At 37.8% G+C, this 72089-nt stretch overlaps 1 non-coding gene and 1 pseudogene across 1 annotated transcript; both read right to left on the bottom strand.

Moving 5' to 3' along the window:
• Window positions 1–34791: 34791 nt before the first annotated feature.
• On the bottom strand, window positions 34792–35002 carry LOC112316499 (small nucleolar RNA U3). Its single transcript, XR_002975996.2, has one exon. It is a non-coding gene; the product is annotated as a small nucleolar RNA U3 (small nucleolar RNA).
• A 2099-nt stretch (window positions 35003–37101) lies between these two features.
• LOC112314596 (phosphoribosyl pyrophosphate synthase-associated protein 1 pseudogene) lies at window positions 37102–38514 on the bottom strand (annotated as a pseudogene).
• Between the last annotated feature and the right edge of the window lie 33575 nt (window positions 38515–72089).

Here is a 72089-nt window from a genome sequence, read left to right as displayed (position 1 = left end):
TCCCCTAAATTCTTCCCTTAGGACTGAGGAAGGCCTGGCCGTGGTTTACAGCTGACTCACACTATGGCCACCCCTCCAGAGAATTTCAAACCACCGGAAGCCCTTAGTAATGTGGATTTTCCTGTTCACCATGGCAAGAGGCACAGCTGGGAATCTTCAAAGGCTTATGGTAGATATTATGGTCTCTGTGTTAAACCGGTCAGTGCCACCCCAGGTCCAACTTGAGCATTTCTATGGGATGAGTGGGTTTTTCTCACCCTCTTGTGGAAAAGTGCCTGGATATATAAGGGTAACCTTTCTTAGCCTCTGGTGTACTTTTCTGGATAGAAAAGCATCCAGCCATATTTAGCAGAGTTTTGTCCCAGCAACATGAACCATTTAATACCCTTCTTGATCTTTAGAGCATTGAGGCATCATTGTAAATTAAAAAAAAAATTAAATCAGATCTTTTTTGGGGGGAGGAATCTAGGTGAGAATATTTTGTAGATGCACTCATGTATTTGTATTTCTACAAAAACCTTAGTGATATCCTAATTGCTGGACATCTAGAATAAGACCAGTGCTTAACTTATCAACCAGTTCTCCCCAAAACCTCCTATTAGATCCAGTTGAAACTGTGAAGATGCTGTCTTGGGAGATGAAGAAAATTTCAGAGAACTTAAAAGGTATCTTTTGTTTTATAGGAGTTTACAGGGTCCAGGAAATAATCCAAGTGTAAGAATATGGGTAAGAGATTTATTAAATCATTTGTTCCTGTTTTATGGGCATATATATTTTTTGCAAGATGTTAAATTCTTAACTTTTTAAACATTCCCTTTGAATTCTTTAAAATGACTTTGAAAGGGAAGTTTTAGGGTCACAGCCAAATAGAGAGGAAAGAACAGAGATTTCCCCTATTCCTCTGCTTCCACACATGCATAGCCTCCCCCATCATCAACGTCTCCCATCAGAGTGGCATATTTGTTACAATTGGTGAACTTACACTGACACATGACAATCATCCAGTGTCAGTTGTTTCACACAGGGTTCACTCTTGGTGTTGTATATTCTATGGATTTGGACAAATGTGCAATGGCATGTATCCATCATTATGTCACAGATTATATATTTTCACTGCTCCAAGAAAACCTGCATCTGCCCATCCATCCTTCTCTCATTCCTCACCCCTGGCAACCACTGATATTTTTATGGTCTCCATAGTTTTGCCTGTTCCAGAATATCATTGTACAGTATGTAGCCTTTTCAGATTGTCTTGTTTCACCCTTTCAACTTAATAATTCTTATTCCTGAAATGATCATTGACATGAAAAGTCCAATCAAGAAAAATGTGATTGGTGACATAAATTGCATGTGTTCCACAAGGCAAATTCGCTATGGTCAGAGCCGTAATCCACACTGGAAAATATCATTTATAATATATCTCTGAGTTAGGAATTGGAGATAATAAGAAATGTTGATGACTTACTATTTATTGCCACCTGAAATGTGTATTTCTGATAAAATTCCTTTGATATTATTTATGGTGACTGTTCACTAGCTGATATAAAATGCTTAACAGTAAGCCAAAATTTCCTGTGGGCTCAGCTTGCATTGCTGGTAAGTGATACACAATGATGTTTTAAATAGTAGTTTAAATAGTAGTGGCTTTATTGGTTATACCACTCAGGGTACATTATAGTCGTATGTTATCTTTCAAGAACAAATCATTGCCCTAAATGTGTTGATAGTCTATGAAGACAATTTAGAACATAGTGATGGGCAAAAAAAAAAAAATGGGAATCATTGGATAAAACTTTAGGGGCAGCACTCTTTTAAGGTTTAGGTTTCTAAATATTATATATGGATTAGGGCATAATATTTTTAAAAGAATAATAGAATAGAATCATCTAATTTGATGGATGATTTCTTTACTTTTAGTGATTCTTAAATATCTTTTTAAAATTTGGCTAGGAAACTAGCAAATGCACCTGAGTTGCTATTACACTCATTTGAGTTGATATTGACCTAGAACATTCCTCTAAGCAAGATTTTGATATGGGGTCTCTGAAAAATCTGAATTTAAAGGAAAATTCAACCTTGATGATGTGTTAAATATAAGTACAAGATACACTGTGGTTCTAGTGATTTCTGAATAAGATGATAACTTAAGTATATTCTGATACCTTTGGAACTGCAAGTTTTGCTTTATTTTATTTTGTTTCTGAATTATTCATATGAGTGCCTCAATGCTTTGCTTTGGTTTCCTTTAGAGGCCTAACTTTATTTATATTAATCTCATGAGAATGGTGCCAACTATATATATTTTTCTGTTGGTTTTGGAGGTGCTTTTGGAATTTATAAATATTTAAATATATAGAATCATTGAATTTTAGAGTAGGTATAGACAATTCATCCGAATGTGGTAAATCTCAGAGACTTTGGGACTTAAACAAAGTCACAAAGGTAGAACCAAACTGCACTAGAACCTCCATCTTTATTAGCCAATGAGTAAAGCTGTTCTTGGTATTGATACAACTAAACAGTAAAGTGAGCTGTCCATGGAATTCTAGTGAATAAAGCCTGACATGTGGAAGCTAACACTTAGTTATCTACCTGAAATGATTGCCTATACAGAAAAATTGACACAATCCTCTGTATCAAAATTAAATACAATGGCTAAAAACTTCTACTACCGGAGTCTTGAAGTCTTTCCTGCCACTAAAAAACTCATGGAAAATAGATACTAATACTTTAAGACAGCAATTTTCAACCTGTTTGATCTTATGGCACACATGAACTAATCACTAAAATTCTGTGACATACCAAAAATATATTTTTTGCCAAATAGGTATGATTTTGATTAATTCACACCAGATGGCTATTGTGTTGGCTGCTGTCTTTTTTTTATTTGACAATCTAAGGGAAAAAAAGTCAGTGCCCCTGACTAAATAGTCAGATAATGCATGTTTTAAAAATTTGTGTATCACACCAGTTGAAAAATGCTGCTTTAAGCCACTGTTTGTTTTTATATCATCCATAAGATGATACAAAATCTTATATCATTGAACAATTCCTTTACTGCATAAGAGAAAAAGATACTCGTGTGGATCCTGGAAAGCATCTTGGAGATAAGAAGAACCAGGCGGTCGGTAGGCCTCACTCAGAAGAGAAGATAGTGAAAGGCAAACATCCGAACTTTCCTATCTTTCCCCCACCTCCCTAGGATCTGTGCAGGTGAGTAGATGAATAAAATAAAATTGCTTATGAGTTAGGTAACTTTCCAGGTCCTTTGCTAAATGTTCGTTGTTATATTGTTTCACTTGATTTTTATAGCAGCACCCTCAGGTAAGGAATGCTATCATTCCCATGTTTTAAGGAGATAACAGAGGCGTGGAGAAATTAAGAATTTTACCTAAGATCATGTGCTTGATTAACAAAGCTTACATTTAAGTCTAGGTCCATCTGAAGCCAAAGGCTCTACTCATAACCACAGCCCTACAGTGGTGGTTTTACAGGCAGAGAGAACGGAATGGGGGGAGGCATGCCGTGTGAGGGCCTGGTGAGTTTTAGGAGGTGTAGACACTTGGGATGTAGCTGTGTAAAAGCCAGCTGTAAGGAGCAGAGGTTAAATGCTGAGCCTGTGAAGCCAGACTGCTGGGGCCCATTATTACGTCACCACTCACTTGCTGTGGGACTTTATAAGAGACCTATCTTCATGACTCCGCTTCCTACTTGAAAAATGGGATTTCCTTTCATAGGGTTTCAGTGGGAATTAATACATGTAAAAGAGCACAAACTGCATGAGAAAAAGAAGAGTGGCTGGCCTATACCAGCATTCAAATATGTTAGATATTCTTATCACTGATAATGGATACTTACTGATGTGTTTTCCAATTTTCTCAACTAGAATATAAATCCAATGGGAACAGGCACCTGGACGTTTCTGTTTTTGACTCCCTGCATCACGGATTTCTAGAACAGTGTGCGGCATGTGGCAGGCAAAGGGGCAGGAGGAGGAGGTGTAACAACGGGCGATCATTTAGGGGGTTTTGTTTGCCTTCCTGACTTCTCTCAGCACTCTGTGTCATCGCTACATCTGAGTCTCAAACATGGAAACAAGTACAGATGAGTACAGTGGCCATTATGGGGATGGAATGGAGGTAAGGGGCTCTGCCCTCTTTCCATAAGGAGCCCGCTTCATCCTCAGACCATGCTGGCTCTTCAGGGATGTGGGCTCCATACCATCAGACCTTTTACTTATTAAGAGAAACCAAAAATGGGGACAATTTTTGGTGTGAGATCTCCCAATATGTAAATGTTTACAACAAATTCAAAATTTTATAAATGACCTTTGACCATACAAAGTATGTCTACAGGCTGGACTTGGCCAGGGAGCCACCTGTGATCTTCAACTTGATCTCTTGGTTTTGGTTGTGAGGTCAGTGCCCTCTGCTCACTGCCTGACTCCTTGCAAGAAAACTGCCTGATGACTATACTCAGCAGTGACATTCTCCTGAGTCTCAATAGCTGGCTTAGCTCACTCATTTGACATGCCTTCTCTCAAAGAGATTCTACCCTTTGGTGGAGATCCTGTTTCTCAGGTTAACTGATTATTCGCAGAGAGCTATGGGGCTCACACCAAGGTAGGTGGAGTGTGCCGTGACTGTGAGGATGGGCTGTCTGGGTCTTTTGTTTAAAAGTTTATGATTAGTCCCATGGCTGGTGTGGCTCAGTGGATTGAGTGCCGGCCTGTGAACCAAAGGATCTCCACTTGATTCCCAGTCAGGGCACATGCCTGGGTTGTGGGCCAGGTCCCCAGTAGGGGGCACTAAAGAGGCAACCACACATTGATGTTTCTCTCCCTCTCTTTCTTCCTCCCTTCCCCTCTGTAAAATAAATAAATAAAATCTTTAAAGAAGTAAAAGTTCATGATTAAAAAAAGATGTTACCTGAGGAAAGGGACTTTCATTTCCCCTTTTCTCCCCTCACTCATTTTTCTTTTCTTCTGTCCTATAGTGACATTCGTCTGATGACTATCTGAAGTGAAAAAGTTTTCTCTGAGTGACTTTTTGAGAGTTACTATGACAGTAGCGACTTCCCAATGAACCCTTTCTTCTTCCAAATATTTGGCTGAAGGAGGAAAATAAGCTAGCACAGTCAGACATTTCAAACATTTCAAACATTCAAAAATTCAAACATTTTATTTTTGGTTGTATGTGCCCCTATCAATAAAAAAAAAATATGTGCTATGGTCTGAATCATTGTGTCCCCCTAAAATTCATATGTTGGAATCCTAACCCCCAAGGTGATGGTATTAGGAAGTGGGGTTTTGGGGAGGTAATTAGATCCTCAGGGCAGAGCCCTCATAAATGGACCCTCACAAAAGAGGCCCAAGAAAGCTACCTTGCCCCTTCTCCTGTATGTGGTTATCACAAAGAGATGACCACCTAAGAAGCTGACACCAAAGCTGCCATTGCCTTGAACTTGGACTTCCCAGTCTCCAGAACTGTGAGAATAGATGTATGTTGTTTGTAAGCCACCAGTTTATGGTATTTTGTTAAAGCAGCCAGGATGGGCATATATCTCCATGTTTATTATTTTATATTTCATCTAGTGTTCTACTGTAATATGTGTTGGGTTGGTCAAAAAGCCTATTTAGTTTTTTTCATAAAACAAAGGACACATTTTTCATTTTCACCAATAATTTTATTGATTTGGATATTTTGAGTATGTCAGCTATCTCCTGCTATTGGCTTATAGTGGGTAGAGGCCAGGGGTGCTGCTAAACATCTTCCAGTGCATAATACAGCCCCACAGCAAAGGATCATCTGGCCAAAATGTCAGTAGTCCTAAGAAACTTCGCAAACCACTTTTGACACCTTCTATCAGTTACTGGACCTTCTCCATACACTGCACAAATCTATTTTTTTTTGCATTTCAGTTGAGTTTTTACCCTTCTTGAAATAATAAAGCATAATATGCCAAATATGTTACTTATTTCCTTCCATCTTCAATATCAAAATGGCTCCACAAAAATTCACCGATTTTGATAAGGTTTTTTTTTTTTTTTAACACACGCTGGTATGACAGCAGTCTCAGTGCAATCTGACAACATTCTTTCAAATGAAGTTAAAGCCAAATAAGCACTACTAGAGTCATTGTACAGGAAAAACTAAAAGAACTTTTTTGGCCAACCTGATATGTTTCAATATGCAGGTAAAATATCAGTTTGAAATACTGAGATAAAAAATGAGATCACTTCTATTATTTGTTTTTAACTCCATGGGGGATTGCCAGGGAGACTGCAGGGAGTGGACACAGCCCTGATCTGAAGACACATCAGCCTTTAAAGAGGATGCTTTACCAAGACTGGCTGAGTGAGTGGCTGTCCTGATGTGGTCTTGCTGTCGGTTTTGCCCTGGGATGCTGCTCAGGATGACGGGGGCACCGGTGTGGGCACAGCCTGGGCTTCATCCCACAGCACCGCTGCTGGGAACTGCTGCAGGTCCCTTGGGTCAAACAGCTCTCGTTGAGTTTTCCCCTGAAAACCAGGAATTCATTTATGTCTCTCTGCACTTTGGGTGTCTTTCTTCCTTGCAAGATTGTGCAGATCATCAAAAACATAATAAAATGATGGCAGCTGTATACAAGTCTCCCTCGGGGCAGGGCTGAAAAGGTGCATGTTAATCCCGAACACCCAATCTGCTATCCCCAGGCAATCTGGAGACTTAATATGCTTGTTCATCTAAACCACAGGGCCCATTTCCCTGCTCTCCCGCCCCTTATGGGAATAAGGGAGTTTGGCATTTATCAACATTATCAGTGTGATTTTGTTGTGTTCTCTGGATTACTGAGTTTATAACCTTGGATTTAAACCATGATGCCAGGAGTAAAGTCAGAAGCTGCAGTCTGAGGCCTCATCTTCCTCCCCAAAGCTCAAGGGCAGATTTATTTTAACAGCTGTTCACTACCTGATTGGAATTACAGAACTTGTCAAAAGGTCAAGGAGAAAGAGCTAAACAGCACATCTGTTCCATCACAGGACCATATTTCTAGGAAGCTGAAAAAACAAAACATTCTATTGTAGAAAATTCCAACAGTAACTTTACGCATGATGTAACTGTAATTGTACAGAAGGTGTCTGCCCTCTTCCTTAACATTCTTTTTCTTAGGACTGTGGTCATATAGTAAAGTCATTGTGTCTATTGGATAATTTTTTCAACCCTGGCAAAAAGCTGGAATGATTTTTTAAAATTTTTATAAGCATTATTTTTTTCTGCTACCTAATGTATGTTAATCATTGGAAACTTACTTTCTGTTATGTGCTCTCTCATTGAAAAGCAATGACCAAAAATCCCAAGTTCTCTTCTATCTTGTTGTCATTCAAAATGCCTCCCCCCATTTTTTTTATTCTCAGCTCTTTTGAAACTAAATTTCATTATCTGAAATCATCATCCTTCTAAACTAGGAAGGCATCCTGACTTCTGCAAAGCCAAACTAACTATGCATTCCTCTTAGTAAACTGTCAAACCTAATCCTTAATGCCCCTGCTGTTACAGCCTTAATTCCTCACCAACAACTGTGCATGCATGTGTTATGAGAAGAGACAGCTGGCTGAAGTGTCACATTTTGACAAATATTCTCAATGGTTCGGTGTCAGCCTGGGGAGACACAACAAATGGCATTCCATAGGAGTTACTTCTTGGGCCAGTTAACATTTTAATCAGTGACTTGGATACTAGAATAGAAAATAGGCTTAGAATGTCTGTAATGAACACCAATTAATGTTCACGATGGGAATAGAACCAATTCCTGAGCTGCTCTCTCTACCTTGTAATCTTTCTATTGTTTGGAGAAGCTGTGGATGACTTTATATGAAGAAATGGAAATTGGAGTCACGATTGACTTTGGCACCTAAATTGAGTAAGTCATTTTATAGCAGGGCATAGCCTCCTAGCAGACTACCTACATTCTAGACTCACCTCTCTGTCTTCTCTTTGCTTTTGTGGGACTAAATCATCTCAGTCGTTTACTGTCTCTCATTCCTGATTGCCACTGCCTGCAACTCAGCCTGTGTTTTCAACACCCACCGCCCTCCCCTGTTCCCCACCCCCAGTTTTAGTTTCTGAAACATAGAACCATAGAACTTCATCTGTAGTTTTTAAGGATTTAACTGCAAATGTACAAAGAAATAGAGGGTATTTTTAAAAGTCCAAATAATAGGGATGATTACAAGCTAGAAAAGTTCTTAAAAGTAATACCAATAATAGGTTTTCGGGTCTCGCCTCTATCAAAATGCAAATGGAGTTAAGTCAGTGTAAGAATCCCCATACAGAGTCATTCACTTTCTTCCAGTCGGAAAGTAAAACCTGCCAAGGCCAGAGCCTAGACCAAGCTCTTCAGGATCCAAGCTCAGTAGATTCTCACTGGCCTGATGAGATTGCTATATCTTTTGTGGTTAGGTTTCCTGGTCTTCTCTGTGTATCTTTTAACTCTTTTTCTCTGAATCTCAAGCCTATTATCCTTTGATGAGAATTACTCTTGACTCCTCTGGGTCCTTTACTTCCTCCTGGAAACCATCAAGGATCCCTTCTCCAAACTTCAAGAAGTTCTGTACTGACCTAAACATTATTCAATTTTTGCCTTTTAAAATTCCTACCTTCTCTCTCAATATTTATTTTGTTTTTTAAAAATATTTTATTTATTTATTTTTTAGGGAGAGAGGAAGAGGGGGGAAGGAGAGGGAGAGAAACATTAATGTATGGCTGCCTCTTGAGCACCCCCTACTGGGGACCTGGCCTGCAACCCAGGCATGCGCCCTGACTGGGAATTGAACCAGCAACGCTTTAGTTTGCAGGCCGGCACTCAATCCACTGAGCCACACCAGCCAAAGCTCAATATTTATGTTGTTTTCCTTATTTACTAGATAGTCATGGAGGTTCATTGTTTCAGCTTCTTATGGTGCTCTGAAGATGTGCCTAAACTTAATTTCCTGTTGTGTATAACACCTCAGCCACATTGTTCCACCAAGCTGTTACCCTCTCTGTGTTATTTCTGGTCTCATTAGTCTGCAGAAAGCAACTTCTGATCCTAGCTTGTTTTTAAAAAGTCTTCCTTTTTAAAATCCTCATCCAAGGATATGTTAATTGATTTTTAGAGAGAGAGAAAGGTGGGGAGGAAAAGAGAGAGAGAGACAGAGAGAAAGAATTTCCCGTCAGGACACATACCTAGGCTGCAGATTCAATTCCCCTGTAAGGGCACATACAGGTGGCATCTGATGAAAAAGTCCTTACTTTTAATAGGCCCAGGGAGTAACATGTTTTACTTCTATTTTATTTAATTCATTATTTTTGTAATTACAGGAAATCTCAAGTGTACAGAAACTGCATCTTTATGAAGTACCTAAAATACCTTAATTTCAAATTACAGTTGATCCTTCACCAACACGGGAGTTAAGGATACCTACTCTGAAGCAGCAAAAGATCTGTGTATAACTTTTGACTCCCTGAAAACTTTATTTATAGCCTACTGTTGATCAAAAACCTTATGATTACATGTCTATTAAAATATGCATGTTATGTTTTGTATATACATGCATACATACATATGTATATGTGTATACACACATATATGTATACATACATATATGTATATGTGTAACATGCTGCATTCTTACAATAAAGCAATCTAGAGAAGATGTTAAGAAAATTGTAAGAAAGAGAAAATACATTTACAGCATTTTTTTGGAAAACAAAAACAAAAATGTGTACTTAATTATGGAGCTATGCAATTCAAATGTCTGTTGTTCAAGGGTAAACTGTACTAAGGTCCTTCCCCTGTTCTTTCTTGAGTATGTCTATATCTCCAATTTTTTCTTATAACCCTCTCTTTTCTCTAGAAAGTTACTTTCTAGAATCTTATGATTATTAAAAAATATCAAACATGGTAAATATTACTAGTACTTACAAATACCCAATTCTTCTTTCCCCTGTGTAGGAGAAATTATACTTCCCAACCTCCATTAGGTAGGCAGGACCCAGCTTGTTCCAACGCAATGTGCATAAGTGTGATGTGGAAACTCCCAGCCGAGGCAATGAAGAGCCTCAATTTCTCTAACATGTCCTTTCTCCTATCAACACATCCAGCTATGCTCAGATGGAGGATCCCATTAGCCTCTTCTCATATGATACGATTGTATGAAACAGAACTGTTGTTCTATTGACTCATATTGCACATTTAGTGTGAGGGGAAAAATAAACTTTTGCTGCATTAAGTACCTGATATTTCAAGGTTAATTGGTTACTGAGGAATATAACCTAGTTTATCTTGATTAGTAAGGCCACTGTGTCATGAACGGGCTCTAACATAACAGGAATTATTTCCACTGGCAGAAGAGGGGACAGACTCCCCAGAATGTAACAAAATGATAAAGCTATTTTCATGCTCATAAACTGTGGAAATTATCTTTTTATGGGCAAGATGTCATTTGATTTATTAAACTTGGACTAGTGTAGGGTTTTTATTTTTAGCACCTGTTCCAATTCCTTGTTTTTTTTCCTGTTTGAAAATTACATTTCTTTTCATAGTACTGTTTTCTGTGACAGTATTGTTTTATTTCTTCCTTGTATTTCTAAAACTTGATATCTAAGGAGGCAATTGAATATTTAAAACTCTAAGAACAACTGAGCTCAGCTGACGCACCTACAAAGGGCCCCAGTGCTATGGATCCCGTGTGTCTGGAATCTGTCTGTGCTTTGCCTCCCAAACCTGTGATGACTGCCTTGCTGGTTCTTCACTCGGTAGGCTTTTCTTGATGTCTGCTCTCTGGCCTCCACCCTTTGTTCAGACTTAATGTTTTGACTCCACTTGCTTCCCACACCTTCATCTGGGGCCTGGGCATCAATCCCTTTTGATCTTCAACCCAAATCTTATTTCCCCTCTCCCATTCCCACACTTAATCTTAGCTCATGGCCTGTAGTCTCTGCAGAGCCACGGTCCCCATATTCCTAGGAAGAAAGGTCAGCAATAGGAGGTCAAGAAAAGTATAAAGCTCATGTATCTGGTAATAGAAACTATTTTCATGTGTGATTTCAGGAGATCAATCTCATTGCTTCAAACATTTTCACAGTCTTAACTATTTCTAGACTCGCTTGTGGTACTGCGCTTCCTAATGGCGCTATAATCCAACAACGTGTAAATGTGTTGATATCCTAATGATGAGACAGAAAAGACAGAGAAGGGTTAGGCCGAAAAGTGTCTTATAAAGATGGACCATTTTCTTATTTTCCAGGTAGGTCAGGGAGCCACGGCTGGAAAGAGAATCTGTGTTTTTATCCAAATCCTGTGCTCTCACTTTTTCTTGGCAGCTGCACTCTGGGTATTGTGAATTATTGAGAGAAAGCAGCACTCTGGGCTGAGCTTCTGTGCAAGGTAGCACTTCAACAGCAGAGCTGTGAACATCTTATACACACCTTAAACACTGTTTAGTTTGTGTAAACCACTCTCTAATTCCCACACACTGAAAGAAACTCTAGCCACAAAATGTGGTTCAGCATTTCTTTCAGATCCACTTCAATCAGTATAGTTTTGCTGAATTCTCTCATTTTCAGAGCTCACATGATAATGATTGCCAATATTACAATAAGAAGGGAAAAATAGATTTTTCAAAGTAATTTCTCTGAATGTGTAATTAGATAACTGTTCTCTCTTCTTCCCTGCCTCACGTATTCCCCAAGAATTGGAAGAAAAATCAGGAATTGTTATTATTTATTTTTTATCTATTATTATTAATTACAAATTCTTGATGTTTACTATTTTTCCTCCCTCTGGTTATAGAAAACCAATGATGACTTCCAGCCAAGTCTGCTGATGATTTCAAGGATGTTTATCAGTTTCATAGATTTTCATTTCTTTTACATTAAATAACTTCCTCAGTTAAGGAATGATTATTAGGCAAAGCACAATTGTTTGATGTGATTCAGATCACACCCGGATCTTGCTGTACGTGGGGGCATTGCTGAGGTGGAAAAGGCGGAGTCTCTTGAGAGCTGTCTAGTGACTTCCCTCTTCTCTTTCCATCTGTGTCTTTTCTAGGTCCTCCTCCTTGTTTTTGTTGAGAGCTAGGAAAGAGGGCTAGACAATTATAAGCATTGCTAAGCAGAAAACCTCTTGAAGGTCACTAGAATGGATAAGGAAGAGAGACAAGTCGTCATCCGAAATAAGCTTATCAACAGGAGACAGACAGATAGTTCCTCCTGAACCCAGAGCTCAGAGCTATGCAGAGATAACAGCAACTCCCGCTTTTGTAACTTGCTTGCTTGCTTTTCACTGTATAAAAGAGCTAGCCTGTGAGCGTGCGGCGCGGCTCTCACCTGCAGCTCTACGGAGCACCGTGACTCCGGTCATTTTGGGAGAGTCCGCCCCTGCGCAGGTAAAAGCTTTGCTTGGCCAATAAACCATCTATAAATCTCTTAAGAGTCAGAGTCTTTCGGTTCCTAGAGCGAGAACCCTCGATCTCGCATATAACAGTTTTCCTTTGTGCTCTCTGGTTGGCATGGATCTACTGGCTCTGGGAAGGCAGTGGTTATCTCCCTGGTATTTGTTTGAAACCATAAGGCACCTCAAACCTTCATTTCAACATAACAGGTTAAACTGGGATTGCATGATCTATGAAATTGTTTGGTACCCAGACCAAAAAATTTTAGACCTTAAAACTCAATCTTGAAAGGAAGGGATGAATTTAAAATTATGTTATAAAAATATGGTCAATAACTTAGCAATTTCATTTATTCTCTCCTTCGTTTGTGTACAATGTGTGACTATATTTATTTTTGTTTCAGTTGCCTAGATTTTTCAAAGTATTGTTTGGAGTAGTGTAGGGACTAAAAGGACTTCCCCAAAACAAGAAGCTGTATTTGTGTCCTCAGAGCTATTGGTATATCCCCATGAGATGATATAGTTTTGGGAACTATTCTGAATAATTTTGCCCATTTAGGGAATTCTAGTAGTGACTACAAAAAAATTAGCAAAGTCCATACATTCTCTTTTCTTCCTACCAAACATGAAAGCATTTTTCTTTTCTATTCGAGACATATACACAAAATTTAATTGGGAATGACATCTCACACTGTGACATAAACTGTATCTAGTTTGTTAAATAATCCCTATGTATATTATCTACAATTAAAAGACAAATGTAAACAGTGGAAGCAAGAAATATACTCATATGTTCATTCTGGGTCCTCAGCACTCAGCATGTTGTTCAGAACATGGTAAGCACTGAATAGATATTTATGAATTTAAACATTATTGATAATATACGATGGGTATCCGAGGTAGTTCTGGTTTAACTACCAATCCTTCCTCACTGAGTTTTTCAATTCAAGATGGTTCTAGAAAGTTAAGGAAATAACTGTGATATTCGTCTCTGGGTCATCTCTCCTGTGGTGCTGGTTCTGCATGATTATACTGGTTCTCTGCTGTCCACTTCTCTATTTTTGTGTTCATTTCAGGTCCCTGGCACAGCCTGAGTCAGGCTGCATTTTTCTAGGTGGGGTGTTTTCATGTATCACTCCTGCTCTAATTGCGGAAAGAAAGCTCTCATCTGTATGTTGCAATAGCTCAGTCTCTGGACTGCATTGAATTCTTCCTCATCCATCTTCCTCCTCTCTTGTGCTCTTCCTCCTTTCTCTTCTCTGGATCTTTTCTTACTAGCATAGATTTCATATTTAGACATAATCGAGACATTCTCATTTTAAGAATAAACAAATAACAAAAGAAAATCAATTTCCTTGATGTTTATACCTTTTTAGATAAGACGTCTTCCTCCCTTTCTCGGCCAGGTCACTTGAAATACAAGTGTGTCTGGAATGTTTCTGTTTCCTTTTCACCTGTTCTCTCTTTCGCCCATGATAATATCTCTTCTGCCTACAACATTCCACAAAAAAATGTTTCCTAAGGTCTTAGCTCTTAGGATGATCTAGTATGATATGGAAAGAAAATTCTATAGTTTCTAACTACTTTTTAAATTAATGGTCCTATTCTCATTGACATTGGACTCTCACTCGGTCCATATATCAGAAGGTCACATACTAAGTCAAATTATGGATCCTGAGGGAAGAGTGAGAGCCAGTGTGGCAATGTTTCTATGTATCAACTGATTGGTATGTATTGCAGTTTTGAGTTATAAATATGACACTTCTATTCTTTGTGTGAGCACTTAACCTGGCGTATTATAAAGTACATACAGTAATAGTCTAACGGGATTTAACAAGAAGTAGGTTGAAAAAAGTTGAAATCAAAATCGATCTAAAAATATTTATTTACATCAACTACCATAAAGATGTTCATTCTAAGTGCTTTGAAATAATAGTTAATAATATTAGTGAAAATTTAATAGCTATTAATATTAGGGCCTTTAAAATATACTATTTTACATTTTACTCACATTAATTTTTTTAATATTATATAATGGATACAATTATATACATCCATTGGTGCAGTAGAATATGCATATAATCTATAAATAAATGATTATACATATATGGTTGGTATGTGCTCAAATGGTTTTCACTCTTGGAGTTTGCAATCAAAAAAGTTCAGAGATCACTGATTATATTGCTTCATCTGTTTCTGGTAGATGGTTCTCCATAAAGAAATAAAAGTATTTCCACATCAATTAATTTTGGTAAATGAAGCAACCTGTATTTCTCATGGGATAGTGACAATGCGCATTAGCATGCTGAGTGCTCTGGAATGTCCTGCAGTGAACCTAGTTCTCATTTTAACTGGGTTGATAAAGCAGGTCTCAAACTTATTCAAGAAACAATCTTTTGTTGTTGTTGTTCTTTTTGTTGTCTTTTTCTTTTTATGTCCTTTGATAAGTTTTGGTGGCACCAATCTTAACACGTTGTGCATTAGGGTTTCACAGACCACTAATCAGACACTAATATGGGAAATGCTGATTGCCAACTCAAATCTGGGCAGGACCCCAAAACCCAGAACTTATTTACTAAAAAATGTGTGTTTATTCTCGCATGTTTAAACCTCAGTCACCTTCAAAGTGCTCTCCATTTGATGCAATTCACCTATCAAGATGTTTTTCTCGCTGTCCCAAACAGTTTTTGAACTCGTTGATTTTGATGCCTTTTAGTGGTTCTGCCATTTTTCTTTCACCTCTTCCACATCAGCAAAACATTTCCCCCTGCGGACTTTTTTCATCCAGGGAAACAAACGAACACAATGTCGCTGGGGGCGAGATAGGCTGACTAGGGAGGGTGCGGCACAGGAGTCATGCCATTTTTGGTCAAAAACTGCTGAACACTCAGCGCAGTGTGGGCAGGTGCTTTTGTAAGTTACCCATCATGAAATGGGCAAACACAGTGGATCTTCGAAAAAGATTCACTGAAGCCCAATGGAGGCTCTCAGAACAATGCCAGCGGGTGCACTGATACAGATGGGTTCCCAGAACACTCCCCTAGTGGGGGAGCCTGTGCTGAAAGAGGCCTGACCTCCAGAAGTTAATTCCCCACTTGGGGGGCTCCCCCTTGTATTTAGAATACTATCTATGAAGCATTGTTCAGTGAGAAAAGGAGGTTCTAAAACCGTATGAATAGTATGATTTTATTTTTTAAAGTATGTGTACATAGAAAGATCCGAGCTGAATGCATACTAAGACCTGAACAGGAAGACATGAGGGCTCCCGATGATCTTGCCGCTGTGTTCTGCCTAGCACTGTTTAACCTTGATCCTGTCTCTCCCTCTCTGTGTGACTTCAGGGAAATTATTTAAACTCTCTGTGCTTTAGTTTTCTCAAGTATAAAATATAGGTTTTAAATGTTTCACTTGGAGTAAGCTATACTTGGCAACTATAAAATATTAGTATAAATAAGTTAAATATAATACAGTCTCACAGGACCTAATACGAAGAAACTGTGAGCTAAGCATAATGAAAGTGGCTCGTTTACATGATTTTTAAAACATTTTTATAAACCCGCACAATTCATATACATTGAAGTTGAAATAAACCGCACCGTGCCATTCAGACCCAGGGTCCCTGCAGGCCACAGCGCCCGGACCTGGCTCCGCCACGTGGCCAGCAGTTGCAGTGTGGCTGAGCTGGTCGTGGCCCTTGGTGGTGACGTCAAATGTCAAGAACGTGGCCTGAATATCTATTTTTCCTTAATGACCCATTATTCATCATCATAATCTACTTTTTTCTGTTTTTATCTTATTTTCTTTATCTACTGTTTAATTATGGCAAGTCATTTTAAGATATTTGTACTTTTACTTTGTACTATCTCTTAGAGGTGTGGAGATTCCATGGATTTCTTACATGATACATTAGAAAATAATTGTTTTTATGTATTTATGTCTTACTCAAGTTTTGTGGTTTGAGTACCCAGCAGGACAGACAGGTGGTCAGGGATTTTGTTGCCACATTTATTAAGGGGCACGTCAGTGAAGAACCCCAGAGCATCCTGTGGATACAATCCAAGAATGAGTCAGTCTCCGGAGAATCTTTCTGGAACAATAAGAAATCAGATTTGTCTAGTACTAGCTTCAGGACTGGTCTGCACTCTCAGTACCTGAAACACTGCTTTGCCTTTTAAGACTTTGCACTGTGAGAGGGTGCCTAATAATATGGACAAAAATAAGAATAAACACTGTAATGCAACCTTTAATTTCCTTTATGTATTTACAAGCTTTGTTTTTTTAAATTTTATTGTTGTTCAAGTACAGTTGTCTGCATTTTCCCTCCATCACTGCCCCCCCTACCCCAGCCATCTCCAACTCCCTCCCCTGATTCCACCCCCCCTTAGTTTTGTCCATGTGTCATTTTAGTTGTTCCTGAAAACCCTCCCCCTCTTACCCCTGTTACCCCCTCCCACCCCCGTTTCTATGTTGCTAAATATATGCTGTCATTTTCATGACCACTACATTTAAAATCTCCTTCCCCTAAAGTAAGTTTTAAAAAAGAGAGAGAGAGAGACACTGTGAGTTTAGAATCATGTTTTCTAGTCTGGTTTCTTACGCTGGAAGGGACAGCATTAAAGGGGGTGCACTCTTCTGAAACACTCATCTTTGGTTCTTCCTTCAAATCAGAGTTTTCCAACCTCAATACTACTGATACCGGAACTGGATCATTCCTTTCTGGCGGGGGTGGGGGGGCTGTCTTGTGCATTGTTAGCAGCATCTCTGGCCTCTACTCACTAAATGCCAACAGCAAGCCCTCTCTGCTCCAACTGCAACAACCAAAAACGTCTACAGATATGGTCATGTGTCCCCTGGGGTGGCGGGGAGGGGGGCAGACACACCCCCAACTGAGAAGCACTGCTTTAAATATTGAAATGCTTTCCTTCTGTTGATACATTGGGGTATATAACAGATTACAAATTTGATATCTAGTAGGGGGTCTCTAACAGAAGCACATATTTTTCTGTGTTTCCATTACTTTAGAAAGGAATTTAAACAATTTTCTTGCAATATGTAAATCTAATCCTAGAGACTCAAAAAGTCTAGGTGTAGGTAAAGCATCTATATACCTCAAACTTCATACCAGATGTGATTACCAGCATCACAAGACATATTTTTTAATGCTTCCCTAAGTAGACTAATTATTGGCCCCCGTCATTCCATGCATGAGGATAGCTCCAGTTGGCCTCGATCATGTTGTGCCTGGGACCGAGTGTGTTTCTGAACTGTCATTATGCATAATACTTTTACATGCTCTATAGGTGTCTTAGTTCAGGCTTCTATAATAAATCTAACATAGACTGGGTGGCCTAAAATAAGGAAATTAATTCCTCACAGTTCTGGAGACTGGGAAGTTCAAAATTAAAATGCAGGCAGATTTGGTTCCTGGTGAAAGCCTTCTTCCTGGTTCTATCCACGCAAGGGGTGAGAGGGAGGGAGGGAGGGAAGGAGAACAAAATCCTGTTTCTCTCTACTCGTCCTCTGAGGGCCCCGGTCCTGCCATGAGGGCCCCGCCCTGGGGCCTGGTCACCTCCCAAAAACTGTGTCTCCAAACACCAGCACACTGGGTTTTAGGGCTTCGCCATATGAATTTCAGAGGACACAAATATTTAGTCCATAACAGTAGAGGGATTTTATTATAGAAAAAAGTTGAAAGGCTGATACTTTCTGTCCAAACCCTTGTAAAAAGTAAGAATGAAAAGTAAAAATGTCAAACGTAAGATTAATCTTACAAATAACTGGAAAATACAAGTATATAAAATTAACTAGGTTTCATTACAGTCTCCTCATTTTACCTTGATGGAATCACAGTATTCCACAGTAGAGGCAGGTAAATGAAGCTGCAAAGAATTTTAGTCCTATGTGTCTGTCACAAGAAAATCCCTCCAATTAGGTAAATCAGCTATATATGAAGAGAATATTAAATAGAAAAGTGCCATCAGAACTTGAGAAAAATGTCTCAAATATAATGACTGATTTTTAAAAATAAGAATTTTAGTGGTTCATTGGTGACTTCATGGAAAGCTCGGTCTGTTAAAACCCTACATGACACTAATCCCCTTATCTAAATTCAAAATCAGAGAGAGAACATGTCAACTAACCTTTTCTTTTTTTTTTTTTAATTTTTATTGTTATTCAAGTACAGTTGTGTGCCTTTTCTCCCCATCCCTCCACCCCACCCCAACTGAACCCACCTCCCTCCCCCTCCTCAACCCTCCCCCTTGGTTTTGTCCATGTGTCCTGCATAGCAGTTCCTGTAATCCCCTCTTCCCACTGTCCCCCCCTTTTTCCAAAAAATTGTGTAAAATTTAAGCCTGATCATTCTTGTTTGTTCCTTGTAAAGAAGGGTTTTCAATCTCCACCCCATTGGTATTTAGGCTGAGTAAATCTCGGTGGTAAGGGCTTTACCGTGCAATGTAGAATATTCAGCAGCATCTCTGATCTCTAGTCTCTAACTGCTAGCCAGGAACAGCCCTCGCACAATTGTGACAATCAAAAATACCTCTGAACTTTGCCAAACGTCTCCTGGGTAGCAAATGTGTCCCAGCCGAGAAGCATTGCTATACAAGAATATAAAGCTAGACTATACCTTTGAATCCTATTAAAAAGGGGGCGGTGGGAGAAGGAATAAGAAAAGGGGGAAAAAACAACCTTTTGAGCCCCCTGGTGTTTTACTCCATACCTTTTAGTATTACAGGGAAATGCATTTAGAGATAATAGGGATTTAAAACAGCAGCAGACAAGAGTGCACCATTTCAGTGTAATTGAAGAGAAACTGAATCCTTGCAATAGTCTCCATAGGACAGATAACAATTGAAAATTGTATCTTTAGCAACTTATGTGCTTTTGAATGAATGGCAAAAAACACTCATCATTCTGACTGCTACTTGTATGACTGCTGCACAATTCAAGAGTCTATTTTAGGCACTATAGATTTGATTTAAATGCAAGCTATATTATGAGCCATATGTATTCACTAGAGCTTGGACTGATCCATTTCTATTTGATGCTCTAAAAGAAATAGCTAGGGCTCATAAAAAATGATCACCTCAGTACAATAGAAGCAAGATGACTCAACCTGTTCCCTTTGTTGTTCAACTATAGCAACTCGAAATAAAGTTGTAGCTTGTGTGTGCTGTTTGCTAGCTGCACCTTTTTATCCTTTTGAGAGTTACTGTGATGTCAAGCCTCCCACTCAGACCCCTGTGAATATCAACAGGTATCATTATTTTATCTCCACTGAAGCAGCATCAGGTCAGCGGTTCTGAAATAAAAGGCAGGAACAAAGGACGCACAGCCGACAACAAGCCTGTGGGGGTGCTCTGCTAACAATGAGTCCCAGGGATGGCTGTCGCTGAAGGTCCAGGCTACTGTTTCTCTACCGGGGGCAGACGGGGCTAACCTAAATAGGATAGAAACCCTGTGTCTAATTCCAGGGAACTTGCACAAGAAAAATAATACCCAACCCCTTGTCTGGTTTCTATGAGAGGTTTTTCCCCCTGCATTCCGGTGTTCCAGGAGAAAGCATCCTTACCTAGCTAAGGATATCTGTTTGGTAATTATGAAGTCAAAAGAAGGTTTCCTTTAAGAAGGTTGTTTTCCCAGAGTACCTACCCCCACTCAGGCAGATTCAATTAAGAAGATATTGGCCGGGTCCTTCCAGATGCACCTGGCCCTGGGTTGCCTCTTGAAGGGAGACAGCATTTTCAGTTTTTGGACTATAAGCAATGACTGATCTATTGAAAGCAATAAAGCCTTTCACCAGGACTACAGGCTATACATTTTGTCACTTGTGCTGTATACAACAAATTATAGTTTATAGTTGTAAAACACTGGAAACTTCGATAGTATATGATCTTGCTTAATTAATTTTTGTGAGCACAGATATTGTTAATCAATACACTATAAGTAATGCATACTTAAGGCACTGGTTGTTTGTTTCCAATGCACACGTGTCATTGTCACGCCCATTGGGAGAAAGCACTATTACTGCAAACTAATGCACCATATCATTAAAACAAGAAGCAGAAGCAGTAACAATCCACTCATAAAAAATTGTTAGAACTCATAAGAATTCTGTAAATGACCATGCATATACAAATGTACAACAAATTAATATATCTGTCTCTATATTAGTACAAATATATTAGAAAATAAATGAGAAGTAATATCTTATAACTATTATCTTAAAAAAGCGTATATGACTTGATTGTAAAAACAAAAGCAAAGAACCAAAAGATATTACTCAGACATATGCAATAAAATACATAAATGTGGAGATATGTCACATTGCAGGTGAGGAACAATTAATGCACATGTCTAATCCAATCTTAGTCTAATAATCGTGAAATTTTCTTTTTCAATCTTGACAAGATAATTTCAAAATTTATCTACATGAAAAAAGTGGAAAATAGCTAAGAACAATGAAATAAAACAATGTTAAGCAAGATTAGATCTCCCAGATACTAAAACATATTCTGAAACCGTAATTATTAAATCAGTACAGAAAGTGTGCACAATTTGTCTAACTAAAAATAAATTCTATTATAGAACTTAATATATCATAAAAGTAGAAACATTTTCCAATAAGACAAAGGTGAATTATTCAGTAGATAGAGATGGGACAATTGTTCAGGTATTTGGGAAAAAAGTTAGATCTTCTCAAATAAGACAAGAAAACATTGTAGATTATTTAAAGATTCTAATGTAAAAATTCAGACTAGAAAGAGGCAGAAGAAACAGCTTTGTCAAAAAGAGTGAAAGGCACCTATTAAAATAGGTGTTTGCAAATAGTTTCAGTAAAATAGAAAATGATTTTTATAACATTAAAATTAAGGAAACAGTATAATTTTACCTATAAACTCTTCTAATTTTGCATAGCACAATATGCATAAACAAATCAAATCATCAATTTTTCTACAACTGATATCATCATGTTCTTAAGGCTTTATTTTTCAGCCTTTTTTGGCAAAAAATTTACACTTATCAATTAAACATATTTTCATTTCTTAAGGTTAAGTCAGTTCAGAATGCTCACTCCTCATCCAGCCTCTTTCTTCCCCTTTAGCGGTCAGGCTCTCCTTCCATGGTCTTTTCTGAAACTGTGCCTGGATGTGAGGGAGGGTTAAATTTGTTTCGGTCTTAGAGAGATGGAACTTTGATCTAGCTGCTGTCCATCTTTCTCTGCAGTTTTATACTTATCTTAATCCATTATCTGCATTCCTGTGCTTGCAGCCTGTGGGAATTTAGCTAATTTAAGGTGGTTGTAATGGTAAATATTTCTAATAAATTTCTGGCTTGCCATTGTCGCTGAACTCATAGTCATCACACTGTGAGAGACTGCTTTGTCCCAAGACCAGTCTTCACCTGATACATAAGTTGTCTCAACCCTTCTGTACGAGGTATCTAGAAATGTAGGCATTTCCCCCTGGTTCTACTAATTAGAGAATGCAGAGTCCTATATAAGATATATATGCTATCTCCTTAGCCGTTTTTATTTAGTGTTGGGGTTTCTTCTCATTGCTACAATGCCAGGGTAACTGCAAGGTTTGCCACAGACCTTGCAATTTTCTTGAGGTACATCCTTGCAGAGTCCTACATAGCTACAGAGGTGCAAACAGGACCTCTCTTGGCATTTCTATCACCTGTTGAAAGTTTTCCCCATATTTTGGTCAGGAGGAGAGAGTCCTGCCATCTTTCTCTCATTCTTACTTCTTAAAAGAGGACACTTTTCCTACCATGAGGGATCTTCCTTTATGTCATATTATTTATGCTCTATAAACTACGGTTAAAAGGAAAAACTGTAGTTAGAGCCCCAAATTTTGTTTGGTATAACTCAGAAGAAAAGAGATTTTAAAAGAATTCATTGAACAAACAAATTAGTAAAAATGTAGGTAAACCTTAGCAAAAGTAAATGTATAATGTACATGTTTGTATACAAATGTGTAATATGTGACCTAAAAACAAAAAGAAAATTAAAACATTAGATAATGTGCAGGTGAGGTTATGGTAATGAGCTTGAAAATAACCCAATTAGGTTACACACAATGTCATGTTTCTCAGTCTTTTCCAGGCTATATAAACAGAAAAAATGGAATTTAAGCAATATTATACAGTGATTTAGTATATTTATTTAACGTTTTGTACAGAGAATGCACTCACTTTAAATACACATATAGAACATAAAATATTGTCATATTCTTAGCCATAATACCTCCATGTTATGAATACAACAAGAAACATTTTCAACTATTATATATCAAATCAATAGTAAAATTTTTTAACATAAGCTTTTTTCTGAATAACCTTTGGTAAAAATGGCACAAAAAATGAGGATACAGAAAGACAAAGTATTTTCCTTATTCTCAAGTCTGGTTTATGAAATTAATATAACTCCTTTAACTTTGTTTTTAACACATTTAGCATGGTATATTTTTCTCTATCTCTACTTTTAAGCTATCTGAACCTTTGTATGTAAATGAATTTCTTATTCATAACATATGTTTGGGTCTTGTTTTTACCTCCTATTACAGTCCCTATCTTTTAATCAGCATATTTATATTTATGCCATTTACATTTAATTATTAAAATTCTTGGATTAATATCCAGTGTTTGTAACTTTTTTATATTCATTGCATTCTTCCTTGTTCCACCTCCTCTTCTCTTTTTCTGCTTTCTCAGAAATTAAGCATTTTTAATTAAGCATTTTATATAATTCAATTTTATCTCAGTATATAAATTGCATTTCTTTTAAAACTTTTAGTGGTTGCCAAAGAGTTTGCTATATACATTTGTAAATAATCTATTTACCTTAAAATAACACTACACTGCTCCATATTTGGTGCCAATAGCTTATAACAGAGTATTGCCATTCTTTTGTCCCATCACTTATGACATTGTTGTTACTTATTTGTCTATATGGTAGTAATCACCCAATGCCGTCTTACTATCGTTACTTTAAATGGTAATGTTTTATTTAGATCAATTAAGGATAAGAAAATTAAAAGTTTTTAGTTTGCCTCCATACATTTTTTCTTCACTGGTCTTCTTTTCTTTGTGTAGGTTTGAGTTTCTGACCCATGTAACTTTCCTTTGCCTGGAGAACTTGGAACATTTCTTGCAGGACAGGTCAGTTTATTTGGCTCCAGGGGCATATGTTTCATCAAAGTCATGGATCTCTGCTGTGACTCTTAATTCACCTTCCTCTTCAAATTTTGGAGTGGCATTTTGCCCCGTGAACTCAATTCTTTGGCCAGTCCAAGGCAGGTCTTTGATTCACAGTGTATTCAACATTTTTGTTCTTGTAAGGACAGGTGTAATAAATTCCAAACTCATTACATGTTGGAACTAAAACAAGAAGTCCATGCAATTGCATTTTAAATAAGAGAAAAAAGGACAATAAATATGCAATAATACTTCTTTATGATTACCTGCCTACTTATCTTTACTGGTACTCTGTTTTTTCCAATAAATTCAAATTGCTATCTTGCGTCTCTTAATTTCAACTTGAACTTCTTTCTGTATTTCTTATAAGACAGGTGTGTTAGCAACAAACTCTTTGACATTTAACTTGTCTTGTAATGCATTTATTTTGACTTATTTTTTAGTTTTTATTTTTAAATTATTTTATATTTCAGTTACAGCTAACATAATATTTTATATTAGTTTCAGGTGTACAACATAGTGAATATATATATACATATATATATATACATATATATACACATACACATATATATAATCTTATGAAGTGATAAGCTTTGTACCTATGTGACACCACACGTAGTTATTAAAATATTATTGATTATATACCCTATGCTATACTTTACATAACCATGACTGTTTCTATAACTGGCAATTTGCACATCTTAATTCCTTCCTTTTTTCACTCACTCCCCCAACACCCTTCCAATCTAGCAACCATCAAAATGTTCTCTGTATCTATGAGTTTGTTTCTGTTTTGTTTGTTTGCCTTATTTCATTTTTTAGATTCCACATATAAGTAAAATTATGTGGTATTTTTCTTTTTCTGTCTGACTTATTTCACTTAGCATAATACACTCTAGTCCATCCATGTTGTTACAGATGGCAAGATTTCATTATTTTATATGGTTGAGTAATATTTTATTGTATATATACATACATTTTTATTTTTCTATCAATGGACACTTAAGTTGCTTCCATAGCTTGGTAACTGTATTGAATAAATAATGCTCCAATGAACATAGAAATGCATATTTTTTGAGAACCAAGATGGCAGCGTAGGTAGACACACTGTGCCTCCTCGCACAACCAGAACTGACAGAAAATCTAATGGCAAGGAAGTCCGACACCAAGGAGATAAAAAATAAACATTCATCCAGACCGGTAGGAGGGGCGGAGATGGCAGCTGGGGTGGAGAGGACTCCCATTGCCATGGCGGGACTGAGACTGGCGGAGTGTGGGACCAACGGGGCAGGCAGTCCAACTACTAGCAGACCCTGCGGCCCTACATTCGCGCACAGATAAACCGGGACAAACAGTGGGGAGCAAAGCAGACCACGTAACTCAGGGCTCCAGCACAGCAAAATAAAGCCTCAAACCTCTGATTGAAAATACCCATGGGGGTTGGGGCAGCAGGAGAAACTCCCAGCCTCACAGGAGAGGTCCTTGGAGAGACCCACAGGGGCCTAGGGCATGCACAAGCCCACCTACTTGGGAACCAGCACCAGAGGGGCCCAATTTGGTTGTGGGTAGCGGAGGGAGTGATTGAAATCCGGTGGAGAGTGGAGCAAGCACCATTGCTCCCTCTCGGCCCCTTCCCCACATACAGCGTCACAGCGCAGCAACCAGCGTTACCTTGCCCTCGTGAACACCTAAGGCTCTGCCCCTTTACGTAACAGACGCGCCAAGAAAAAAAAAATGGCCCAAATGAAAGAACACTTAAAAGCTCCAGAAATAATTCAACTAAGCAGCGAACAGATAGCCAACTTATCGGATTCACAGTTCAAAACACTGGTAATCAAGAAGCTCACAGAATTGGTTGAATTTGGTCAAAAACTAGATGAAAAAATGAAGGCTATGCTAAGAGAGACAAAGGAAAACATACAGGGAACCAATAGTGAGGTGAAGGAAACTGGGACTGAAATCAGTGGTGTGGACCAGAAGGAAGAAAGAAACATCCAACCAGAAAAGAATGAAGAAAGAAGAATTCGGAAAAATGAGGAGAGGCTTAGGAACCTTCAGGACATCTTGAAAAGTTCCAACATCCGAATTATAGGGGTGCCAGAAGGAGAAGAGGAAGAACAACAAATTGAAAACTTATTTGAACAAATAATGAAGAACTTCCCAAATCTGGCAAAGGAAATAGACTTCTAGGAAGTCCAGGAAGCTCAGAGAGTCCCAAAGAAGCTGGACCCAAGGAGGAACACACCAAGGCACATCATAATTACATTACCCAAGATTAAAGAGAAGGAGAGAATCTTAGAAGCAGCAAGAGAAAAGAAACAGTTACCTACAAAGGAATTCCCATAAAACTGTCAGCTGATTTCTCCAAAGAGACCTTACAGGCAAGAAGGGGCTGGCAAGAAGTATTCCAAGTCATGAAAGGCAAGGACCTACATCCAAGATTGCTCTATCCAGCAAAACTATCATTTAGAATGGAAGGGAAGATAAAGTGCTTCTCAAATAAGGTCAAGTGAAAGGAGTTCATCGTCACCAAGCCCTTATTATATGAAATGTTAAAGGGACTTATCTAAGAAAAAGAAGATCAAAAATAGGAACAGTAAGAATGACAGCAAACTCACAATTATTAACAACCACACCTAAAACAAAAACAAAAGCAAACTAAGCAAACAACTAGAACAGGAACAGAACCACAGAAATGGAGCTCACATGGAGGGTTATAAACAGGGGAGTGGGAGGGGGAGAGGGGGGGAAAGGTACAGAGAATAAGTAGCATAAAAGATAGGTGGAAAATAGACAGGGGGAGGGTAAGAATAGTGTAGGAAATGTAGAAGCCAAAGAATTTATATGTATGACCCATGGACATGAACTATAGTGGGGGAATGTGGGAGGGAGGGGATGGGCAGGATGGAGTGGAGTGAGGGGGGGAAATGGGACAACTGTAATAGCATAATCAATAAATATATTTTTAAAAAGGAAATTAGATGGTGAACAATATAAAAAATAATAAAATAAAAATAAAAATAAAATAAATCCCAACAACAACAACAAAAGAAATGCATATTTTTTAATTAGTGTTTTGGGTTTCTTTGGATAAAGACTCAGAAGTGGATTTGATGGGTCCTTCTTTGTCTCTTGTTAGCGTCTGTTTAAAGTCTATTTTGTCTAATACAAGTATTGCTATCCAGCTTTTAAAGAATTGTCATTTGCATTAAATATATTTTTTTCATACTGTGACTTTAAGTCTGTGTGTATCTTTTGACCTGAAGTGGATCTCCTTGTAGGCAGCACATGTATGGCTCTTGTTTTCTTATCCATTTAGCCACCCTATATTTTCTGATTGAAGCATTTAATCCATTTACATTTAAAGTAGTTATTGACAGGTATGTAGTTATTATCATCTTATTACTCATATATTTGATTTTATTTTTCTCATCTTAAAGAAGTCCCTTTAACATTTTTTGTAATACTGATTTGGTGGTGATGAACTCCTTTAGCTTTTTCTTGCCCGGGAAGCTCTTTATATGTCCTTCCATTGTAAATGACAGCCTTGCTGGGTAGAGTAATCTTGGTTGTAAGTCCTTGCTTTTCATCACTTTGAATATTTTGTGCCAATCTTTTTTGGCCTATAAAGTTTCTGTTGAGAAACCAGCTGACATTCTTATGGGAGGTCCCCTGAAGCTAGATAACTGCTTTTCTTTGGCTGCTTTTAAGACTTTTTCTTTTTAACATTTCACATTTTAATGATGATGTGTATCATCACTTGGCGTGGGACTCTGGGTTCATCTTGCTTAGCACTCTGTGCTTCTTGGACTTGTGTGCCTTTTCCTTTACCAGGTTAGGGGAATTTTGCTTATTATTTCTTCAAATAGGTTCTTGATCCCTTGCTCTCTCTCTTTTTCTTCTGGTACACTATGATGTGGATGTTAATATGCTTCATCTTATCCTAAAGGTCCTTTAAACTATTCTCATTTTTTAAAATTGTTTTTTCATCTTGTTGCTCTGTTTCCTGCTACCTTGTTTTCCAAATCACTGATTCAGTCATCTGCTTCATTTGATCTACTGTTGGTACTTTCTAATGTATTCTTCATTTTTGTTGTTGTATTATTCATTTGTGACTTTTAAAAATGTTTTCTACCTCCATGTTTTTGTTTCTTTTCTCTTTGTTAAATTTCTCACTGAGTTTATCTACTCCTCCTCTAAGTTCCCTGAGCATCCTTATGTCCAGTGTTTTGAACTCTGCATCTTGTGGATTGCTTGTCTCCCTTTGGTTTAGTACTTTTTTTTTGAGTTTACTTCCGTTTTTTTTTTTCATTTGAGATATGTTTCTTTTTATCCTTACTTTGGCTACATCCCTGTATTTGTTTCTATGTGTTAGAGCTTCTGTGTTTCTGTGTCTTGATATAGTGAACTTAGGTAGTAGGTATCCTGTTGGCCCAGTGGCACAGTCTCCCTGGTCACCTGAATCAGATGCTCCAGGTGTTTTCCCTTATGTGGGTTTTGTATGCTCGCCTATCGTAGTTGAGTTTTGATTGTTGTTGGCACATCAATGGGAGGGATTGACCCTCGGGCTGATCCACTGTGGTGACTGGCTCTGACAACAGTAGAGGAGCTTTTGTATAGGGGTTCATCCCACGGATCTGGATTTGCTTTAACTGGGCTCAGGTGCCTACTGATTTTGCCCTTTGCATGTGTCATTTGTGGAGGTGATTGGGTAGTTCTGTGGTGTGGTCTGAAGCTGACCATAGGTGTGCTGATTCTTAGGTATCCTGGGAGGGACTATGGTGCAGGCAAAGGTCAGCCACCATATGTGCCCCATCTGGGGCCACCTGGTATGAGCTACAGATGGTTACCGCTTTTACTTGGCTGGTAGATGCCTGGAAGAGGCTTAGCCATGAATACAGGCTGGTTACCATCAGTGAAGGGCTTGGGACTACTTTGCAAGAGGGATAAGGCACACAGAGACAGACAATGCTTATTTGGGGTTTGTAAATTTTTGAAAGATTTTAGGAAAGTCTGAAGCATGAGCCAAGACAGCTGTTTGTATGAAAAATCCACTGGAAGTGGCTTGGGTTGGCCTGCAAGTTGGGTGGAAGAGGGTCTCAAGGAATCACCAGGGCAGGGTAAATGATATTAACCAGGATGATGGTAATCTGTATTGCCATCATGGTGGTAATCTTGGTGCCCATCTGCATTTGCGGGCATATGAGGGGAGGGCTCCAAAGGAACAATGGCTTCTGCCAGCACTTTTGTCTAGGAGAAAGCTGCTCCTCCAGCTCTCACCCCAATGCCAGATAATTCAGTTACTCCCTGTATGTCCCTGGTACTTTCTCAGCTGCTGCCCTATTGCTGGTGCTCAGTAAGTACAGTTGAAGGCCCTTTAATAGGAATGTCTGGGACTCTAGAAGCATTTTGTTTCACTCAGCCACGATCTCTGCTGGTTTCACAGCCAGAAATTATGAGGACTTCTCATCCCAACATGGAACCTGGGATGGGATCCTGGTGTGGGGCCTAGTGTGGGGGCTCAGTTGCAGAAGATCCCTTTTTGGGGGGATCTTCAGCATTTGAGATACTCCTTCCAGTTTTTAATCATCACATGTGGGTGTAGGGCCAGCCTGTTCTGAATCTCCACCCCTCTTATCAGTCTCCACAGCGGCTCCTTTTGTACACTCTTAGTAATAGGACTTATGTTCAGCTAGACTTCAGGCATTTCTCAATATGGTTGTTCCATAATTTGGAATTTAGTAATAATTTTGATGTGGTCTAGGAAGGAGGGAACACAACATTTATCTACATTGCCATCTTGATGGGAAAAAAATCACCGTTTTTGGAAGGTAGTTTTTCTCTATCTAAAATTCTTGGTTGAATTTATTTTTTATTTTAGCAGGTTTACTGTGACATTCATCTCCTTCTGGCTTTGACTGTTTATGATAAGCCAGCTGTTAATCATATTGGGCTTACCTTTTCTGTGATTAATCACTTTTATTACTTTCAGAATTTTCTATTTTTCCCCACCAACAATTTATTTTTGTTGTATCTGGGTGTGGACCTCTTTGCTTTTATTCCACTTAGACTTTGTTGCAATTTTTGGATGTGTAGATTAATGTTTGTTCATCAAGTATGAAAGTTTTCCAGCTATTATTTCTTTAAATACTTTTTGTGTACCTTTCTCAGTTTTTCCTCTTTTTCTGGCACTTCCATTATGCATATGTTGATTCATTTAATGGTGTCCCACATTTCTCTGAGGTTCTATTCTTTTATGTTTGTTTGTTTCAAATTGCATAATTTCTATTGATCTATAGTCAAGTTCACTTATTTTCTCTATCAACTTAAATCTAGAACCTATGCACCCCAGTGTTCATAGCAGCACAATTTCCACTAGCCCAGTGCTGGAAGCAACCTGAGTACCTATCAGTAAATGAGTGGATCAAAAAACTATGGTACTTTTACACAGTGGAATACTATACAGCAGAGAGAAAGAAGGAGTTCCTACATTTTGCGACAGCATAGATGGAACTGGAGAACATTATGTGAAGTGAAATAAGCCAGGCGGTGAGGGACAAATACCAAATGATCCAACTTTTAACTGTAACATAATCAACAAAAGAAAAAAGGAAGCACAATATAACCAGAGACATTGAAATTAAGAACAATCTGACAGTAACCAGAGGGGAGGTAGGAGGGGATAATGGGGGGAAGGGTTTTCAGGAACTACTATAAAGGACACATGGACAAAACCAAGGAGGAGTGTAGAAGCAAGGGGTGGGTGGGGGGAATGGTGGAGAGAAAATGAAGATAACTGTAATTGAACAACAATAAAACAATTTAAAAAAATCTACTGTTTAGTCCCTATAGTGAATTTTTCATTTTTGTTATCATTAATGTTTAACTACAAAATTTCCACTTGGTTCTTTTATCATGACTGCTATCTTTTATTTGCATTTTCTATTTGATAAAAAATTTTCATCATACCTTCTTTAACTTTTAGACATAACTTCCTTTAGTTATTTGAACATAGTGTAATTGCTAATCACGAAATCATTTTTATTGTCAGCTGTTTAAAAAACTATGTATGGGTTACCTTTTCTGTATCTTTCTATAGTGTGTGATTTTTTTAATTGAAAAGTGGATGTATTAGCTAATATATTGTAGTAACACTGGTTACTAATTCCCCCTGGAAGCAATGATGTCATTTTTGCTTGATCATTTGCTTATATGTTTAGTGAGTCTACTGAACTAATTCTCTGAAATCTATTCTCCTCTGTTGTGTGTAGCCTCTTATATGTTTGCTGACATTTAAAAAAATTGTTGATATCTTTTAGTTGCTACAGTCCCTGTTGTCAGCATAAACCATTTTGATCATGGGCTGTGTTTGAGTCATTTTAGTTAGGTAGACTTTTATCCTTTACCACTGAATCTGTGTGCTTGGCCTGGAGGCTGTGTCATAGTTTAAGGAGTTTACAGTTCTTTCCACATGTTCAGCTAGGGACTGGTAGTTTAAATATTCCCTCTCTGATCACACTTGACAGGGTATATTTTTATGCATGGCCCCCACCCATGAAATTTTCCATGCTCTGTTCTAAATAAATTCATTACCCTTATAGCCTTCTCTTCCATGAAGCAGAAGCTCTGTGTTTTTCATAGTAGCTGGGGGTGGGACAGAGGCTCATTTCTCCTAGAGTCATGCCTCAGTTCTACAAGGAGCACTAGAAAGGAGGTTAGCTCTTGTCTTCCTGGCTTGCTCATTGGATATGGAACCTTTATTCTACAGGTGAGCTAAGGTCAGGGCTCCAGTATTCCTGGACTCTCTCTGTCTGAAGTAGAGCTTCTTTTGTACAAGTAGGGGTTGGATGAAGAAAGAGAGTTTTAGTTTTCTTAGCTCTTTCTACCTAGAATAGTGTTTGCTACCTGTAGTTAGGGGGCATGAGAAACATAGTGAAACTATGGCCTTAGACTGACAGCTGGAGGGAGAGGGAGCCCCAAACATCTTGGTTGCATGTGCCCAGAACAGTGATTCCATAAGTCTGAGCTGATGCAGAATGTGGGGAAAGGGAGCAAATAATGACCCAAAGGCTATTGACCCTCCTTGTTCTTACTGAGATTTACTATATTTCCTTGAGTGAATGTTTCTCTACATTATTTATGCCCTTAGGACAATACCTAGATGCTAAATTACTTCTTTAAATGTTTTTCTATGGTTAAATGGCTCATTTGTATGATAGGATCTGTCAAATTTATTACTCTGCTATTACAAAATTGGATGTTTTCTAATACTTCTTTTCTAGTTTATTAATCTGCTGTTTTGCCTTATTTAGTCTGACTTTAAATCCATTTATTGATTTCTTAATTTCAATGATTATAATTTCTATTTCTAGAACAGTGCTGCCCAGTAGAAATTTCTGGGATGGTGAAAATATAGTCTGTATTGTTTAACATGGTAGCCACCCATCATATATAATTTTGAGCTCTTGAAATTTGGCTAATAGAACAAAGGAACGAGTTTTCAATATTATTTAGCTTCAGATAATTTGAATGTAAATAACCACAGGAAGTTTGTGATTAACATATTAGCACAGTTCTAGAACTGACTTTTAGTAATGAACTCTAAATCTCTCCTGAAATTCTTCATGTGTTTCTCTATTGTACTGAATATAATAGGGCTAGTTTAAAGACTATCTAAATCATCCTTGGTCCCTTCCTTTTGCTGATGACATTCTTTATTTCTTATATATTGATTCTCATTTTTATCATGATGAGTAACTTTTTATTAACTGAATTAGAATTATTTAGATGTATTAGATTAGATTAGACTGTTAGGTTACAATTGTGGATGTAAAATTGTAGAAGCTCTAGATGCTATTATTATCCACTAAAAAAACTGGAATTTTCATTATGAAAGCCGATTCCTTCCTTCGGTACAAAAAATAATGATTTTATTATTGGCTCTATCACTTGCTAACTCTGTAGCCCTATGCGAATCATGCAAAAGTTCTGAACCTCAGTTTTCTCATCCATAAATATGTTTAATATTCATCTTGTATAAAACAAAGGATGTGAAGGTAATGACAAATTTCTGAAAATTGCATGAAGTCTACAAGGTAATAGAATTGTGAAATTTATATTAACCATTCATTCTGCATGTATTCAGCTATATTTTTACAGTTTATTTGAAAATAAACACAGAATTTTGTTGAGTAGAACTTGTTCTTATGTTTACAAACAAGTTGCTTTGCATTTTTAAGTATAATTTTTTCTGAGTGGCCCCATGATAGAAAACATTATATGACTTCTAAAGGCAATGGTTAGTTATAAAATAAGCTACTAGTTAATGGTCCTGCAATTACAAAGTGGGAATAAATTTAATACTTTTAGTTTGACTCCTCATGAGATTTAACAATGGTAGGAAAGAGTCTAAATGCTAGCAAGAATCCTAGGCCACAGTGAAACTTTTCTGGTACATATTTGGAAATCTCGTCATTAAGAGAGCAAACTTTAGAAGAGCCAATGGCATCATTTTTGTTTATTCTTCTCAGAAAGTAAAAGTCTTAATTTTTAATGGATATGTACTTTCCTTATTCCAATCATTCCATTGCAGTGCAAAAGAAAGATTATTCTTCTATCTTGCATTTTATGAAGAATAAAAAATATTCCCTTGCATTTAAAACATTATCTTTCTGTAAACAGAATGCTTAACTTGATACTGTTCCAAATAATTTCTGAATATCTAGATAAGATTAAAGGCATTTATTTTGCCAAGCACATGCATCACTCTTCTCTTTTTATTTTGTTCTCTGTCACTTAAGCCAAGAGTTTTTTATTACCCACTCAAAAACTGTTGAATTTCTGCCCTAAATTCCAGCAAGCCTTGGAATGCTTTGATGTCATGTAGTATCTGAATAGAACAATCTTATCTACAGTATAAAAAAGTTTTCATTGTAAAATAATTTTTAACTTTGGAAAACAAAATTATTTTCAAAATCAAGTGTCTATCACAAGATACATTCTTTTCAAGTTACATTCTGACAAGTAACTGATGCCTGACCATCCATTGCTGTTCAAAAGAAAAAATGTTTTCCTATAACACTGAATGCCAAGTTAAAAATATCTTCAAAAATCTGGTTAAAGGCTAATTTCCTTTCCTGTCTCCTCCAGAGTGTGTTTAATGGGCTTGATTCGGATAATGACACCCAGCAGTCAGGGAGACAGAAACAGCCACCTTCATTATTCTCTGGGCAAACTCAAGGCCGACTGGAGTCTTGATACAGGAACAAAGACACATCAAGGTCACGCTCTTGATCTTCCTCCAGATTATCTGATCTCTTTAGAGTAAACTATGATGCTTCCTCTCTTGCCATAAAGATAACTGAAGTATTAAAACTTGTTACTTTTATATTACTTTTATAAATAGAAAAATAAATATTGTATAATATTTAAAATGGCATAATAGGAGAGGATAATGGAGAGGTCCACATAAATTTCTCTTGCTTCTCCCTTGCTCCCTCTCCTAGTCTATCTGCCTCTCCTGAGCTAAGGATCTTCTGGGCACAGAGAGCCAGAGAGGCAAGTGAGCTCCTTGCTAGTAGAATTCTGATCTAGCATCTTAGCCAGTAGGTGGCCGATTTAGGGCTCTCCCCTGAGCTTATACAAGAGCTCAGATAGCAGTGTCCACAGAGCCCAGGGCACCATTGAGATTCATGGATCCATGGAAGAAAACTACATCTACCAATCCCTCCTGTCCTTGATCTTCAAGATCTTAGCTTAGGAGAGATGAGTTCACATGGATTGAGGTCTTCCTACTCCCGAGTCTGAGTTAATGTGAAAGGACTAGAAGCAGGGAGATCTCATGTCCTGTGTTTAAGTGATAGCAGGTTGACTTCTTCCACTGCTGGACCATGAATTCAGAGAACAGTCACTTTGACATCAGTGTGCTCATTTAGAGTACACTGACACTCACAGTTCAACTCCAGCACATCTAAGCAGAATCAAAATTCTTTGCCTCTCTGAGTGGTAAATTTGAGGAATAAGCTTGTCCCTGTGTTATAATTTAACATTTCTTGGGCTTAGGTAGGTAAGCCTTGCTAAATCATAGGTGAAGTTTAACAAGCCCATACGTTGGCCTGAGACTTTTATTCTATGTTAAAACTGACACTCCATGTTTTTTTTTTTTCTTTTTTTCCTACTCAGATGGTGTTCTCTCCCTCTTAGTCCCTCCAGGGAGAGAGAATGATCATCAATGGCAAGTGGCAGTTACCAAAGCAACGCCAAAAACAACTTCATGCTCAGGAAAGAATGCTCCATCTCCTCCTCGTGGTTTCGGGTGCTGTACACATTCAGAGAACCTTCTCTAGTAACAAACTGTGAAAACAATCCCCGAAAGTATGGTCTTTGACACTCCATGTTTGTATGTGTGGGTCCTGCAGTTGCCAATTGATTCTCACTAGAAAGGAAAAGAAAGAAAATGGGGGATGTTAATTTTAAGCTACTTAAAACTCCAACAATTCCCTCTTTTATTAGTTCCATAAAATTAGAAATAATTTTAAATATAATAAAATACAAATACTAGTTAAGAATCTAACTCCTAGATAACATTTAGATCAAAGAAAAATTATAAGCTCCTTACAAGAAAGAGTACTTAAAACCTATAAGAAATAGTGGGAGCAGCACTCAGAGAAGAAAAATGCAAAGTAAGTCAGCAATAATCCAAAGAAGTCAGAAATGATAAATAAAATACTTCCAAGAAAACCAGGAAGGGCTGTGACCATCTTCTATTGTATTTCCCCGTGTTGCCTTTTGCTCCTGTTCCCTTCCCTTACTCACTAAGCTGCTTTAACACCCTCCAGGATTGGAATACAAGGCAGTAGTAGGCTGAGGAGCAAGACAACTTGTACAGTTGTATCTTGTGTTTCCATTGCTGGGAGAGGCAAGTGTAAAAAAAATGGTGGCTTTTCCTCTTGAGGGATACTGTGTCCCTCAAAACTGTCACTGGGGAAATTCCACCATAGGTAGTCGAGGCTTCTCTATCTCAGTTCAGTTCCCTTTACCACCACTCTGTTTAAAATACCTTGTTTGGTTTTCTAACACAGGGGCCTTATCCAGCTTCCCTGTGTGTCCATGTCCTGCCTCATTTCAAAAGTCAGTCATTCCCCTTGTCTCTTTGCTCTGCCCAGCAGCAGAGGCATGTAATTCCAGCCAGTCTCTCTGCTCTAGACCTTCTATGTGTGAATCCCACCCTAAATTCCACCTCTCCCAAATTTTAGGTGTGTATACCTAGCTCTCTGTGACATTATGGAAGCACCCTCATTGGGCTTTAGGAAAGGAAAAACCTTCTTTTCCTCTTCCGCACAACAGTTGCATGTCTTTCATTATTGGTCTCTTTCTTTTCTTTCTTTATTTTTTAATAAGCAAATTGTCCTTTATTATCTCTTAGGAACTAATAGAACCAATAAGCAATTCCAGGTCATTGCTGAGCAAACACTCCTCTTCCCCATTACATTCAGTCCTGACTTGGATTAGACTCAAAGGCACAGAAAGTTTATACCATATTTGCAGCAAAGTCTACCTGACAAATGGGGTATAAATTAGAATTCTGATTGTGTAATTTCCACTCTTGTGTAGAAAGGCCAAGTGCAGTCCTAAGTAATGAAATAAACATAAGTGTCACCTATAACAGGGAAAAAAAGTACAATTCTTTCTTTTTTTTAATTTTAACAAATTATTCAACAAGGATTTAAACGCAGTGCTGAAGAAGAAGATAAAACCTGCGGGAGGAGCCTTGTGCCTAAGGCTTGGGACCAGCCCTGGACCTAAACCGTCCCTTATTTTATATCCCTTCTCTTCTGTAGAGTCTGAAGTTAGTCACCAGGAGACACAGCAGTGGGTGGCTCTGCAATGGCGTGAAGAGACCAGCAAGACAACAAATTATTTTATTTGCAACTGAAGGGCAATGAAGACACCCAGAGAGGGTCTTATTTCTAATCTGGTGTCCTTGATGGGGAGTAAACACTACAAAGGCTTCATTGTTCAATGGCTGTAAGCAGAGCAGTTTCTCAGGAAAAAATATGATCCTCAATAAAAGATTTACATGAGGTTGACTACGCAGAGGACAACTGGAATGGAAACGGTGCCAGGACACTCAGCTTCCCTAACCAAATTCAACATTAACACACATTTCCCTGCCATTGAAACAGCTGTATGAACATTATAGAGTTAAAACTTTTTCTGCCATTAACTCCTTTTCAATACCAAAAGATCTTCAGATTCTTTTCAGGAAAGTGCCTGTGACTTTTCTTTAAGGGACAGGATGAGGAAGGCACACATTTAACACCATTTGCCCATTAGCTTTGTCTACCTCTTGACTATCTTAATGCCTTCTACCTACCGAACTTGGCAAGAGAGGCTGTCTGACTCCCATAAAAGGGAACACCGTGTACATAATTGCTGTCACTGTATTCCTTAGGAGATCCACGATCAAGGCAACTGTGAAAGCTAGTTATCCACAGGGATGTTTCAGAAGAGGTACATCATGGACTATCCATTGTGGGTTCTCTGAATTGCTTGAGAAAGAATGAGACTGATATCTATAGTCTTTATCTTGGGACACTGCAGCTTTTGCACCTCACGAGGGACCGTATTGGTCACCACATTATTGATAGAGGATTCCTCACTCAGGCAGTGGGGGAGGGGCTTCTGCAGACAGAATGCCAGGAGTGGCCATGGTAGAGATAGATCACATAAGCATCTCTGTCTTTCAGGATCTCCACAGCACCAACAAAGTTTTGCACACATTCAATAATGTCATCCACTATGATTGTGATGCTCCCATCAATGTCTCCAGCTGCAGTTACTGGTGGCTTTTCTTTGGCCATCATCAGTAGCAACTCCAGGCCAGGTGGAAGTAGCATTCTGACCATTGTGGAAGTGATAACCATCATCCATGATCAGCACTGTACATTGAGCATCTCCGTGAATTACAGCTAAACCCAGATGCAGTGTCTCAGCATATGACTGGGCCCTTTGGAGCTTCAGGAGACTTAGCTACAATGACTGCATTTCTGTTATTTGGAATTTCTTGTTGGATACACTGAAGCAGGAAAACTAAGGCTCTAAAGTTGTCCACAGGCAAGTTGAAAAAGCCTTGAATTTCTTTTTGATGAAGATCCATAGTGATGATGTGAGTTAAACCCACTTTTGCCAGCATAGATGTTAGGAGTTTGTACACAATGGAATACCTATTCCTTATCTTGCTTTGCCTGCTGTAGGGGAAATAATAGATGACTCAAGTAATATCCTGGGTGCAGGCAGTCTTCAGTGTGGAAACCCTGGTCAATAACTCCATCACAGCTGTATTCATGTCTTTGGGTATTGCCTGTATAATGAAAATATATTGGCCATGAACAGGTTTTTTATTTCAACTCTTGTTTCTCCACTGGCCTCTTGATATATGACAGACTTCCCCAATTCAGCACTAAGATGCAGTTCTGGAGGTCAGAAGTCCTAAAATCAAGGTATTGGTAGGGCTGCATCCAGGAGGTTCTGGGGGGCATCCATTTCCTTGTCTTGGGGCTCATATTCCTTGGTTCATGGCCCCCATCCTCCATCTTCAAAACCAGTAGCATACCATTTTCAAATCTCTCTTTTTGTCTGATCTTTGCTTCGATTGGTCACATCTTTACCTCTCACTGTTGGTCTCTTTAAACTTTTAGCACACTCTTAGCTTTATTAGATATCCTGGACCTGGATGATGATGGATTAATGTCTATTGAATCAATTTTTTCTTTTCCTTTTTTTCAATGTTAACTGCTTAGTTTATTTAGTCAAGATAGAACAAGATAGTATTAACAGCAAACACTCCTGAATCACTCCCTCCCACCTCTTTCCTCCCACCTCAATACAACCACCACACATCACAGTAATATCCCAAACCCATTCCCAGTTTGTTAAATATGGTGCAAGCACACTGGCACTTAGGAGGAGGCAGATCTATTTGTGTTGAGTCCCTGGAGCTCTGGGAGCCAAGGTAGAGGCACAGCCATGGGTGTTGAACCAGTTTTTAATAACCCCTTCTAAGTCCTGCATAAGAAAACTGGTATTTTGATTTGGAATGTGGGGTAGCACGTAGTATTCTCAATTTTACAGTCTCAGCCAAAACTGTTAGCAGGAAGAATCCCTTGTGAATATTCTACTGCACTAGCTAATGAGAAAGTATGTAAAGAATTTAAGTGGATTATTTGCAGAAGGGCATATTCAAAATTTCCACAAAGTGTAAGAGATATTCAAACTTAGGAATAATATGAGGTATTATTTTACACCGGTCAGACTTTTAACAAGAATTTAACAAGTGTGATGAATACTTATAGGGATATTCTCATACCTTCCTGATGGAAATGTGAATTCTATATCCCTTCTGAAAAGCAATCTGTAACTTCCATTGAACAATTAAAAAAAAAAACCTTATAAGTTGTTGACCCAGAAGTTTCAGTCTGGGATTCTATGCTTTTGTCCTGTAAAAGTAAAAGTGCTAAAATGTACGAATACATCATCAAAGATGTGTATTTTAGCATTGTTCAGAGTGGCAAGGATATAAAATAATAGTATTAATTAATTAATTTAAAAAAATCTAGCAACAATGGAAACGCCCTTAGTGGGAGAATGAATGGTTGAATGAATTTTGAAATGTTATGTAATCCTTAAGAATAATGAAATAGAACTATACTAACTTTCCTTGTGGGTATTCCTCATGGATAATTGAGTGAAAAAAAAGCAAGATGCAGAAAAATGTACATACTATTATTATATTTTTTTAAAAAAGTAGTAGTAATTTACAATAGCCAAGTACTGGAAGCAACCTAAGTGCCCATCAGCAAACGAGTGGATCCAAAATCTATGGTACATTTACACAATGGAATTCTACACAGCAGAGAGAAAGAAGGAGCTTATACCCTTTGCAACAGCATTGATGGAACTGGAGAGCATTATGCTAAAGTGAAATAAGCCAGATGGTGAGGGACAAATACCATATGATATCACCTTTAACTGGAACATAATCAATAAAAGAAAAAAGCAAACAAAATATAACCAGAGACATTGAAATTAAGAACAATGTAACAATAGCCAGAGGGGAGTGGGGAGGGGGTAGTGGGGAGAGGAGTCTACAGGAGCTACTATAAAGGACACAAGGACAAAATCAAGGGGGAGGGTAGAGGTGGGGAAGGGAGGTGGGATTGGCTGGGATGGGGTGGAGGGATGGGGAGAAAATGCAGACAATTGTAACTGAATAACAATAAAAACATTTTTTAAAGAAAAAAGTAGTTGTACTTTTAAATATATGTTTGCATTTATGTGTGTTCATAGAATGTGCATTATTATGGGAGCATAGAAATAAATAAGAATATATACTAGGCTGCTAACAAGGGTTACTCAGGATTGTTAGGGAGGGAAATGACATGAGTAGGCTAAGTGGAGAGAAAGTTGGAGGAGACAAACAAAGGAGAAATACAGGTGTATGAAATCACATTTATTAATGTGTGTAAAATTATATGTCTATATAATAAATTAACTAAATAAAAGAAAAATGATGGCACAGAACTCTCAATTTCAATAGAAAAACAGATGAAACAAATCCTGAGGGAAAGTTGTAGAAAAACATGTTAGCTCTTACCTTCACACAGAAACGGAACTTCCACCACTATTTTTGGTAGAAAATAATTAATATAATTAATTGAGCCCAGGCACAATCAATATTAGATCTAATCACAATACATAATTGAAGATACAAAAATAATAAAAGAAACAAAAAAACACAAAAATAATAAAAATAAATAGTATTAGCTTCAATTTTTACACTATTTAAGGCTTGAAATTTTCTAGAATAAATTTCTCATATTAGACTATTTGTTTTTCCCATAACTATCAAGCCAAGTGGAAAAAGAAAAAAGAAACGTGTTTTAAGTAACCAGTCCTTGGCGCCTTGCTGGTGTTTTCTTCCTCGTTACACAGGCTGCTTGTGACAACATCACCAGTGATTAGCTGATTTCTGAAGCCTGGGCATCCAGCTCGAAGGACATGAAAGTCAAACAGGATAGTCTTGCTTGTTTTTGTAGACACCAATTCTGGCTGTAACAAAGTGGTTTCCAAAGTGTGGTCCAAGTACCCTTGGCCATGCTCCAGGATCTTGTCAGGTACTCAAGCTTAAAGACTTCTTTTGGAACACTACTAAATCACTATTTTTCCTTTTATTCTCATTGCCTCACAAGAGTATCATGGAGCTTTCCGGAGGCAATGTGCTATTTGATATTGCAATAAGTTGAATTCAGAATACTGGAGTTTAGCTGTTTTATATTTTTAAACACAGTTATTGTTCATAGAAATTATTAATGTTATCTTGTAAGGGGTTTTGTATTATATTAAATAATTATTAATACATTTTAGTATTAATTTTTAGTGTGATAAATGTCATTATATACAACCCACATAAGCACAAGCACTGTGGTACTCAGTTTTTGAGAGTGTAAAGGATCCTGAAGCAAAGTGTCAAAGAACTGCTGCTCAGATGCTAGTGCGTTAAGCAATTCCCTTTTACACAGGGCTGTCATCATTTTGGAGAGCATGTTTGGTGGCAGGAAGAAGCTGGGAATGTAAAGTACAGTTGCCTTTACACACCAGTAACAAAATGTGAAAGCAATGACAAAATACTCATTGTTCAAGCTTTACTTGTAAAAATGGCATGCAAGATAACAATACAATAGGATGCCTTTTTTTTTTTCAACCATTAAGATTGGTACTCTAGTACCTACTTTTGGGATTGTAAGCCAGTCAAACTCTTGGGGAACTATGCCTATTAAAATGCAAAAGTGAGTTTACTTTAACTGAACTATGGCCCTTTTCTGTAAGCCACCTGTGGATATATCAATGTTGACCCAAGTTGGCAGTAATAGAGGCAAACCATGTTCAGGAAAGCACTGTTTGTAGCCACACACACACACACACACACACACAGAAGGGAAAATCAGAGTGTTTATAAATAGAAAAATTCCACAATATGTTATGGAATACCCATTCCATGGAGTACAATGAACATAATTGAAATAAATAATGTGGATCCTGTATTCAAGAAAAACTATTATAATTATGGTTATCACATTAGAGATACTTAAATACGGTATAGAACAGAATGAGTAGTAGATTCTACAGGTACCTAGAAAAGAATACATATTTGTTCAGGGAGCATGGTGCTTGTAAAACTGGCAAATGTGTGTTTGTATGGCTATTTTCTGGAAGGATACAAAAGAATCAATTAACAGTGATTATTTCTAGCAATACTAAAGGTGGGGTCATGGAAGAATTTTGTTTTTTGTTTCATATCTATTTTATCTGAATTTTTAAAATCATGAGCTTGTATTTTTAATACATTTTAAAAGGGCATCTTTTTGTGACTGAAAAAAAACAATCAATGTAAAGATTATCTTATTTTAGGAGTTTGCCTTCAGGATGACAATTATCTTAGATGTAAATGCTCTTGAAAGGGCATGAACATGATGATATAGGTGAGTTTGTCGCATGATAAAGTTAAATTCCCACCAATAAGCATTTTTAGGTATGAGCTAAATGAGCAGCGTGCACTCCATGCTGTTACACGGGCCTGAAGAAGACCTAACATGCACCCTGTCAATCAAACACTGTGTCAGTTTGGGCTCTATAGCCTGAATCAGGTCTGCAACACGAACAGGATGAGGTTAAGTAAGAGAGATTCACAGAGCTTGGAAAATTAGGCAGAAGAAAAGCCCTAGGAAAAACTTTCCCTTCGGGAGTTGATTAATACATCATGGTTCTGACAGGACATATGCCTGGGAACAGAAGTGACTGACAAGAGGAGAAAATAAAACAGACAGAGGAGAAAAGCAGCGACTTCATATCAGTGACAATAGCAACATTTTCTCTGAATGTTCTTTAGAAGAGAAGGCTTAATATTTATTGAGAACTCATCCTGGGCTATGACCCAAAAATGAATAAATATTATAAAATGTGTAATAGTCAATAAATATAAATAGCATGTTATGATATTATGCATTATATTTTATTATTTATATCATATAGTATTATCAAATAGATAATTTAAATTGATAATATCATGTTGTTACAGTTTTTAATCCTCTCAAAGTTTTATTACTCTTTACAGCCCTTTCAGGAAGATGAAATTTCTTTCTGATGAGAGGAATAAATATCTCTGAGAGATTAAAGACTTGTTCAAGGTCTCATGGCTAGTACACAGTAGCAACCCTGATTTTCAGAGTCCTTAAAAATTTTACTACACATTTGATTTATATGTAATATATTCTGTTGTAGTTTATGTGGCACAGAAATGGATTTCTCTATTTTATCCACCAAGGTTGCACAACAATTTCAAATTTCTTATCTCATGTTTGGTCACATTTTTAATATTAAAATTGTCCTATGATCTTATTTTTTATAAGCTCTTAGGACCTCACCAACAAATATTTACTAAGTACCTATTGTGCCCAGAGCATTATTTCAGAGACTCTACATGTAAATTGAAATAAGAGATAATCTATATTTTAAAGAGGCTAATAATTTATTTCATAAGATAGAAAACATGTAGAAAAAAATGATAGTACCATATGCCAAGAAATGGCAAGAGCTAGATAAATAATAGTCAAAAATGGCATGAAAGTTCAGAAAAATGTAACTTTTTCTATGTTTTGTGGTCTTAGGCAACTTGTTTAATTTTTCTTAGCTTCAGTTTTCTTGTTTGTTTGTAAAGTGGGTTTCTTGAGAAGATTAATCAGGTAAGATACCAAGGTCTGTCCAGGAAAAGTCCAATCCTTGTTAATATAATGAGAATGGTGTGTACAACATCTGTGTAACCTGGCAGCCAAGGAGAGTGGACCTGAATGTGCATGTGTGATAACAATAACAACTTCACAGTACTAGTCAGTGGGGACAGTAGATGCTGTTGAGTGACCGAGTGTACTGTGTGTTCATCACATTCAAAATGCCCAATTAGAGCAATTAATCTGCATCATATTTTTCATTAAGCTTGAACATCCCTCCACTGAAAACTATTCAGATGATGCAGAAGGCCACAGCTACGGGCAACTGGTGATTGGCAGCTTCATCACAACAACATGTCCTCTCATACATTATGTCTTGTGCAGAGTATTTTGGTGAAACATCAAGTCACCCAGGTCACTCAGCCCCACTACAGCCTCAATTTGGTGCCCTGGACCTTCTGGCTTTTCCCAAAAGTAACAACACCTTTGAAAAGGAAGAGATTTTAGACCACCAAAGAAATTCGGGAAAATAGGATGGGGCCACTGATGGTGATTAGGAGAACTGTGTGAGGTCCCAAGGTGCCTGCTTTGAAAGGGACCAAGGTGTCATTGTCCTATGTACAATGTTTCTTGTATCTTGAATCTTCTCTAACAAATTTCTCTACTTTTCTTGGAACAAGGCTGGATACTTTATGGACAGACCTGTCTATATGAACTAAGTGCCTGACACATATCATGTAACAAACAGAAAGTGTTATTAATATTTTATACTCTTCATTTCTTCTCCTTTTCTTTTTTCTCCTCTTCCTCATCTTTTCTGAAGCCTCAGTGAATGTTCAAGGAAGATGCAGAGAAATGGAAACTCATGGGGAAGGATTTTTTTCATTTATATAAAATTTTATGAACATACTCATATTAGAGTTTATATATGTTATATGCATCTTAAAAATGCTTGGTAATCAGCACCCCTCTTTCCTATCTTTATCCATTCTGTCTCTGAACCGAGTGAGAAGGTGAAAAACAAAAAGAAGATGAAATAAAACCCAGCAAGACAGATGAAGGCCTTTATCATTGCCATTGTTACTGAGAAAGGCTGTTGAAAGACTTATTTCAGTGTAACAGCCAAATGGGCTGTCTACCTAACTCCCTAAGAAGATAGACATTCTCCAGTTCATCATGGTCAAGCATCATGGACAGAGCAGCCCCACTGCAGGGTCAACACCTCCAGCACTGATCTCAAGTCATTTCTGAAAAAAGAGGCATGTGGGCTGGGAAACCCATAGAAGAGAACGGAAGGAAATGACTGGATGAATTTATTACATACCTCCATCTTATTCCAAATTTACCAATCAGAAAACTTCTCTACCTCAATGAGTGGGACAGCAATGGGAGAGGAGGGGCAGCAAGAAGACAGAAAGGTTTTAGGAAACCCTTTCTCAACAAAACCAGGGAGGCAGATAGGCGTTACATTCACACATGCACATGCACAAATGTACACACTTGAAAGACAGCTAAGTTGCCTATTCAGCTGTCTTGCCCATTCACCCGTCACCTTCCCCGTAGGTTGTCTACTTCCCCTTCGGCTGTTTCCTAGTTGCCCGATACAAACAATGTGTAAAGTCTGAATATGAGCCCTCTGTCAGTTGGATGTGTGTACACATTTCTTCTCTTGCTCTCGGACTTGTTCATTTTCAGTCTCTTAATAGTACCCCTGATACAAAATTTATTCATTTTCACATAGTTTGGTTTAATAAAATGTTCCTTTATGATTAATATTTTATACCCTGCTTAAGGAATAGTTCACTATAAATCTACAATCCACTAGTAATTAATTTTTGTATATGGTAAAAGAAAAGTTAATTTTTTTTCTTGTGGATATCCAATTGATCCAGCATCATTTATTAAAAAGACGTTTTTGCCCCAGGAGAAATAAAAACTTATGTTCACACAAAACAATGGATGTGAAAGTTTATACAAGCTTTATACCTAATCTCCAAAAACTGGAAACAAGCCAATAGCCTTTCAAGAAATAATTTTTTAAAGGTTGTGGTATATACACACAATTTACAACTAACCTTCAATGAAAGGTAATGAATTATTAACAGGTATAGCACCATGGATAAATCTCAAATGCATTTTGCTAAGAGAAAGAAGCCAGACAAAAGGCAACATACTGCAGGTTTTATTTATGTGATATTCTGGCACATACTTACCATTTGGATCACAAAAGCCAAACTATTGGAATAGAAAACAGGGCATTGGTTGCCAGGAGATAGGTAAGCTACATGGAAAGCATGAGGGGATATTTGGGGGGTGATGAAATTGCTTTAAGGTTGTGGTGGTGTTTATACAACTCTATATACCTCTTCAATGCACAAATAGTAGATTTTACTCTTTGTGCATTTTTAAAATTATGCAATAAAAAAAATTTAAAAATCTCAAATTAAAAAAGACATTTTACTCACTGCTTTACAGTGCCACTATTATCATGTTAGTTTGTATATGCACAGGTTACCTCTACTTTAAAATGCATCACTATTCAACTTGTTACTTGATATTATTTTATTATTTATAACTAATTTGGAATTAGATGCATGGACAACTGGAAGATTGATAATTATATTTATGGATTTCAAGACAAGTTGAATTACTTCTTTTCCACCAATCCAAATTTTCTCCTTCCCATGGTGAGATGGGAGTAGATATGTGATGTCCAGATCTCTCTAGTTGCTGGGAGTGCTAGCAGATATATTTGGCTATCACCTCTTCAAATATTGCCTCAGCTTCAGAGAGCTACCTTACCAAAAGCTATGCCTTCGAGCCAGCCCACATCTAATAGCAAATTGAGGCAAAGGATTAAAGGACTGTCCATACAAGCCTATGCAGACTACTCTTTTGAGCCTTTTTAGACTCAGATCGTTTAATAGAGTTATCTGAGGTTGCTGAGCCCACATTGTAGTTTAACTTTAAATTTGATCATGGGATATGAAGTGACTGTGCATCCAGAATAAACCAGGTTATCTTTGATCTACCAATGGACACAGCAATAGCCATTATAGTTGGGAGTGGTTTATCCAAGATCACTAATGAAAAGGACCAGAGAGTATAACAAATTTATGAGCAGGTAGCTCACGCTCTTATCACCTACCACTGTTGGACCAGCTCCCACACTTAGCTTATACTATTGCAGTATGATGACCTTCTTTGACCAGCTGATAGAAGAAGGAGAAGCCAGATTTTGACTTACAGCTGAGTCAGACTGATAGGTAGGGACAAGGGAAAAAATGGACAGCAGCTGCATTACAGTTTAACTCAGAAGTGGTGTTGAAAGTCAGTGAAGAGGGAGAGATTCTCCCAAAAGGTAGGGTTTTAGGTGATGCATCTGGTTATCTACCTGGTCATTTGGGAAATGGTCCAAAATTAGTATACACACACACATACATACAAGGTCATGGACCTGGAAGAAGAAAGAGTAGAAGATCAGGGACAAGGAGGTCTGAGATAGAGAATATGGATGGATGAATGAGAGAAGGCACAAAGTGAGAAGTTCTTAGAATTACATGTTAGATTGGAGCATATTTACCATAGAAGATACATCAGTAATGATGTACAACTGATGACTTGATGGCGAGTTGACTACACTGGGTGCTTTTCAACCTGCAGTAAACAGACATCCATTCTAAGAGGAACAGACACATATTCTGTGCATAGGTTTGCCTTTCCTTTTGGCACGGCCTCAAGCAGCACCACTACCCAAGGTCGTAGAGAATGTTTTATCTATCAGCACTGGATCTCATGGAATATTTTTCCAACTTTAGAGAAAAATAATGAGAATGTTACATGGATCTGCAGTCTATAACACACTCTCTATCACCCAGTATCTACTGACCTGATAAAGTGATGAAATGGTCAGCTACAGGCACAGTGCATATGCCAGCTCATATTCAACACTTTGAGAACAGAGCACTATCCTCCAGTTTTCTGTATATGCCTTGCAGCAAACCATTTCATGTGATGCTGTGCCCCCAATATATGGAGAATACATGAGTTTGTAAACCAAAAACTAGAAGCAGAAGTGGCTTCACTTGTCATCACTCTCAATGACTCAATGAGAGGGGAGGAAGTTGGTTATTCCATTTTTACAGGTCTGGTCTCTGTAGGGTTTAAAGTTCTGTTCCCAAAGAAAGATCTCTCCAGCCTGAAGACACATCAACTTATTTGACAATAAAGCTCTTGGGTATTTTAGGTTTTTTGTCTATAGGGATCAGCAAGCAACTTGTTCTGGATAGTTGACCTGATCCTCAGGAGGAGCTAGGACTGCTATTACATGGTGGGAGGCAGGGAAGAAAATGTTGGGCAGGCATGTGGAATTGAGCTCCTCTTGATATTCCCTTACTCAGTTGTTCTGGTAAATAGACAAGTGCAATGACCCTGGGTTTAGAAGGCCATTGTGACCAAGAGCCCCTACTAATAAGGAAGGAGAATCTAAGTCACACAACCAGGCAATTCACTAAGACCAGCACCTGAAGGTGGAAGGAACAGAGATAGAAAACTAGGAGGAGGTAGATTGTCAGTTACAGCCGAAAGACCAGCTGCAGTGGCCTGGACTGCTGGAAGTCCTCTAGACTTCTTCTAAGTTTCCTCCAGAAAAAGAGACTCACTAGAATTTGAGAGAACCTCTTCTGAGTATATATGAAGAAAAGGATGATTGAGGTGCAAGGAGGACTGTGGTGAACATAGATAAGGCCCTGCCTGCCAGGGGTGGTCCCTGTTCAAGGGTAGATCAAGGCAAGTGTAGAAGGCCCTGGCTCATTTATCTCAAAGTAGGGCAACTCTCTTGGCCATTTCAGCTTTAGAAGTTCCAGGGGTCTGGCTGAGGCTGTTGGGTTGGGCTGGCAGCCCTATCTCTCCTTCTGCTCAATTGTGTTTCTTTCCCTTTTCTCCTACAGCTGTTGATCACAAGAACACTTTGTAATAAACATCATGCATACTCAATTCTATGTCAAAGAGTTCTAAGACTCTGCTTCCTATAATCTCCAACCTGCAGTGTGTGTTAACTACCTCAAAGCCTCCACAGAGCTCTTGAGCATCTTATGTACCAGCCGGTAATTTTTTTTCCATACTCAGCCCATCTGTCTGTCAAACCCATCCTCTTTTCATGATGACTCTCTGCACACCTCAGGAGAAGAATATACCAGTTATTGATTAGGTCCTTGCTTGTCACAAACCCTCATCAAGCTCCTGTCTCCTTCCCCAGCCAACAAAGTGAGTCTATATAGTAAGTTCTTACTCATGAAATGCCTGAATTGTAAAAATGGAGATTACATCATCTCTAAATCTTTCCTTATGAAGAAATTTGTGGAAAAATATATGTACACCATTAGACAGTTACTTATCACCTTTTCCATACTGAAAATAAATCATGTGTTTGACAGGTGTCTGAAGCCTTTCTTGTATCTCAGCAAAAATAATTTTAGTGTCTTTGAAACTGATTCTAAAAAAATCAAACTATATGCATTTATTCCTTCTATTTCTTATGCTTAGGCTGACATTGGCTTGCTCCTCATAATAGAAGTAATGTAAACATCTCTTTTCAATATGGTAATACTTTTTGTGTCTCATTTAATCTCAGGTTGCATAATATTGTGGATTAGAAAAAGTTTTGTTGTATTTCATTCTTATTCAATCAAATTTATCATCAAGTTTATTAAGAAAATTTCTAGACTTATAAATACTTCACTTAAAAAAATTAGGCTCATATAGGCCCTGGTTGATGTGGCTCAGTGGATTGAGCACCAGCCTGTGAACTGAAGGGTCACTGGTTCAATTCCCAGCCAGGACACATGCCTGGATTGTGGGCCAGGTTCCCAGTTGGGGGCGTGTGAGAGGAAACTGATCGATGTTTCTCTTGCACATCAATGTTTCTCTCCCTATCTTTCTCTCTCTCTTCCTTTCTCTCTAAAAAATAAATTAAAAATATAAAAAAATAAAAATAATTAGGCACATATAGAACTTAAGTTTGATTTTTAATTTAGCAGGAATACAGCTTAGTATTTCAACAAGCTGTCACATTTGAAGAGAAACACAAAATAAAATAATTCAAAACAACATTCACACCTATTGGAATGGCTAAATGCAAAAAACAAACAAAAGAAACCCATTAAAAATGACAGTTCCGAGTGCTGGTGGGAATGCAGAGCAACAGTAACTGTCATTATTCATTCATGAAAACACAAAATGGTACAGTCACTTTGAAAAATGATTTGTGTTTCTTACAAAGCTAAACACCATCATACCACATGGCGCAGCAATTACCTTCTGTGGTATTTACCTAGATAAACTGACAAACTTAGGTCCACCCAAAAATGTGCATGTGAATGTTTATATCAGCTTTATTCATAAATGTACCACACTAGAGACAACCAAGATATCCTTCAAGAAGTACATGGGTAAACAAATTATTTTACACACACACACACACACACACACACACAATGAACTTACTCAATGCTAAAAAGGAATATGCTACCAACCACAAAGGCCATATAGGAACCTTAAATGCATGTTACTTAATGAAAGAAACCAGTCTGAGAAGCCTACATACAGTATGATTCAAAGTATATAACATTCTGGAAAAGGCAAAATTATGGAGACAGTAAAAGATTAGTGGTTGGCAGGGTTTCAGGAGGAAGGGGAAGGGTTGAACAGGTGGAACATGGGAGGATTTTAGGGCAGTGAAGACATTCTGTATAATATTGTAATGGTGGATGCATGACGTTCTGCATTTGTCAAAACCCATGGAACTATAACACAAAGAATGAAGTTAAATATAAACTATAGGCCCTGGCTAATGTGGCTCAGGGGATTGAGCGCCAGCCTGTGAACCAAAATGTGGGCCAGGTCCCTGTCAAAACGCATGCCTGGGTCGTGGACCAGGTCCCTGATGGAGGGTGTGCAAGTGGTAATCAAACGATGTTTCTCTCCCTCTCCTTCTCTCTCCCTTTCCTGCTCTCTAAAAAATAAACAAATAAAATCTTTAAAAAAAAAGTAAACTGTGGACTTGTGTTAATAATGACGTATACAGATTAGTTCATTGACATAACAAATGCATTACACTAACACAAGACATTAATAATAGGGTACACTGTGATGGGACTATATGGAAATTGTAGTATCTGCTCAATTGTTGCAAATCTAAAACTATTCTAACAATAACCTATTAGAAGAAAAAGAAAAAAATATACTTCCTTACCACCTCAGATAACATTTCCAACTATTATTATAAACTATCTAATATTTTAAGACAGATAAGATATATACATTTTTATTATCTTAGAAATCTGGAAGTAGAGCTGAGAAAGAACACATAGTAGGAAAGTCAACTGTAGCCCAATGTGGATAGTGAAATCTTTCACTTATGATATTTGAAGGGGGTCAGAGAATTCTATAAATTCAATTTATTCTTTTATTCAATTCCTGTATCAATTTTTATGTAAAATACCCTTTATTTTATTGGAGAGTGATATAGATGTGACATAGGGAAAGAGGGCAATTTATGGGAGTTGGATGTTGTCAGGGAAAGGAGAGGGACCGTTGCTAGGTAGAACGTAAAAGGAGGAGTTCTAAAGTAGGTCCGACCTGCAAGCACAGGAGGAATGCCAAATGGAGCAGGAAGCATAAGTCAATCCAATGATGAGAAGTCAGTGTAAAGCTGGCAATATTGTAATTATTCAGAAGAGAAGTATTTGATTTGGAAAGCACACAGAGTTCCTTTATCAAGCTTTTGAAGGAGATTTTTTCAGTCCAATCAGAGGGCTAAGAATATGTGTTTTCAGATATGTAAGGAATTCCTAAGTTGTAGACTAATTAATAGCAATGTTATAGCCTTGGAATTTAAGAAAAGAGTTTGAATGGAGTCTGAGTTTACTCTAGAGGATTGTGTCATAGAGAGACATGAAAAGAAAGTAAGGGGTTTTGTAACCTAAAACAATGCTCGCCTGTTTCCAAGTTCTCCAACTTCAGAGGAAAGTAAAGAAACACCCATGGAGCCTGGGGGCAGAATCTAAGAAGCTACCAATGTGAGAAATATCTTTGAAGCCTTCTGTCTTATTTAATAATTTATTAGATTTGTAAGTCCTATTATATATCTGTTATTGTCTATTGTAAGAAAACTGAGCTATAGTGGTCAGTGCGAAGTAAAAGGGACACTCTGGAAAGATGTGTTCATCTTATCTTGCATTTTTACACACGTCCTCAAATAATGGTTCTTGGATATGAACACCCCGATTTGAGAATTATGTGCCTAGAGATCCCTGAGTTGCATTGACTCCAGAAGTTGAGAGACGTAGAGGCTCATGATTACAGTGCTCATCAGCTATTGAATCACATACAATGAGACTATTTCTTATTAGTAAACTGCAACAACTGACCATACAAAGCTCTTGCAAGGCTGGCTGCAAAATCGAGGCTAAGTGACTTTAACTCTCCAGGATGATTTCTGAGTTCAAGAGTTATAAAATGCTAATACTCTCATTTTAAAATTAAGATTGTCTGGCTCTTATTCATTCACGGAGATCCAATTTTAAAGGTATTTTCTGTGGATGAGACAAGGCTACATTTGTTAGTGGAAAAAGCTTCATGAAACTAGTCATGAGACGAATTTTACTCCTAGGTTTATCAACTAACAGCTATACAACCTTGACCAATAATAATGTTTCTGAGACTCAATTTTGCATCTGCAAAAGGCAGAGATGTCTTCTGCCTTATCATTAACAGAGAAGTTGGAAGGTGAAATGAAATAATGTGCTAAAGTGCTTTTCCAAGGCTCATTCCACCATGCAACATTGCCCTAAATCCTCTATTTCTAGAGTTTTATTATTTTAAGACAATATTATAAAATTGCTTTCCGGGATCCTTGTATTCATAAATTGCCTCACCACCAGTAGTATATCAGGGACTTCTTTCTCCTGAGGAAGAGAATTTTGATTGCTTGTTATTTCTTCCAGTTCTCTTGTTTCCATCATTTCTACTTTGAGGTTATACTGCTGGCCATGAAGATAAGCTGTAGGACCAACTCTCCATTACTCTCAATGTTGCAAAAATGGTAATATAAAATAAGCAAAAAGGCAGAATTTAAAGTCACTATATATTTAGCTTTAAATATTTTATGTTACTTTTTAAAATATTTTATTTACTTATTTTTAGAGAGAGGGGGAGGGAGGGAGAAAGAGAGGGAGAGAAACATTAATGTATGGTTGCCTTTCATGTGACCCCTACTGGGAACCTGGCCCACAACCCAGGCATGTGCCCTGACTAAGAATCAAACTGGCGACCCTTTGGTTCGCAGGCCAGCACTCAATTGACTGAATGAACCATACCAGCCAGGGCTTTTTAGCTTTAAATTTTTATTCATCCATAGGTGAAAATGGTTACTTCTATATTGGGAATTTTCCTAAAGAATAAAGACAAATAATAATAAGCTCATTATCCACATTCCTATAGCTATGTAGGTTCTGTCCAGAAGGTATCCAGCCATGTAATATGAAAAATAGAACACTTATTGAAGATACAAGATACAAGAAACACTGTACATAGGACAATGACTCCTCAGTCCCCTTCAAAGTAGGCACCTTGGGACCTCACACAGTTCTCCCAATTGCCATCAGCTGCCTATTGTATTTTCCTGAATTTCATCAATGGTCTGAAATCTCTTCTTTTTCAAAGGTGATTTTAGTTTTGGGAAAAGCCCGAAGGTGCAGGGCACCAAATCTGTAGGGGGGCTGAGTCACCTGGGTGATTTGTTTCACCAAAACACTCTGCATAAGACATGATGCATGAGCAGGCACGTTGTTGAAATGAAGTTGTCAATCAACAGTTGCCCATAGCCATGGCCTTCTGAATCATCTGAATAGTATCCAGTGGAGGAATGTTCAAGCTTAATGCAAAATTTGATGCAGATTCATTGCTCTAATTACTCAGTCATTTTGAATGTGGCAGTCACTCAATGGCATCTACCACTCACCCTGACTAGTACAGAGAAGTCATCATTGTTCATGCATGAGCATTCCAGTCCACTCTCCTTGGCTGCCAGGTTTCATCGATGGTGCTCAAACCATTCTCATTACATTAACAACGGCTTGCCTTTTTCCAGACAAACCTCATACCTCTCATTAGCTCTTTGATTAAATTCCTTAGGTTTATAATAAATGTTTCTTTTATTGTAACTCACTTCTAAATACTAGTTTATCAGTAACCAAAAAACTATCTAGTTTTTGTAAAAAATTAATTACATAAATCAATTCTTTCTATCATTTCTATAATTTTATTGTATTGTGATTAATGAATGTCACTTTAGTGAAGGAGCTTCTTTATTTGTGAGAATTTTTATACATTCTTGATACTTATCCTTTGTCAGTTCCTTTTTGTAGAAATTTCTTAAATTTAATGATGATAAATATCAGTCTTTTTCTGTATGTTAGAAGGCAAATGTCAAGCTAAAATATGTAGAATATATTAGCAAATCTTGTAACTTATGATGTCAGCATAGTTAGAAAAATTGCTTATTTCAGTGTCTCACCAACACATGCACAGTTGCAAATAATAGTGTTTGAATGACTTAGAGTAACTCCAGACCTTCTAGAAACAAATCTCTTCCTCCAAGCTAGGTAAGGTAAGAGTATCCCTGTATTTAGTCTGATGTAGCTGCCTAAGAGACCACATCACATAAACCAACAGCATTTGATGATGTGCCCTTGTACACACTGTGTACTGAAAGATACCACACAATAAACCCAGGAAATAACTAAGCTAGTACAGTACAGTGGGGATGCGTTCCTGAATTCTCTAGGTATTTTCAGAATCCCTGCTGATATGACCTTCGACCAGAAAATGTGTTTGCCATAAACATGTTCATCACGAGTAATGTGCAGGGCAATAGAAGAAAGTATGATCCAAGAAGGCTTTTCATTACATTATTATAAGTTTTTACAGAAGAAATATTAATTTACTGGTCTTTTTTCCAGGCAGACCTTGTATGTCCTTTTTAAAAATGTGGCTCCCTACTTCCTGTATAATTTTTTTCATTTTAAATTACAGTTAATGTACAATGTTACATTAGTTTCAGGTACACAGCTCCATGATTAGATATTTATAGAACTTCCAAAGTAGTCACTCTGGAAAATCTAGTATGGATCTGGCACCGTATTTAGTTATTACAATATTATTGACTCTATTCCCTGTGCTGTACTTTACATCCCTGTGACTGTTCTGTAACCACCAATTTGTACTTCTCGGTCCCTTCACCTTTTACACTCATCCCACCAATGCCTCTCCCACCTGGCAACTGTCAAAATGTTCTCTGTATCTATGAGTCTGTTTTGGTTCTGCTTGATCATTTATTTTGTTTTTTAGTTTCCACATATAAGTGAAATCTTATGAAATTTGTCTTTCTCTGACTTATTTCACTTAGTATAATGCTCTGCAGGTCCATCCATGTTATTGAAGGCAGCAAGAATTCATTCTTTTTCATGGCTGAATCATATTCCTTTACATACAGGGTGGTGCAAAAGTAGGTTTACAGTTGTGAGTACAAGAAACACTGAGTTTGTACTTGTATTATTATTGATTAATTAGTGTGACATTTTCCATACAAACACCTGTAAACCTATTTTGACCAACCCTGTGTACATGTGCCACTTCATCCATTCCTCTGCTGATGGACACTTAGGTTGCTTCCATGTCTTAAATGTTGTAAATAATGTGGCAATGAATACAGGGAGGCGTGTGTCTTTTTGATTTGAGTGTTTTAGGTTTCTTTAGATAAATACCCAGAAGTAAATTTGCTGGGTCCTTCTTTGTCTCTTGTTATGTCTCTTTGTTTTAAAGTCTATTTTGTCTGGTATAAATATTGCTACACAGCTTTTTGTTCTGTTTTGTTTTGTTTTCATTTTCATGAAATATTTTTGTCCATACCTTTACTTTCAGGCTAGGTGTGTCTATCTGTGAGTCTCTTGTAGACGGCATGTGTGGAGTCTCGCTTGGTTATCCATTCAGTCAGCATATATCTTTCGATTGGATCATGTAATCCATTTGCATTTACAGCATAGTGTGCCTCAGTACTCATCGTTATTCGTTCCGGAACTTGTGACGAGTGCTGAAACCAATGTGCACCAAATTTTTCCCATAAGAAATAATGAAATTAGAAATAATTCATGGAAGTTCCCCAGAACTTTCACATTGTACAGGGCTAATATTAAGTAATGAGGTTGTTTTGTAATTCAGAACCTTAAAACTAAACAGACATGGATAAAAAAGCAATTAATTACATAAAAATAAAATTTAACTTCATTTTACCTGTATTCAGAGGAGTTCCTGGCATAATGGTATGGTGGCCAGACCTCGGGGAGGCGTTAAATTGTTGGAAGGGGAGTCCTCTTCCAAGACAATTTCAGGCAATTTCTCAGAGGCTTCTTCTGTTTTCTGTCTCCTGGCTTCACTGAACACTGTTGGAGACTCATATTTAGGGAATTTATCTAAAAACCTATCAAAAGAAACTTGTTTCTGTGTATGTTTCAAAATGTTTCTAAAGTGTGACATTGTCTTTTCATTAAACAGGTCCACATTTTGGCTTGGTAGAGCTTTGTCTGGGTGATACTTTTCCACAAAGTTTTGAATTTCAACCCATTTACCACACATTTCTTTTATCAGTGCCATAGATGCTTCCTCCCATTCCTCCTTCTCACCTGAAAAGATGTCTATAGCCTCTATCTGTTACTGCTCCTTTTGACATTCCTGTAGCTCCTCAGTGCTGAGCTCTTCTCTGTGCTCCTCCACTCTTCAACATCTTCATCATTGACCTCCAGGCCCATGGACTTGCCCAGAGACACAATATGCTCCATTATCGTGTTACCGGGATCATCCTCAAAGTCCCTTGGAGTTAATTTCTTTCAGGCAGAGTTCATGGTCTTATGAGGCACTTCCTACCAGGCCTCATCTACAAGAGTAACACAGTGGAGGGTATTAAAAGAGTCATTCCAGAACTCTCTGAGTGTCGGCTGACGTTACCTTAAAACACCTCTGGAAAAGGACCTTTGTAGAGAGTTTTCTGAAGTTGGAAATGACCTGCTGGTACAGGGACTGGAGCAGAGGAGTTGTGTTAGGGGCCAAGAACTTCATGGTACGAAACTGAACTCCAGTAAGTTGTCCTCCAAGCCTGGAAGGTGAGCAGGAGCAGTGTCCGTAATTAACAAAGCCCTCAGAGGCAGTTCGTGTCACTGTAAATATTTTTTCACAGTGGGGCCCAAAACTTTGTTCATCTACTCTATAAAGAATTGCCTTGTCACCCAAGCTTTAGTATCGGCCCTCCACATCACAGTTAACTTGCTTTTTATCATATTCTGTCTCTTGAAAACTTGAGGGTTTTCACTTCGACACTGTAGTAGAGGCCTAAGTTTTAAATCCCCACTGGCATTCCCACACAACAAGAGTCAGCCTGTCCTTCATTGGCCTATGGCCTGACAATGCCTTCTCTTCTTGAGTGATGGAAGTTCTGTTAGGTGTTTTCTTCCAGAACAAACCAGTCTTGCAGCAGTTAAACACTTGTTGGGGGACAAAATCTTCAGTCTCCACATACTCCCTAAACTCAGTGATACAGGGTCTCTGTTGGCACTCATCTGCCTCAGCCCACTAGGAATGCCAGCACTCTTTTTTAAATTTATTGAAGCATCCATGACTGGCTTTCCGCACTTCAATGCTCTCACCACTTGTTCCAGGCTTGTCTTTTAACAGATCAGCATGCGATTGCCCAGCTTTCTCACAAATTATTGCCTCAGAAATGCTGCTACCAACTGTTTTTTATTAACCCAGATGTAAAGCAATTTTTCAACTTCTCCCAATGTCTATGAATGTTGCATACTCACACACTTTACACCTTTAGCAACACTTGCTTCTTTAATTGTTTCCTTATTTGCCACTATTGTAGAGATCTTTGTTCTCAGCATTTTTAATGTAAGAGTGTTATCAGTCACACCTATACTACTCTCATACTTAGCTACAATCTCTTTTTCTTTTCAGTCGTGGTTCTTGTTAACTGCCTTTCAGGCTTAGTGGTATCATTCTTAACCTTTTTGTGACCCAAGACTGGCACATAATATACACAAAAGTACAAGACAGTAACAGTGAATATGTGGCAGTTCTGCACTGTTTGACAGCTACCATGAGACTGAAGTGTCCACCTCTGTTTCATGGTGAGAGAGGGGCACTAAGTGGCAAGCAAGCAACAAGTGATGAAGCATTTTCTCCTGCAGGGTGGCATCATGTCTCATGCGAGTTCTAGCAAGTGCAATGAGTCCTGAGCAGGTGCCGAGTGCTGAAATATTTTTTCTCATCAAAATGCAATGAATATGAGCGGTGATGAGTCCTGAAGCCGACAAGTACCGAGGAATGATTGTAATTCTTGATACATATTTATTTATTGCCATTTTGTCATTCATATTTTGGAAATTCTTTCTCTTTCTTAAACAAGACCCTTTAACACTCCTTGTAATACTGGTTTGGTGGTGATAAACTCTTAGCATTTTCTTGTCTGGGAAACTCTTTATGTGTCTTTCAATTCTAAATGATAGCTTTGTTGGATAGAGTAATTTTGGTTGTAGGTCCTTGCTTTTCATCACTTTTGAATATTTTGGGCCAATCACTTCTGGCATGCAAAGTTTCTGTGGAGAAATCAGCTGACAGTTTTATGGGATCTCCCTTTTAGGTAACTAACTGCTTTTCTCTTGCTGTTTTTAACATTGTCTCTTTGTCTTTAACCTTTGGCATTTTAACAATGATGTATCTTGGTTTAGGCCTCTTTGGGTTCATCTTATTTGGGACTCTCTGCATTACCAGGGCTTGTATGCCTATTTCCTTTACCAGGTTAGAGAAGTTTTCACTATTTCTTCAAATAGGTTTTCAATTCATTGTTCTTCTGGTACCCCTGTGATGTGAATGTTGGCACATTTGATGTCCCATCAGCCCCTTAAACTAACCCATCTTTTCTGGATTTTTGATTGGGTATTTTTCTGCTTTCTTATCTTCTGAGTAATGTGTTTGCCTATGCCACCATCTTAACCAGAAGACCCCTATTCTTTAATTTGGGATCTGTTTCTTTGTCTCCTCATTTTGACTGTGTCCCTGTGTTCGACTCTGTGTATTAGGTATAGCTATTTTGTCACCTGGTCTTGGCAGAGTGGCCTTATGTAGTAGGTGTCTTGTAGGGCCCAATGGCACAGCCTCCCCAGTAACCTGAGACAGGTGCTTCAGGTGTGCCCCAATGTGGGCTGTTGTTCACCCTGTTGTTATATTTGAGCCTTGATTGCTGTTGGCACATCACTGAAATGGATTGACTCCCAGGCCGATTGGCTGTGTGGACTGGCTGCAACTATGGCAAAGGAGCTGACATGTTGAAGTTAAGCCCATGGAGCAGAACTTGCTTCAGTGGGGTTTGTTGCCCTTCGAGTCTGCTCCTTGAGTCTGTCACTCATGGAGGTTGTTGGGGTGTAATTCAGCATGGTCTGAAGCTGTTTGCTCGTGCATTGGTTTTGTGGCCTCCTGGTATGTGCAGGCCAAGGACAGCCACCACATTTGCCATGTCTGGCGCCACCCACGATGAGCAGCAGAGAGATCTGCAGATGGCTGTTACTTGTGCTGAGCTTGGAGGTTCCTAGGAGAGGCTAAGCTGTGAACTGGTGTTGACTGCCACTAGTGCCAGGCCTGGGGTCACTTAGCAAGAAGTACATGGGACATAGGGGCCAAACACTGTTTGTTTGAGAGATTTTAGGAAAGTTGGCAGCTTGAGCCAAGCAAGGCTGTTTGTATGGAAAAACCACTAGAAATGGCTTGGATGGTCCTGCGAGTTTGTGGCATGATGTCTCAGGGAATCATCAAGGTGGGGCAAACAGTGTTAGCCAGGCTGATAGAGACTCAGATATAGCACCTACCTGCCAGCTCTGTGGGAGGAGGGCTCAGAAAAGGAACAGTGGACTCTGCCAGTACTTCACTTCTGTGTGCAAGAAAGCTGCTCCTCCAGTTCTCATCCTGAAGTCAAATAATTCAGTTCCTCCCCATATATCCTTGGTTCCTTTAAGGCTGCTGCCCCAATGCTAGAGCTCAGAGTGAGTCTGAGTCAGTGCGTTGGCCCTTTAAGAGGAACACCTGGGACTCTAAAATCCCTCTCTCTTTCACTCAGTCACCACTGCCCCTGCTTTTCACAGCCAGAAGTTATGGAAACTTCTCTTCCCAGCACTAGAACCCTTGGCTGGGAGCCTGGTGTGAGGCTGGAACTACATGCTCCTCATGAAGGACCTCTGTAGCTGAGATACTTCTCCTGATTTTTCACTACCTCACACAGGTGTGAGACCAGCTCATTCCACATTTCCACTCTTCCTACCAGTCTCTATGTGGCTTCTTCTTTATATCCTTAGTTATAGGACTTTTGTTCAGCAAGCTCTCAGACAGTTCTGAATGGTGGCTGTTCTATAGTTTAGTTGTAATTCTGAAGTGGTTGTGGGAGGTTTCGAACACCGTGGTTACCTACGCCACCATCTCGACTGCAAGCCCCTTGTAGCTGTATTTCTTAGTTCCTCATCTCCCCGCATTTTGAAATAACAAATAAATTTTATCTTCTATTTGATTGATATAAATAATCTCACCAAAGCAGAGTTGTCTAATTTGGGGGGCTTTACTTCACCAACATAGTGATAATAACTATTTTTTAAAAGTTATATTTTTAAATTAATTACTCCATTAAAATAAATATTCTATTACACTAAATGAATTATATAAGTAGCAGATTAAGTAACTAACAAGTATTTTAAAGCAAGACAATCTACATATAATCCATGATTTTTGAGCAATCCATAATTAACTCTCACACAATGAAAACATTTATCCACAAGAAGGTCAGTTATATGTTAGAGAAGAGAGTGTGTACAGGAATCCTCTTTGAGAATTCAAACATTAGAATTATTCTCATTAACTTTCATTTTCATGTATATTGAAGTAATCTTTTTACAAAACACACATCAGTGCCACTACTAGTAATAGTATCACTACTCAGTAATAAGGAAAAGTTACATAAATGCATCTGTGTGAAAGCTCTTTTAACCCCACTTGTTACAGAACAGAATTTCATTTAGTGGGAATTCATTTTCAATTTATTATTTTTAGTATAAAAATTTAATTACTGGTATGTTAACTAGATATATGTTGATTTGATTTGGCTGTAAGATGATTCTGCTTCTAAATTTCTATTCTACTCTAACCTCAAAATTTTTATTCTACTGAAGCCCCAGTGCTTTTTATTTTTTTATTTGTAAGTGATTTTAATTGAATTTATTGGGGTGACATTGGTTAATAAAATTATATAGGTTTCATGGGTACAATTCTATATAACACATCATCTGTATATTGTATTGTGTGTTCACCACCCCAAGTCAGAACAGCTCTGATGTACTAATTAATGCCAAATTCTGTATCAATTTCTTAAATTAGGTTTTTAGTATATTCTATAATATCTAGTTCTTTGTGCTGTTTTTCCTGGAAGATATTTATGTGAAACTCAAATATTATAGCATTACATACTATAGTACTCTTTCAACATCTACCTTTAACAAAACTGGGCTTTCTGATCAAGAGCAGAAGAGGGATAATATTGTATACTCTTTTCCTGAGTATAATTCATGCAAATATAACCTCATTGTATTAGTTACCTATTGCCTTGTAACAAAATATCCCAGAACTAAGCAACTTAATGCAGCAAATATTATTTCACATGAGTCAGGGAATTGGGAGCAGCTTAGGGGGGTGGTTCTGATTTAGGAAAAATTCTAAATCAGCCCTCACGATTCCTGCCCCCTAATGTACAAGCCTTTATGCAATTCCTTCTTAATCAATAGAATATGGCAAAGATAAAGGGTATTTACAGATGTAACTAAAGTTTCTAATCTGTTGACTAAATTCATCATATGGAGATTATCCGTGATGGGCTTGGCCATTTAAGTGAACCCTTCGAAAGAGGGTTTAAGGATCAGACAGGATCTCTTGATGGCTTTGAAGAATCAAGCCACTTGGAATTTTTATAATTGCAAGAAAATGAATTCTGCCAAGCAACAGCATGGAAGAGTACTCTGAGCTTCAGAGAGAAATTCAGTTTAGCTTTGATTCAACCTTGTGAAACCCTCAACAGAGGAACCTCCTACATGATGCCCTGTACTTGATCCACTGAAACTATGAGATAAGGAACATGTAGGCCTACCTTGGAGATGTAGTTTTGATTTCAGACCACTGCCAAAAAGTGAGTATGGCAATAAAGCAAGTTGTACTCGTTTTGCTGGTGGAGGGTTTTGTCTTCAATATGTAAAAAAATGCAAAACATGTGAAGCACAATAAAGTGAAACACAATAAAATGAGGTATGCCTGCGTCTTATTTTAAGCCACTAAGAATGTGGTAATTTGTTACATAGTAGAAGACTAATACAGGGTCTTACCTGAAGCTGCAGTCAAGAAGCTAGGGCTGAAGATATCTGAAGTCTTGACTGGGGTTGATAGATTGTCTTCCAAAGCGGCTTACTCACTGGCTGTTGGCTCAAGGCATCAGTTCTTTGCCCTTGTGAACATCTCCCTTGGGCTATTTGCTTTTCCACAGGATAGGGGAGCTAGTTTCCACTTTCCCAGAACTGCCTCATCTGTGGCAGCTTGTTCCTCCAGAGTGACTGATAGAGAGAAAGAGAGAAAGAGAATGAGACAGGGGAGAGATTGAATATTTGGAAACTGAAATCTTTTTTTAACCTAATCCTGGAAGTTTTCCCAATCTTCTACAAATCTTTTTGCTGGAAGTGAATCATTAAGTCTACCCCAATTCTCAAACTCCAATTCTCAAACTCCTCAAAGGGAGGAGTCTCAAAGAATTTCTGAACATATTTTTAAACCTACCAAATTCATATTTAGGATTTTAGTTCCTTAGGTTTTATATAGATCTTAGAGAAGCAGCCATTTTAACAGTATATTTTAGTTTCTAAAATTAGTTAAGATTGAGGACCAGAAAAAAAGGTTCATTATTTAGAGACTTTGTTCCTTAAGCTGTTCATTTATAAGTTATGCTTTCCTTAATAGTCACAGGGAAAAATGGAGACAATTGTAATTAAACAACAATTTAAAAAGTAAATATAAATAGTCATAGGACATGACAACTTTTTAATTATATTTTCTTCAGATTAACTTGACCCCAGTAGGTTCTAATAAAGTAATGTTCCCATTTCAAGTGACTCATTTGGCAGAGAATCAAGTTCACCTGCCAATGAAAATGAGGAAAGAGCAGGGTTTCAAGAAGTGGGTGGAGTTAGGAATAAGAGTTACTTTGTAATTGTTCTATCTGTAAGAATCAAGATCTCACTTAAAAAACCCCCAAAGCCATGCATGTACATAAATTAGTGACTAAACTTTACTAGGTCCACTAGTTTTTATGGGGGGGAAATCCATAGATGTTAAAATATTTTATGAACATTTATTGCATAAACATATTACCTGAACGAGGAATTTGCTAGTTCAATTTCTCTAAATCATGTTTTTGCATTAGGAAATTAATATTTTTTTGTTCCCTCAGAGTTTAAAGTTTGTGACTTTACAAAAAACTGCATTTTTTCCTCTTTGTAGAACTTTTTGTCTCCAGCATATAAAGTGACTGATTTTAATGCTAAATGTGAGAATTCAGGAACTACTATTCATCTCTGGATGCCAGCTTGTTTTTCCTACATGCATTCATTCATTCAGAAAATATTTAATAAGTATCTACTCTACATAAGGCATTGTGAAAGGCACTGGTGATATCTAATTGATATTTATGATTTCTCCCTTCAAGAACTGTGCTTACGGTGTAATCTGAGCATAAGAAAGAACACCCTGATCTACCAAGAAATGTGAGCCAAGAAAAGGTTGGTCTGGGAATTGGCACTTGACATGAGTCTCAGAAGCAGGGAAAATATAAGCAAATCAATGCTGAAAGAGCCTCCAGAAAGAGGGAAGACAATGTACAAAGTTGAGGAGGAGGCGGAGAGGAGGAAACTGAAGTAGAAATTGTAAGTGGAAAATTTTGGGAGATGTAGCTGAAGATCTAATTAAATATCAATTCACAGTAAGTCTCCAAATAATCACAAAAGAAGTAACATTTTTCTTTTGACTATACTTGTTTTTAAATTCAAAAAATGCATAGTGTTCTCATTTTTCTATAGAGCCTGAAGTTGTTTTATTTTATGAACAGGGCTAGTCCACAGCTTGACAGCATATTAATGTAGAGTGAAATACAATAGGAACTACTGACTACTGACCAAATTGAATAGGAGTTGTTGCTATTCACTTTAGATAAATGAGCTTCACTACGCAGTAGGTAGATTCATTCTTGGATACTGCAATGTGTTTCTTCTAGTTCAACCTGGATGCTTGCTTGATGATCACACCTGTCTGTCATCATTTCTCTATACTTCTCAAATTTCATCATTTATTCCTTCACCAATTACTAATCCAGTATTTTAAAATGCTGGGCTCATGTTGTGGATACAGCAGTGAATAAAACCAATTTCTCACCCTCATGAAACTTAAAGTCCAATACAGGGAAGAGATAAAAGCAAATAAATACATTTGTCAAGGAGTAATTCAAGCATTCAACAGGAGGAATGGCATGGTTAGGTAAGGTATTATTTTATACAGATAGGTGAGGAAGTCCTCCTTGTAAAGGTGGCATCCGATCAGAGCCCTCCATTAAGAAAGTACTCAATCCAAGAGGAAAATAAGTTCAAAGACACTGATTGATGTAGGAGGATGCTCAGGGTAGCAAAAACGATACGGTGGCAAGTGGGGCTACAGTGAGTAAGTGTGGAGGAGAGTAGCAGCAAGTGAGATCAGGAAAATTATTATTGCCAGGTATCCAAGAACCTTTGCAAAAAGGACATTGTGATGAATTCAGTTTTTACTTTGAGCAAGAGAGGAAACGATAAAGGGTTTGGGGCAGAGCAGTGACATGATACATCATTTCAAAAGAATTATCTTTATGCAGTGTCTACTTTGTTGGGAATAGGATGCTAAAAGCCAAAGTTGGGAATCTACTGAAGAAGTAGGTAATTTATTATGTTTAGTTTGGATTAAGCTGGTAGGCATGGAATTGAGGGTTGGTTGAATTCTGGAAATACTTTAATGGTGGATGGGGAAGGTTCCTGGTTGAAAATATAGATTTGGGCGTTGTGAGTATAGATGACAATTCAAGCCACAAATCGGCACTGGAACACTTAGGGCGTAATATGGGTGTCAAAGAAAGAGGTCCAGGAATGGACTGTTTATACACTCTAAAGTTGAGGTGTTCTTTTTGAACTTTAGAGTACCCAGGGTGCCTATGGGTAGGAACAGTAGGGGTCTGCAGTCATTTCAACTTCTCTATAACATAAAATGCTAGTCAGCTGTTAACTAGAGCTATAGACATTTCCTGAAATCTTTTTACCAGAGTAGTTCCAGAGCCGAGTCCCCCAATAAGAAACACTCATCTATGGTGGAAGAAAAGGAGAAGCCATGATTCTAGAAGCATTAGGGTAGACTCTTGGGAGGGCAATGGGCCTGAGGTTTGCAGCATTTCCAGGAAAACTCCTGGAACCACGGCCTCAGTGCTTTAGGAACTTATCAAGTTATTTATCTAATTTCAAGTTCATATTTGTAAGTTTTCTATGAAGCATGTTGAACTTATAAAAGCTTCTATAACTAATTCGTAATATAACTTGGTACTTTTCACAAACAAACAAACAAAAATCAGTTAAATTGGGGTCTCATCCTAAAAACCACAACTATAGAGTCTGCCCTGGAAAAGTCCAGCTATTGTTAATATGTGAGAATGGTTTGCACAACATCGATGTAACCTGGCAGCCAAGGAGAGTGTACTGTAATGCACATGTGTGAACAATTACAACCTCACTGTACTAATTAGTGGGGGTGGTAGATGCTGTTGTGTATATTGTGTGGCTGTCATGTTCAAAAATGACTGAGCAAGCAGAGCAATGAATCTGTATCAAATTTTGCATTAAGCTTGAATGTTCCTCTGCAGAAACTATCTGGATGACTCAGAAGGCTGCAGCCACAGGCAACTGGTGATTGGCAATTTCATCATGACAGTGCACCCGCTCATGCAGCATGTGTCATACAGAGTGTTTTGGCCAAACATCAAATCACCCAGGTGACTCAGCACCCTCACAGCCCAGATTTGGCACTCTGTGACTTCTGGCTTTTCCCAAAACTAAAATCACCTTTGAAAAGAAAGAGATTTCAGACTGTTGATGAGATTTAGGAAAATACAATGGGGCAGCTGATGGCAATTGGGAGAACTGTGTGAGGTCCAAGGTGCCTACTTTGAAGGGGACTGAGGCATCATTGTCCTGTGTACAATGCTTCTTGTATCTTGTATCGTCTTCACTAGATGTCTCATATTACATGGCTGGGTACCTTCTGGACAAACCTCGTATATCTTGTAATAATAGTCATGAGATGAAAAAAGCCTAGAAATAAATATAACAATTTAAAAAAATTATAAGTTTAGGTATTTTTATACTAGAAGACAAGTTGTTTTTATTTTTTTTAATTTTATTTTATGTATTTAAAAGAAAAATATTCAGAAATCATTCTTAAGACCTATTTTACCAGATAAAATAATTTATAAGAAACATATTTGAAAATCAAAATGGATTATGTATAAGGCACATGAGGATATTTTCATTTCAACTTCACAGACATTTAGAATACTTTTTAGAATATGTAGTGTGCGTTATTAACTTGCATCTATGCTTGAAGAAGGAATCTACTAAGAATAGACTACATTCATCTTAAGCCTTACAACTTATGAATAACGAGCAAAATCTGAAGAGTAAGGTTTTGTATGTCCCCATCCCCAAAAGTGAAATGATGGGGAAAAGACAGAGGAGAGCTAAATGAGGTCTAAAGAATGGTTCTCCCATCTCACCCACCCACCTCTTTAACGTGCCAAATCCTTGGAAGCAGTGAGCACAGAACCAGGGTCCGGCCACCCCACTCTGCGCAAATAGCACCATGTGCTATTTCTGTAGAAATTCCATTACCATTCACCACAACTACTTTCACCTAACATCCTACTGAGATCCTCATTAAATCAAATGGACTTGTAGGCCTATTTTGATATTAGTTTATAAAGTGATAAAATGTAATCCTCTATTGTTTATCTCCCTGTAAAAGTGAACAGATGACCCATAGACAGAGCCTAGGGAGGGGTGGGACTGAGGGTGGGAGGTGGGTGTGGGTAGGGCGGGGGGGGGGGGGGGAAGTGGTGATGGGAAAATGGAGACAACTGTATTCGAACATCGATTAAAAAAATAGTAAAAAAATGCTAAGCCTACAATTCTGAAGATACTAAATTTTATCCGCTATAAATACTGAACATGTTTGGAAGAACTGTACCTCTTTCTTTATTTAAAGCTAAAGAGTCAATAATAAAGAGTCATTACACAATTATGGGTACCTGTTTAAAAACAAAGTAAACAGAGGGAATAGATATAAAATCTCCTAAGGCTGCGATGTGAATGTCACCCATATCTTATCTCTAAATACAGCTTCCCTCAGGAAAGGAGCTCAACACTCTGAGATACTTCTGGAATATTTTGCATGGAGTATTTGGGGCTAATTTAGGAAGAGCTGGTACTTGTTTCTATCACTACCACAAAGCCTTTTTTGTCAGGTCTCAAAGGGAACTCTCCGGGACAAAGTGGGAATCTGAGGCACTCAGGACTGAAAGCTAGCCCCCACTCCCCTCCGGACACCTCCATCACCTGCGCCCTCTGAATCTCACCTCCTTCACTTACAAAATGGTGATGAAAATTCTTCTTTATAGAATCGTTGAGATGATTAGAAATTATAAAGGAGTGGGCAAAAGTAGGTTAATAATAATAATATATACAATAATTAATAAATAAATAAAAATACAAGAATAAAGTCTGTGTTTTGTGTACTCACCACTGTAAACCTACTTTTGCCCACCACTGTATACACAAAGAAAGCAACAGTGTCTCAATATTTATGTGCTCAGTACATCATTGGTATTGTTCTTCTACTATTGTAGTTTATCAGAGGAGGCCCATAAAATGCTCAGTGATGAAGGCACTTTCAGAGGAAGTTAGCCCTTTGACTAACGCATTTGGAATTGTCCAGATTGGGAATTAAGTAAGGAAGTGGGATGGATGTAGATAAAATGATCTACCTAATTCTCAGCATGAAAGTACTTACTGGCAGTACAAAAAGCTTCCAATATAGAGATAAAATCAGTAGAAGTATGGCAATAAACATATACTTTATATTTAAACATAAACATATACTTTATAACAAGGTAGTCTTTTATGTGATGGATACATCCTCAATTAGAACACCATCCAAGACTTCTCTTGAGTTTAGTCCTTTGTATTCTGCTGCCCACGCAGGATCTTCAGTTGGGTGTGTTATGGCAGATCTCAAATTAACAAACTGGATTAACTCCATTCCCTGAAAAATCTTTCCTTCTGCTTACACTCTCTTGGTATTTTATGACATATCCACTCAGGTGTTCATGCCAGAAGCAAAGAAGTCATTCTCCTCTTTGTTCTTACCGCTCTGCTATCCACTCAGCTGTTACATCCAGAGGGAACCACCTCCTAAATACTTGTTACATTTGTCTACTCCTTTCCACTTCCTCTAGTACCATTATATTTAAGTTACCAACACCTTACCTCCTGCAATAATGATCTTTTAACTAATAGTTCAGTTTCCTTTTATTTTTACTTCAAACTATTTTTAAAATATTTCAGTTACAGTATTTTTCTTTTTAATCCAAAAGCCATATGGTTCTGTACCTCTCCTATTTACAAGTTTTACATGGTTTCCAATGCTTTTGTGATAAAGTCTAAAATCTTAGAACAGCTTAAAAGAACCCACACTTTAGGCCTGATTCTCCAGCTTAATTGTAAACCCCTTCCCCTGACCTTTGTTAAACCTCAGGACCTTCACCCATGCTTTTATTTAGGCCTGAATCCCTTCTCCCCTTAGTTGCCTTGTTAATTCACACTGCCTTTCAGGAGTAAGCACAAATGTTACATTCTCATTGTTAAAGTAATTAAATAAGGGGCCCTTAGGCTGAGGTGGCTCTAAATGACTTAGCACCTAAGTAAGCAAACCAAAATGTAAGCCACAGTAAATTCCTACAAAGGTAAGAAAACCTAAGGAGAACCAGTTATAATCAGCCACGTAGGCTTTCCCTGCATAAGGCTACTACTAAAGCTATAGCCAATAAAATAATTTCCTTGCTCTGTTTCTGCATCTTTTCCTTAAAACCCTTTCCCACAGCTCCTGTTCGCAGAGTGTTTCTAACCACTTTGGGTTTGGTAAGGCCGAGTTGAATTGATGTTTGCTGAAATAAACTCTTGAAAATTTTAATATGCCTCAGTTTACTTTTTAACATTTTCAAAACCTGTCACCCCACAGTCTAGAATAGATCCCCCTTTTATTTGCTGTCATAACACGTCACTTCTGTAGCACTTATCACAATCACAATAATTCATTCTTTACTTCTTTATTTGAAATATCCATCAAACTAGACTGTAAACTTCTTGATAGCAGTCATATTTTCAGTCCTTGTTCTCTAGACAGCATATTTTTACAGTAAACTCTCAGTAATACTTTATGAATGCATAAATACAAATTATTGACCAAGGATGAGGTAAAGAACGCATTTTTGCATCTCAGGTGTAAATGAGTCTAAAGGATAATTCTAACTTTGTATGCAAGTCCTTAATTTTTTTTTTTGGCTAGCTAATTTAACATGTAGGATTTCTTCTCAAGATTCTATATTGAATATGGTGATAGGAGGAGTTACATTATTTTAGAGCTATGTGACCTTTGATTTTGTCACTGAACATAAAAGTCAAGGACAGGGTTCAGCTTGATGAACTGGAGAATCCTAGGAAGAGTGGTTTAAGCAACATAGGTGTTGTATTACTCCCTCAAGCAAGAATTTCAGAAGTAGGCACCTGATGTCAGAAGGTTAGGGCTGATTTTACTGGCTTTTCTCTCTAACTTTGCTCAAGATGGCTGCTGCAGCTCTGGCCTATAAATCTGCATTTCTGGGAGAAAGAAGGGAAATATGTCCAGGATACCTGTGGCATCATATGAGTCTATTTCTTATTTAAAGTGCTTTCCCAGAAATTCTTCCCAGTAAATCCACATGCATCTTATTGTTCAGAAATATCATTGTGTGGCTATTTGTATCAGAACAGGAATCTGAAATATGAGTTTTAGGTGGGAACTTTGCCAATACCAACAAAATTAGTATTCTTTCCCCCCACCAAAAAAAAAAAAAAAAAAGCCATACCTGCTGTGGCTTAGTGGATTTAGCACTGCCCTGGGGACCAGAAAGTTGCTGGTTCATTCCTGGTCACAGCACATGCCTGGGTTGTGGGCCAGGTCCCCGGTTGTTGGCTGATTGAGGTTTCTCTCACCTATCAATCTTTCTCTCTCTCTCTTTCTTCCTTCCTCCCCATCTCCCTAAAAATAAATAAATAAAAGATTGTTTTAAAGACTTTTAAAAAAGAAGGAAAACAGTTACTGGAGATGCTACTGGCAGACTCTGCCTTACTTAAAAACACTGAGTTTCATTTCTTATCCAAAAACAAAGAAAAATGATATAGACTTTTCAAGGTGTTTATGAGCATTGACGGAGATAAAATATTAAAGGTACATCATGGGACTCTCTGCATATGTTGAATGTTAAACTAACAACCTCATTATCCAAATAATGTGAAATAAGTTAATATGAACGCACTGACGATTCTGCGTTTACTTAGAACTCAAGTCCACTGGCATGAATTACCAACACTGAAATAATTTTAAATATCAAAATGGAATATGGATGTTTTACTGTAGAAATTATCTTGACTTTTGTGTTCTGAAGGGAAACATATAAACAGAATTTTTTTCTAGAGTAGTTACGTTGCAGCTTGGTTGCTGGAGAATGGCTGACCTCAGGTTTCTGAAATTGTGACAGAATGAAGAATGTCATAGAGAAAGAGATTTGATTTAAATTTGATTATTTAGTTCTACCCAATAAACACATGCTAATTACCTTCTCCATGCCGTGCTCTGGGGATACGGCAGAAGAGGAGACTCTTCCTTACCCTCACAGCAGTGATTTTCAACCAGCGTGCTGTGGCACACTATTGTGCCACAGGAATTTTAAAACATGCAATACCTGGTTATTCAGTCAGGGGCACTGACCCTTTCCCCTTAGATTGTCAAATTAAAAAATGACAACAGCCAACACAATAGCCTTCCAGTGTTAATGAATCAAAATGATGCCTATTTTTGTCAGATCAGCAAAAAATATATTTCTTGGTATGCTGCAGAATTTTAGTAATTAGTTTATTTGTTCCATGAGATGAAAGGGGTTGAAAACCACTACCTTAAAGAACTGAAAACATTTCTACAGCTAGAATATTTAGAAAATAAGAGTTTTTAAGCACAGGTTTTGTGTATGGGTGTGCATGCACCTGTGTCGTATATTCTGTCAGTGCTGAGGAGATACACATCTATCTTTGGACAGGGAACTAATTCAGAGAACCGAGATAAGATTTTATGTTCTCTCTGTCCTATGCTTATTTGCAAGGCTCTGAGAATCTTGGAATCATGACTTTCTGGTGTGAAAATCTTACAAAGTGGAGAAATGAATTGATGCTTGTCATTGGACCTTCAAGGTAAAATACATCCCTAGTCTGTGTTTACGGAGTTTTTACTTAAAATACTCCCTAACTTATTCTTATGCCAAAGTATGTGAAGATTTGCTTTTCTCATATAATTGGGATTATACTTTCTGTTTACCTATGTTTGGGTCAGTCATACAACATAGTATGTTTCTTATCCAGTCGTTTTCCTCATTGTATCTTATTTCTCTATCTCTTATATCTTACCTTTGTTGAAATGCTTTTTATGCTTATACTTCTTTATTTTCTCTTTTTTTACAATTACTTCAGAAAAATTATTTTGATTTTATTTGTAGGAAATGGTGAAATTATTTTAAAGTTATTTTCCAAATATAATTTATACTACGAGTTAAAGAAATGTATCCATGGACTTACTAACTTTCTTATGTTTTTTGATAGACTTTTTAATATACATTTGGTAGAATGCTAAGGAATTTTAGGTAGTTACGAAAGAAGGATTTATTATTTCTAGCTGTCTCTTCTTCCATGGTCTAGCCCCGCTAAAACGTCTGTATGCATCATTGAGTTCAAACCACGTGTCCAGCCCTGTGGTTCCCAAGTGCGTCCTCCACTAAGGGACATCCCAGGGTGCACTCCGTGTTCTTAACGTGGTCACTTAATGGAACTACACATGGCTTGACAGAAATCAAAGCTTCTGAGGAAAAGGAAAGGACAGCTTTGCTAAACTCTTTTAGAAGAGTAACCGCCTATCCATCCAATATCATGTGGCTATAGACAAATATATTAAACTAGGAAAAAAACGTAATAAAATATCAGTACTTAAAATACGAATTAGAATTGGAAGTACAGTTCCCATTCCACACGCTCTGCCTTGACCATTCAGTAATGGCCCTAAGAGTATGTGTGAGCA

This window comes from Desmodus rotundus, chromosome 3 (genome assembly GCF_022682495.2).
Source record: "Desmodus rotundus isolate HL8 chromosome 3, HLdesRot8A.1, whole genome shotgun sequence".
NCBI lineage: Eukaryota > Metazoa > Chordata > Mammalia > Chiroptera > Phyllostomidae > Desmodus > Desmodus rotundus.
The sequence above is the reverse complement of the archived record's forward strand: the minus strand, read 5'-3'. Positions and strand labels throughout refer to the sequence as shown.